Source organism: Monodon monoceros, unplaced genomic scaffold, assembly GCF_005190385.1.
Source record: "Monodon monoceros isolate NGI ecotype Baffin Bay Population unplaced genomic scaffold, NGI_Narwhal_1 Super_Scaffold_18, whole genome shotgun sequence".
Classification (NCBI taxonomy): Eukaryota; Metazoa; Chordata; class Mammalia; order Artiodactyla; family Monodontidae; genus Monodon; species Monodon monoceros.
The window spans coordinates 31,384,837-31,455,987 of NW_021703774.1; the positions used below are offsets into that span (position 1 = coordinate 31,384,837).

Sequence of the window (71,151 nt, forward strand, 5' to 3'; positions counted from 1 at the left end):
CAGTCAGTCCATCAAATTCAATCAGCAGAGACCCCATCAATACTGAATAAGTCATCTGATGCTCACTGTCCCACGTGACACTTTGGCAATACATGGATGGGTCTGAGGGCTTAGAAAACCAACTGCTGGTAGATCTGTCCTGCAGTCTTGGGGTATGTCTGAGCAGTCCCAAGCCCTCTTCACCATCACACTTCCTGAAGCACTGTAGTAGGCACTTACACAAATATTATCTTGTTTCATAGGCAAAAACTTATCTGGATGCCAATTTATGGGGCCTTGGATGGCCCTGGGCTACCTCACAGTTGAAAAATCTGCTTGATCTAGTATGAAAGTTGACAGCCAACGTTTGGGGCAAATTTTTTACCATTCTTTTTACCAAAAATCCTTGATCTCTTAATTGTGGGAAAAGGCTCCACCTTCAATGCAAAGTTCTTCAGGAAACCTTTGCCTTTGGCAGAGTCTATATTCTCAACAGTTATACTAGTCTTAGAGGATATCAGGGATGACTCCTGGGTTTGGGACCTAAGCAAATAGATGATGAGTAGATGGTATGTCATTTGCTGGGGTGGGGAAGACTGAGGAGAAACAAGTTTCGGAGTGGGGAATTAAGAGCTCTGCTTTGAATATATTGTTTGATATATTTTAGAGAGCCGAGTAGAGATGTGAAGTAGGTAATTAGATGAAAGTTTGGAGTTTAGGGAGTCACAAGCCCGTAGACAGTATTTAAAGCCATGGAAGGGGAAGTGGTCCCCTAGGGAGAGAATCAGGATAGAGGAAAGAAGGAGATGCAAGTCCCAGTTTTGGAGCTCCATCATTTGAAAGTTGGAGAAAAGAGCCAGGAAAAGAGACTGATTGCCTGATGCTATAGGAGGAAGACTATGAGAGTGTGTTGTCATAGAAGCCAGGTGAAGAGAGTGTTCCCGAGAAGTAGTGGTCATCCATGGCCAACGATGCTGAGAGGTTGAGTGAGAAGGGGCATGGAGATGTTCTTTGGATTTGCCAACATAGAGCTCATAGTGACTTCAGTTTCTCTGTCAGTAAAATGGGTTGTTCTGAGGATTATAGATTATAGAGAGTCTATATCTAAGTTGTCGTTAGCCTGAGTTCAAATGATTTTACTTTTTAACTGAGATATAGTTGATGTACAATATTATATAAGTTTCAGGTGTACAACATAGTGATTCACAATTTTTAAAGGTTATATTCCATTTATAGTTATTATAAAGTTTGGCTATATTCCCTGTGTTGTACTATTTAGCCTTGTAGCTTATTTATTTTATACATAGTAGTTTGTACCTCTTAGTCCCCTTCCCCTATCTTGCTCCTCCCCCTTTCCCTCTCCCCACTGGTTTGTTCTCTACATCTGTGAGTCTGTTTCTTTTTTGTTATAATCACTAGTTTCTTTTATTTTTTTTATTCCACATATAAGTGATATCACACACCGTGGAAAAAGGATGTCGCCTGCCATTTCAGTAAACAAAGGATGTTGCAGTCATAAAACCGTCAGCTAGCTACTGCAGCAGCCCCTGATGGTGCAACCTGAGGGGAATTCAGGATGGAGAAAAACAGGATACTGGCCCTAGATAGTTAAAATGCATATCAAAAGAATAATTTCAATGAGCCCAGACTCTTGCATCTTGCCATACATAGAAAGGTACTAAAATCATTACTTGAGACGGCAGTAATCTTTTGATGTTTGAATACATGGGGGGTTTTTCTCCAGCAAAAATTCCTATATATACTGGCTCCTCTCTTTTCTCCTTGGAACAGTCCCTCAGAGCTATCTGAGAGGCTGTATCCCAGGTTTAAGTCCTCAGTAAGTCTGCCAAATAAAACATAATTCTCAACTTTTAGTTTGTGCACTTTTTTTTTCAGTTAACACAGTGTTTGTCTTTCTCAGTCTAAATGATTTTACTTTTGCAGTGATGTTCTATCAGTAATTCTCAAACTTTAATATTTATTTGAATCACTCGGAGGGCTTGTTAAAATACAGTTTTTCTGATTCAGTAGGTCTGAGAATTGTATTCCTAACAACACTCCAGGTGTTGCTGAGTCTCTACCTGTTTGACAAATAAGAAGCTACAGCCTTTTCCAGGGGTTACTTTCTGCTCCTGCTTTTGAGGATCCCCATGATGCCTATATGTCCATAGATAGGCCTGATTACTGCTTGTTACTTCAGCCCATTGGTGAAAAGGAGACTAAAATACACTTTGAGCTGGGCCCAATTTCTGGTCCCTGACCGCCCCTCAGAGACACCACTCTGACCAAGTCATTCATGCCCTCTGGCCTCTGCCCCAGCGTGGGCAGCCAGGCACCTGCTGCCACTGCTAATAATGGAACCACAGATCCACCACTCAGTAGAGCTAGAAATCCATCAACGGCACTGGTGTCAGTTTCTTGGCTTACACCCCAGAAATCCTGAAGGAATAAAACCCTAGTCTACTGACTCCTAAAGACCTTAGTTTAGACCTCTCTAGGTTTCCACAGACAGCACAACTTTAGTGAAATGGGAGGAAACATACTCCATTTCGACTAAACCCAAGGCAAAACTGCCTGGTTCTGCAAGTGGTAAGCTCATTCAATTCACATGCATACACTCCTCCGGAGTCACCACCACTCAGTACACTGTCAAAGGGACTCCCCTTTAGACCTTTGAATTGAATTTGCGTCACTGGCCCAAGTCCATTTTACCCTGTAGGGATTTTCCTGTTAGGAATCTGATTGTCCTTTCCTGAAAACTTGCTTTGCCTGGGCCTTCCCCATTCATCAGTCATGCTGTTTTTGTTTGTTCAAGTTTATTTATTTATTTTTTGGCTGCCTTGGGTCTTCGTTGCTGCGCCTGGGCTTTCTCTAGTTGTGGCGAGCGAGAGCTACTCCTCGTTGCAGTGCACGGGCTTCTTATTGCAGTGGCTTCACTTGTTGTGGAGCACAGGCTCTATGCATGCGGGTTTCAGTAGCTGCAGCACACGGGCTCAGTAGTTGTGGCTCGTGGGCTCTAGAGCACAGGCTCAGTAGTTGTGGTGCATGGGCATAGTTTCTCCGCGGCATGTGGGATCTTCCCGAACCAGGGATAGAACCTGTGTCACCTGCATCGGCAGGCAGGTTCTTAACCACTGTGCCACAAGGGAAGTCCCATCAGTCATGTTTTTGTAACCTTAAATCTCAGTGGGGTCAGAGTTCCTGTTCCCTCTGTTTTGTGGGACGGATTAGTTTCTAAATAAATTCATGGCTGCAGAAAGATACAAGGGTTTCCACCAGAATCCACCAACCACAACAATCAAACCCCAAAAGCAAATAGATGCACTGGGGGAGGGGCATTGTTAAACTCTCAGCAAAAGCTCAAGGTCCACTCAGGCCTGTAAAACACTTAGCATGTACATGGTACAGATGTTCAATAAATGGTAGCTATTATTATTATTGCCTGTTTCTGCCTATAAACTCTCCTCCCCAAACCAGTTTCCCCTTAGGCTTTCCCTACCCATCCCAGGGCCACAGCCCTAATATTAGTCCTCATTTCTTTATACCCAACTTGCTCCCAACATCTGACTATCTAATCTCTCCCCCTCCAGCCTCTCTCTCTCCCAGTCCATTTTGTCACGTCATTCCCTTGCACAAGAACAGTGGTTCCTTATTTGTAATTATCCAAATTCCTCTCCCTGGCTGTTAAACCCTATTCCCCTATGTATGCAATCTTAGCATTTACTCCCCAAAATTCATTCAAACACATATTGAATGCCTTGAGGCACTGGGGCTATGAAGATGAGCAAGATGTTTTGTTCTCAATGAGTTTACAGTGTGTGGAAAGAAACAAATGAGCAATAAGCCGATTCCTAAACCATGTGACAAAGCACAGGCTGCTGGAACTCAGGGGTAACCAGTCAGTAGGTTGACTGAGGGTGGAAAAAAGGAATTTGGGGGCAGAATAAACTACATGTGTAAAAGTATGGGGGCTTGAGAAGTAGGACACATTCAGGTTACTGCAGGTTACTCAACAAGACAAAGCAAAGAACTGGACTAGCAAGTTTTCGGGATGAATAGGTAGGCAGGAGTAAGATTTTTAATAATAATAGATATTAATAGAAGCTTAGAATTTATCCTAAAGGCAATGAACAGGATTGGAAGGATTTTCAATAGGGGAGTAATGTTTAATTTAACATACAGGTTTGGAATTGTTCTGATTCATAAATAAGTCCTAATTAAGGGGCATGTTATGTGTTTTGAAGAGCTTATCAGTACAATACAGAGAGATCACGTGTTTGTGAACATGGAAGAGAGGGTAAGAGGAGTGACCTTCCGTAACACCATGTATACCAATGTAGAAAACCATATTTAGCCAGCCTATCAGGGAATACAAAACTAAAACCATTACTAGTATAACCTTCCTTCATTTTGCATAAAACTGTGTATCTGCAAAGAATGAGTGATAAAGAAGCTTGGAGAAGCAAGATAGCTTCCAGTCAGTGTAGGACAATCCAAGTGAATTGTGCCTCTTTTCATGAAATGGATTATATTACCTATTAAAATTATATGCATTTAAAAAATTTTGCATAGATTAATACATAAACATGGTATAAAATTCAAACACTATAAGCCAGTGAAAGTAAGCTTCCTCCCATGCTACATAGGAGATATCCCCTGTCCCCTTGTCCCTCCCTAGAAGCAACTACTGTTTAAGTCTGTTAAAAAATCTTTCAGAGATGTTCTGTGATATAAAAGTGGTATATCATAGAATATGCTCTTTTGCATGTTCATGCACATTAATACACAGAGGTACATAGTACAAGGCACATCATTCTTCATGACAGCATAGAAATTCATTGTATGTCTGTACTGTTTTTGTACTTAGCCATTATAGTATTTATTGGCATTTAGGTTATATCATATCCATGTACATATGCCACTTTTGCTCATGTGTATGTACAAGAATAGGATAAACTTTTAGATGTAGAATTTCTCGGTTAAAGTATAGAGAAGTCATTTTTAGAAACTAGTTTTTATATAATAAAAGTAACACATATATAGTAAAATAATATTTGAATCAGTACAAAAAAATATAATAAAAGTCTCCATTCCACCTCAGACATCCAGCTCCTCTCTCTTCAATTAACCACCATTTATAGATTCTTCCAGAAACTTTTCTGTGCATAAGTAAGTGTGTGTGGTGTGTGTGTGTGTGTGTGTGTGTGTGTGTGTGTGTGTGTTGTTTACATTATACTTGCATTTTAGAAAGAGAAATTCTGTGGTAGGGAGAAATTCTGTTTGGAAGGGAGACTAAGGAGAGGGCAAGATGGACAGGCAGCAAAAGCAATGAGGAGGCTGGCTGTGGGAGCAATCTGGAAAATGAGCAACAAGTGATAAAGGCCTAAACTAAGCAGAAGAAATGGGAATGGAAAAGAAAAAGGAATATTCAAGAGATATTTAGGAGGTAAAGTCAATAGGATTTCCTAAGTATTTGGATATGGAAGGTGAGAAAAGAGAGAAGTCCTCATTGATTCCCAGATTTTTTTTTTTTTAATATTTATCTGGCTGCACTGGGTCTTAGTTGTGGCACGTGGGATCTTCGTTGCCACATGTGGGATCTTTTTTTTTTAGTTGTGGCATGTGAACACTTACTTGAGGCATGTGGGATCTAGTCCCCTGACCAGGGGTCGAACCCGGCCCCCCTGCATTGGGAGTGCAGAGCCTTAGCCACCAGACCACCAGGGAAGTCCCCATTCCCAGATTTCTGACCTCAGTAACTGGGTGGATGGTGAGTGGCACCATCCACTAAGACAAAGACTTCAGGAGGAAGTATAGATGTTGGGGACAAGATGATGATTTCAGTTTTTGTTTGGAATTTAAAGTGCCTCTGAAACATCTGATCAAAGATTCCTAAAGCCAGTTGGAGAGAGATCTGGGTCAGAGATACAGATCTGAGAGTCACCACATATAATTAATTCATAGTCGAAACCAAGGAAATGGATGAAATAACCCACGGAGAGAATGCAGAGTGAGAAAAGATGAGGGCTGAGGACTGAATCACAACTAAGTGAGAGATGATAGAGAAGGGGAAACCTACAAAGGAACTAGAGAACAGGCAGCCAGAGAATTTGGAAGGAAACCGAGACAGAATTTTGTCCTTTAAACCATGGGAGAAGGAGTTTAAAGAAAGAAAATGGTGAGTGAGGCCAAATGATTGCATAATGATTTGGAGTTGGACAGACCTGGGTGTAAATCCTAGTTTTGCCACTTACCGACAATGACACCTTGGACACGTCACCAGAACTTTATAAGCATTTGCAAAAAGAGATTAATAATATTACTTATCTAATAGAGTTATCGTCCGGATTAAATTAGATAATGTATATAAAGCTACTAGCACAATATCTGGCACATAATAAACTATCAATAAATGCTGATTAATAAGAAAAATAAGCACAGAAAAGGATCCATTCAATTTAAAACTAATGACCCTACTACAGTAATTTCAGAGAAGCCACACAGATATAAATCCAAATGAAATATATAGAAGCGTGTATGAGAGGTGAAGAAAGAGCCAAGGAATTCGGCAATGAAGATAAAATGAGCAAGTAGGGGCTTCCCTGGTGGCGCAGTAGTTAAGAATCCACCTGCCAATGCAGGGGACATGGGTTCGAGCCCTGGTCCAGGAAGATCCCACATGCCACGGATGCAACTAAGCCCGTGTGCCACAACTACTGAGCCTGCTCTCTAGAGCCTGCGAGCCACAACTTCTGAGCCCGTGTGCCACAACTACGGAAGCCTGTGTGCCTAGAGCTCGTGCTTTGCAACAAGAGAAGCCACAACAATGAGAAGCCCGCGTGCGCAATGAAGAGTAGTTCCCAGTCACCACAACTAGAGAAAGCCTGCGCAGAACAACGAAGACCCAATGCAGCCCAAAATAAATATAAATAAAATAAATAAATCTATTAAAAAAAATGAGAAAGTAGGTGTGCCAGAGGGAAACAAGGAATTGAGCATAATGTTCGCCTATACCCACACCCCAGCCTTTCTAAAATATGGAATGGGGATTCATATATGTTACTAGCCTTTGGGGAACAACTTAGAGAGGGACAAGTTAAAATACAAGAGATAACTTGGATTGGGAGAATTCATATTGTTAAAATGGCCATACTACCCAAAGCAATCTACAGATTGTATGTGATCCCTATCAAATTACCCATGACATTTTTCACAGAACTAAAACAAATAATCCTAAAATTATATGAAACCATGAAAGACCCAGAATTGCCATAGCAATCCTGAAGAAGAAGAAAGAAGCTGGAGGCATACCCCTCCCAGACTTCAGACAAAGAAGTCATCAAAACAGCGTGGTACTGGCACAAAAATAGACACTGGATCAATGGAACAGAAAGAGAGCCCAGAAAGAAACCCACATACCCACATTCAATTAATCTTTAACAAAGGAGGCAAGAATATACAGTGGAGCAAAGACAGTCTCTTCAGCAAGTGGCGTTGGGAAAGTTGGACAGCCGCATGCAAATCAATGAAGTAAGAGCACCCCTCATACCACACACAAAAATAAACCCAAATGGCTTAAAGATTTAAATATAAGACATGGTACCATGAAACTCCTAGAAGAGAACATAGGCAAAACATTCTCTGACATAAATCATACCAAAGTTTTCATAGGCGAATCTCCCAAGGCAACATAAATAAAAGCAAAAATAAACAAATGGTACCTAATCAAACTTACAAGCTTTTGCACAGCAAGGGAAACCATAAACAAAACGAAAAGACAACCTATGGACTGGGAGAAAATACTTGCAAATGATGCAACCGACAAGGGCTTTATTTCCCAAATATACAAACAGCTCATAACAACTCAATAACAACAAACAACTCAATCGAAAAATGGACAGAAGACCTAAACAGACATTTCTCCAAAGAAGACAAACAGATGAACAACAGGCACATTGGAAGATGCTCAACATCTCTAATTATTGGAGAAATGCAAACCAAAACTGCAGTGAGTACCACCTCACACTGGTCAGAATGGCCATCATTAAAAAGTCCACAAAAACAAATGCTGGAGAGGGTGTGGAGAAAAGGGAATTCTTCTACACTGTTGGTAGGAATTACGTTGCAGCCACTATGGAAAACAGTATGGAGCTTCCTTAAAAAACTAAATATAGAGTTGCCATATCATCCAGCAATCCCACTCCTGGGCATATATCTGGAGAAAACTATAATTTGAAAAGATACATGCACCCCAATGTTCATAGCAGCACTATTTACAATAGCCAAAACATGGAAGCAACCTAAATGTTCATTGACGGATGGATAAAAAAGATGTAGTGTACATATACACAATGGAAATACTACCCAACCATAAAAAAGAATGAAATAATGCCATTTGCAACAATATGGATGGAACTAGAGATTATCATACTGAGTGAAGTAACTCAGAAAGAGAAAAACAAATACCGTATGATATCACTTATATGTGGAATCTAAAATATGACATAAATGAACTTACTTATGAAACAGAAACAGACTCACAGACATAGAAAACAAACTTACGGCTACCAAAGGGGAAAGACAGGGGGAGGGATAAATTAGGAGTTTGGGATCAGCAGATACACACTACTATGTATAAAAATAAACAGCAAGGTCCTAGTGTATGGCACAGGGAACTATATTCAATATGCTATAATAAACCATAATGGAAAAGAATATGAAAAAGAATATGTATATATATGTATAACTGAATCACTGTGCTGTACACCAGAAACTAACACAACATTGTAAATTAACTATACTTCAATAAAAGAAAATTTTTTTTAAATACAAGAACCCTCTTAAGTGCTCATAGTGTCCCCCTCATACCCTAAAAGCAAAGACTCAAATGGGTCAAGATCACTCTTAGTGGAGTTGTCAGTAGAGAAGCTGCTGCATGGCTCTGGGTGTACCCTACTCTGCAAGTGGGAGACTCAAAACTCTTCATGCAGAGCTCTTTGCAGCTGAACCAGGGTTGAGGTGACACACGTGCCAGCTTAGAAAGAACTCCAGATAGTTTTAAGCGAGAAGAACAAGTCTCAGAATGGTACGTACAGTGTAGTGCCATTCTTTAGAAAACAGTGACAATGGGGACTTCCCTGGTGGTCCTGTGGGTAAGACTCCACACTCCCAATGCAGGGGGCCCGGGTTTGATCCCCGGTGGGGGAACTAGATCCCACACGCGTGCTGCAACTAAGAGTCTGCATGCTGCAACTAAGACCCGCACAGCCAAAATAAATAAATAAATATTTGAAAAGAAAACAATGACAATAAAAGCTATGTCTTACCTTAAAAAAAAATAATACAAGAGATGAGAGGGGATCATGGGTAGGATCAATAAGGGACCACTCCTCAAGTCTCCCATTGACTCTTTACTGTCATCACTCCTGCTGAACATCACCACTAGTTTAGCCTTTATGAAACACAAGTTTGCAAATGTCACATCCTCTACCTTTCTGTCCCTGTTCCAAAGTCTTCAAGGAATTCCTAATGTCCAAGGAATATTATTCAAATGCCTTTCCAACATTCAAGGGCCTCCATAATCTTTCTCAACCTACTTTTACAATGTTCTCTCTTCCTATAGTGTGTAGACTCTTCCCCAGCTGAATTTCTCTCCTAGCTCCTTCAGGGATCTCCCTAACATAGTCTTCACTTACCTCTCACTCTGTCCTACTTTCAGGTCAGCTTAGGTCTCACTCCCTCCAGGAAGTATTTCCTGGAACACTGCACTTTTCAATGACCACCTCTTCCTTTCTAGAACTAAAGTAGAGTTGCAGGCCAGGCCATGAAGTGATTTTTTTGTTTGTTTCATTTGAATCAGCTTAATCATAAATTTCACATAAAAATCTGAGTTTCTGGCTTCCATTGAAAAATCAGGCATTCCCACCTGGCAAGTCTAGGCTGGAGTTGAATGTAACAGTGGGACCTTTAGCTAGGGCATGCATTCTCAAGTTTTATTCTTTTTTTTAAAATAATTTTAAAAATATTTATTTATTTATTTACTTACTTGGCTGCATCAGGTCTTATTTGCGGCATGCAGGACCTTCATTGCTGCATGCGGGATCTTTTCATTACAGTGCACGGGCTCTTCATTGTGGCGCACGTGCTTCTCTAGTTGTGGCACACAGGCTCCAAAGTTCACGAGCTCAGTAGTTGTAGCACGTGGGCTTAGTTGCCCCATGGCATGTCGGATCTTAGGTCCCTGACCAGGGATCGAACCCACGTCCCTTGCATTGGAAGGTGGATTCTTAACCACTGGACCACCAGGGAAGTCCCTCGAGTTTTATTCTTACACCTGGCTCATCATTCTCATATACACACGTGCCTGGCTCATGTAAGCATTTGAGTTTGTAATCCCAGGTCTAAACTGTAGCTGGACACTTGATGTACAGTACATGGCAGTTATTTATCTTTACGTTTATCATGTCTTCTGGAAAAGTTCCACATGGGCAATTCCACATATTATGCCTATTTAGGGTTCCTCACAATGCCTAGCACAGCAACCTAAACATAGAAGAATACTTAGTATAAGATAAACGGGAATGAGAACCTCATCTGCTTTTTCTTAACTAACCCATCACCCAACAGAACTACAGTTACCCCACTCCAAAATTAAGTACCAAGGAAAAAATTCTATATAAGGAAATAAGAAAAGCACTGGGAGTGAAGAGGGGAAGGCAGTCCTAGGAAGGTTGATTTCAGTGATACCAGCTCTGGTCTTGCAGCTAGAGCAAGAAGTTTTTAATTTGTCCATTGCAGTTAACAGGTATTTGTGACTCCTGTGCAAGGCTCCTTGCTAGGAGACTCTGTTGTTTCCTATTTCCTTACTCATGTTAGACATTTGAGACCCAAAGGCAGGAAGAAAAAGAGGAAGGTTGATGGATAGTGGTGATGGACACTGGGTCAGAGAAGGGACTAGCTACTCATGTGGTAGTTCCCCTCCCATTCTGTTCTCTAATGTGGGAAGTACAAAAAGAGGGCTACTGCCAACTTGTGGAGCCCACAGAGTTGGCTAGAGCTTCAGAGGAGGGACAGGCCAGGATTTGAATCTAGATCATATGGCTCCCCAGTCAACATACTATACCAAGAGAGGAGGATTTAGCATGAAGCTAAAGAAGTTTAACCTTCAGGCCCCCTACTTGCACAAGCCCCCTTCAAGGCTCTGGGCAAGGCCTTAGCAATATGCTCATGTGGTTATCATAAAATTCCATAAGTAAGATATTTTCATAGCAATGACTAAGATCCTTGTTTCTTTTCACTCAGACTCTCTCTCCAATACCTTCCCCTTGTTGGACATTTTTGGGATCCTGCTAAGAGGAAGTTGAGTTGGGATACAAATATTTTGGGTTTTATGTGGTGTACAGTCACTTTCACTTAGAGTTAAGTTATTGCCAGACATTTAGGTGTAGAAATGGCTTTCAACAATACCCCTATTACCTGCTATGTAGACTCATCTGGCATTATGACCCAAAGTTGTAGGGCCAGAGGTCATATCTTGATATAAGTGGCATGTATATTGTGGAGGAGAGACAAGGTTTGAAATTTATGTAACCAGAAACTAATGTTTGGAAAAATCCTGAGCAGCCCCGTGGAGAGGTCCACATGGTAAGAAACTGAGGTCTATATGAGAGAGCTTGGAAATAGATCCTCTAGCCCCAGTCAAGCCTTCAGATGACTTGTAGAGATGGCCAACAACTTGGTTACCATCTCATGAGAGAGCCTGAGCGAGAACCACCCAGCTAAACTGCTCCTGAATTCCTGACCCACAGAAACTGTGAGGTGATAAATGTTCATTGTTTTAAGCCAGTAAATTTAGGGATAATTTATTATGTAGCAATAGATAACTAATATATCTAGCAAAAATGATTGTTCTCTCCTGGTCAAGAATATATTAAATAATTCAATATTCTATGAAGTCTTAGTGCTTACATATGTAAGAAACTTGATGGAAGTTTCCCTAAATTTGACAACAAATCTATAATTTTCACCAATTTTACCAATAAGCTGTGAAATAAGAGACTTTTCTAAACTATCATTGATAAAACTATTTTTATTAAAAATTCCAGAGGGAAGACTGATGTATTTTTTATTCTCTTTATAGAAATATTACAAGATTGTCATATGAAGAGGCAATCAAAAACTATGCAGCTAAATATATAGAAAAGTCTATTATAGAGGATTATAGTTTATTGGTTAAAAAAAAGTATGACTTTTTTGAGTTTGTAATATATATAGTGCAAGATTTTTTTTATGTGTAATTTATTGTGATTTCCTTTCCTAGTCTAAATAAATATTCACTTTTGAATCAATTCTCAATAATTTTGCATTATTTTTCTAGAGGGCTCTACAAAACCTTTGCTCTCACATTGCACATCGTAAAATGTTTTGTCAGTTACTTACGGAAGAGGTCTAAAGATTGTTTGAAATTCATTTAGAATCAAGGTGGGGTGTGAGTAGGGAAAATCTGGCATTGTGCCCTTGGCCTAGATAATTTATCCCCTTTTAACAAACAAGGGGCAAGCCCACATCCACCCCTGAGAATTCTGTTTGTATATATGGGGTGGGGTGGGGGGATCCCCATGTGGGTTCTCACCTGGACTTCAGAGGATTTCCTAACTAGTTCTCCCTCTTTTTAATAGCCAGAGGCTTTTAACTTCTGCACTCTTCAGTGTCCCTATTACTCCATTATTTTTCTTTTCCCCCTTGGGAGAGACTAATGGAGACGGAAACAGGATTATTTCCATCAAAAAGGAACTGGTGAAATTTACTGCAAAACAGCCTTACCATGGTATGAGAGCTGTTAAAAAGAATATGGTAGGCCTCTAAGCACTGATGACCATTAAAAGATATTCAAGATAAATGGTAAAGTGGAAGAAAAAAAGCAAGTTGCAAAGCAATATGCATAGTTTTAGCCTGTTCTTATCCTGAAATTACTGTATTTCATTCATTCTGAGATGAACATCCTATCAAATTTTAATATCTCTGATCAATGGCCTGTCAGAGTTTAAGTGGCAGTTTTTTCTCTTAGAGGCCTGTAAAATAAGATGCACGCTATAATCAATGATACCTTAGATTTGATGAAATATAACTATTGTTAAAGAACAAATCTTGAGCCGAGTAAATTTAAAGATGAAATTGGCTTTATTCAACGTTTCATGAACCAGGCAGCATCCCATTTAACAAATAGAAGGAGAGAGTTGTATAAAATGGAAGGTTTTTACAGGCAGAAAGCAGGTGGGACAAGGAAGTTAAAAGTGGATTATTTGGGGGAAATTTACCCTTTCTTAGAGAAAGGTAGGGGGGAATCTTATCAGGCAGATTGCCTCACTAGTGCTGACCAGGAAATTAAAATTTCACTCCTGGGAGAGGCCGAAACTACAGTTTGGTTACGTATTAGGTCTTGGATGCGGCTTGAAAGTCCTAGTCTGGAAAACATTTCAGCTGTTTGGAAAGCCTTCTGTTAAAATGAAAAACACTAGGTGTTGTGGCACAGGCAGAAACTGGTTACCAAGAACCTGCTTGTAGGGCTGGTTGACATGGCAACCAGATTATTGTTCTGTAATACAGGGATTGGTGCTACGACTCTAATGCTGTGCTTCTCACTTTAAAAGGAGATAGCAGCTCAAGTGTGAAGAGACTCACCCGTCTGGATTGGCTGGGACTCTCTCACTAGGCTGGTAGGTGGGGAAACAAGCCCAAGAGGAAATAAAAGAGGCCTGGAATCCCATCAGCTTTACCATCAAGTGTATCCTTTCTTAGCAGAAATGGATCCTTTATCCAAGTTCAGTAAAATGTTGCCACGAAGCAAGTTCTGTTGAGCCTATAACCCAGGGGGGATCTTGGGCTCCTGCTGTATCAGTGCAATATATTTAAGTATATTTGCATACAAAAAAGTTAGAAAGAATACATGTTAAATTAATGAGAGATTATTTCTCAGGAATGAGGTTAACGCAGATTTAAACTTTCTACCTTTACATTTCTCTATTATTACCTTTAAAAAACTCATGCATTACTTTATAATCAGGGTAAAAAAGGAAAGACATTCAAATGGGAAAATACAGGCTAATATCAATAATGAAGTAGGTAGGCAAGTGATCTTTTTCCTTTTCACGTCTCAATCCTTGTCAACTTCTTAATGAGCATGAATTGTTTTTACAAAACTAAAATTTGTTTTAAGAAATAAACTTCCCTCAAACCCATTTCACTTCTTCAAATACAAATAAATGCACAAATCCTTCAACTTTGCAAGAAAAAAGTAGTTTATTTCTAAATCAAATTAACACAGGATTTGGACGATTTATTCATTAAGCAAACACTCTGGTGAGAATAAACTGAGCGCCTACTGTCTGGTAGAGACAATTCTCGCGATTTCCTCGCTTATTACGTGAATTTGATTAAAAAATTTAAATCAAAGACGGTTTCAAAACACCCGTAACTTTCTAAAACGCGTGCCTCAGAAAGGAAGGGACGCCACCGGTTTATTGCCTTTCCTCTCACGTGACGCTCTCTTACCCGGGGAAGCCATCTTAAGCCGCGCCTCGTAGAGGAAACTACATCTCCCAGAATCTTTGCGCTTTGCGTCGTGCTGGCACTTTTAGTGGCCGGGTCTTAGAGCTGAGCCTGTAGCCGGGCGCCATCTTTGACTCTGGCAGTGTTGGGTTTCTGCTGGTGTTGCTGCTGAGAGGACGGCGGGCGGCAGCGGCTAAGAAAGAAGAAAGACGTGGCAGCAAACGGGAGTCGGGGATAGTGTCGACGGTTCGGTAAAGTTTCTGTTCTCTGGTAACTAGACCCGTTTTTTGCTTCCCGGGTGGCTTGGGGCCGGGGAGGTGGGGGAGAGGGCGAGGGGAGTGGCCACGGCCTCCCCTCGCCCCTGGGTCGCGGCCTAGCCCGGGAAGTCAGAGCGGGTCCTTCGGCCCCGCGGTAACGACCCCCTCCCCCACCTCCCGGCCGCTGCCGTCGCCGGGGCGGGCTGGGAGCCCCAGGCTCCCGCTCCCATCCACCCCACCCCCACCCCACTTCACCCCACCCCACCCCCACGGCGCCTGCTCCTTTTCCCAACGAACCTTCTTCCCCTCCCCCACATCCGGTGTTGGTGAAACTGTAGGAGCCCGGAGCAGCCCCAGGAAGCCGACTTGTTTCCCTACTCCCAGAGGAGAACTGACACTAGATTGCTTTCTTTGGGGGCAACAGTTTCCGTAGTTGAGCGGACCCCCGCTGCCTAAGTCAAATTGAGTGCCAGGAGCTGATTTTACCTACTCTCATTCCTCTCCAGGGTCCCACTACTTGGGAGATTTTCTCAAACTCCACACACAGAAAGCCACCGACCTTATTCCGGTATCCTACACCCCTTCCCTACCTTAATTACACTTCCCACTCCCAGCCCTCAGCATCGGAGTCAAGAGCAACAGGGACACTTCCGTTCTCCTTGTAGGACTGATGAAACCGTAATGAAGAACACCCCCTAAACTCCCATAATCGGTGCGGATTCCTATGGGGAAGGCCCATATTGTTGACATCTTCCAGGCCTTGGTTCTGGACCTTGAGAAGGAGGCTGAACTAGTGATAGCGATGCTTTTTAGGGTAAATGTATGTAGGTATTGGGGGAAGGGGAGGGATCAACCGAGAAGGCATGGAAGTAGTTTAAAGCTAATATTTCAGTTTTTGCTGCTCATATAGAGTCCAACCTAGGAGTTACTCATTTACAGGCTGTAAAGCTTCTCCAGACTAAAAATGTTTGAAAACCAAGCATGGATTAACTCTCCATACGAACAGTAAATTGAAAATTCAGCTTCTGAGTAAAACTTAACTCCCAAAGCATTTTTTTTAGGTACCCACATTTTTTAAAAATTGTGTTACTTTTAATTAGAGTTGAAAGGCCTCAACTAGAATTTGCTGTTAATGACCAGTATGTGGAGTCTGATTTAGCTTTCCAGAATTGACATTTTGGGTTGTATTGCCAAATCACAGTCCTAAACGATGAGTGTTGAATGATGCACTATGTTTTTGTTTAAATGAAATTTACTGAGAATAATTAACTTCAGAATTAAGGGAAATTGATGTTGCTATCATGAGGCAGCATACAAAATACATATTCTAAAAACTGAAGACATTTCAAGCAGGTATAGTTCTTGAAGCAGAAAGAACATGAACCTGGGATTTGGAAGACCTGGTTTCTAGCTGCTTCTGATCAACTCTATTACTCTGGGAAAGTAGGCCTCAGTTCTTTTTTCTGTAACATGAGTAAATTGGACTGTTTGAATTCAGAACTCAGAAAGTTGGAAGGGATCTTAAAGCCCTCTGTGAAAGCGTTTGGGAATGTTCTCCATTGCTGTCATTTTTCCTCCAAAAATAACCTGGTTTGGAAGTTATTGGTCCAACGGGAATTTGACTCCCCATAGAAATTGGAGAAAAGATAATGCAAGTAGAGAGGAACAGCTGTATATCTGTTTGAGGAGTAAACCCACCAATAGATTCTGGTACGAATTTCAGAGACATAAAAAGAATGAGTGTATGTACCTTAAGTGCACCAGTTTCCTCACTCTCTCCTGGCAGAAGATGTAGCACTTTTAGTGGTGCCGGGATTCTGGGATGTGTTCCTATTACGTCTAATACAGATGAAGATGTGGTAGAGGGAAAGATGGTGGCAGAAGGACTGGATAAAGAGGCAAAATTGCCCGCGAAAAAGAAAAGAAAGAAGGGTTTGCGAATTAAGGGGAAAAGGCGACGAAAGAAACTGATCCTTTCGAAAAAGTTTAGTAAGGATTTGGTATCTGGGAGGCCAGTTGCAGATGCCCCTGCTTTGTTGGCTTCCAATGCCCCTGAGCAGGATGAAGAAAGTCTTTTTGAGAGCAATATAGAAAAACAGATCTATTTACCTAGTACTAGAGCCAAGACCTCCATCGTGTGGCACTTCTTTCATGTTGACCCCCAGTACACCTGGCGGGCTATTTGTAACCTCTGTGAAAAAAGTGTTAGCAGGGGTAAACCAGGCAGCCATCTCGGGACATCTACTCTTCAGCGACATCTGCAGGCAAGGCATTCACCTCACTGGACCAGGGCCAACAAATTTGGAGTTACTAGTGGGGAGGAGGATTTTACTTTGGATGTACCTTTATCTCCCTCTTCCGCGGGAAGCAGTGGAAGCTTTGAATACATCCCTACTGATCCATTGGATAATAATGGAATGGGAAAGAAACGTGATAAATCAGTATCTGATGCCCTGAAGGCAGAAAGAGGGAGATTTCTCATCAAAAGTAACATTGTCAAGCATGCCTTAATTCCTGGAACAAGAGCCAAGACATCTGCAGTTTGGAATTTTTTCTATACCGATCCTCAGCACATCTCAAGAGCTGTCTGTAATATATGTAAAAGAAGTGTGAGCCGGGGTAGGCCGGGTTCTCACTTAGGAACTTCAACACTTCAACGACACCTGCAGGCCACACATCCCATCCATTGGGCAGTTGCCAACAAAGACAGTGGTGCAGTTGGAAATGGATTAGATGAAGCTGAGACTGAGAGAAATGATCTCTTGAGTGATACTTTGCCTGGAGAGAAGTCTACAGGCAGCCAGGATGTCACAGCTGAGGACCTTAGTGACTCTGATTCAGATGAACCTCCTGTATTAGAGGTTGAAAATAGAAGATCTGAGAGTCCTATTCCTGTTGCAGAGCAAGACACTCTAATGCATGCACAGGAACAAGAAACAACATATTGTGAAAATTCAACCTCAAGTCAAATAAGTCAAGCAATTATTCAAATGATTGTGGAAGATATGCATCCTTACAACTATTTCTCAACTCCAGCCTTTCAGAGGTTCATGCAGATTGTGGCCCCTGACTATAGGTTACCATCTGAAACTTACTTTTTCACTAAGGCTGTGCCTCAATTATATGATTGGGTCAGAGAGAAAATTTTCTTAACTTTGGAGAATGTTCAAAGCCAAAAGATCCACCTGACTGTGGACATATGGACCCATGACCCATCCACTGACTATTTCATTGTGACTGTACACTGGGTCTCTTTGCAAACTACACCTTCTTCCAGTAATGGCAGGATCCCCAATTTTAGAAAGTGGGCAGTTCTCTGTGTAACAGGTTTGGCCAAAGACTGTTTGATAACCAACATTTTACAAGAATTAAGTGACCAGATTGGTCTGTGGCTTTCTCCTAATTTCCTCATCCCTAGCTTCATCGTTTCTGACAATTCTTCTAATGTAGTACATGCAATCAAAGATGGTGGTTTTACCCATGTGCCGTGCTTCTTGCATTGTTTAAATACAGTCATTCAAGACTTTTTCTGTGAGCACAAAAGCATTGAGAACATGTTAGTGGCTGCTAGGAAAACCTGTCATCATTTTAGTCATTCAGTCAAGGCCCGTCAGATACTACAGGAATTCCAAAATGATCACCAACTTCCATGGAAAAATTTGAAGCAGGATGAAGCTGGCCATTGGATTTCTACCTTTTATATGTTAAAATGGCTCTTGGAGCATTGTTACTCAGTTCACCATAGTCTTGGTAGAGCCAGTGGAGTTGTGCTCACCTCCCTTCAGTGGACTCTAATGACGTATGTTTGTGATATTCTTAAACCATTTGAGGAGGCCACCCAGAAAGTGAGTGTGAAGACCACAGGATTGAATCAGGTGCTACCCCTAATCCATCATCTACTCCTTTCCCTGCAGAAACTCAGAGAAGATTTTCAAGTTAGACGTATTACTCAGGCCCTCAATCTGGTAGACAGTTTATCTCTGAAACTTGAAACTGATACCCTATTAAGTGCCATGCTCAAATCCAAGCCCTGTATCTTGGCTGCTTTGTTAGACCCCTGCTTTAAAAACAGTTTGGAAGACTTTTTCCCTCAAGGTGCTGATTTGGAAACTTATAAGCAGATCCTTGCAGAAGAAGTTTGTAACTATATGGAATCTTCATCAGAGGTCTGCCATATTGCAACTTCAGAAGCTTCTGGTTCCTCAGGCATAGTAGGAGCTGATTCATTTACCTCATCTATAAGAGAAGGCACCTCCAGTTCAGGGTCTGTTGATAGTTCAGCTGCAGATAATGTTGCCATTGGAGGCAAAAGCTTCATGTTTCCTTCTGCTATGGCAGTAGTGGATGAATACTTCAAAGAGAAGTATTCAGAGACCTCAGGAGGTGATGACCCTTTGATTTACTGGCAGAAGAAGGTGAGCGTATGGCCAGCTTTGACCCAAGTTGCCATTCAGTATCTGAGCTGCCCCATGTGTAGTTGGCAGTCTGAATGTATCTTTACTGCAAATAGCCACTTTCATCCAAAGCAGATCATGAGCCTGGACTTTGACAATATAGAACAGCTGATGTTTCTGAAAATGAACTTGAAAAATGTTAACTATGATTATTCTTCATTGGTTCTGAGCTGGGATCCTGAGAATGAAGTTATTCAAAGCAATGAAAAAGAAATATTATCTTAATTTCTTTTTCCTTTCTCCATTTAAAATGGGCAACTTATTGCTATGTTACTGTGTCCTAATTGCTATAATTGTTGTATACAGTTATACTAATTATTCTTTATGCACAATCTGGGGAAACCTGAAAACACAGAAAGGGCTGAAAATTCCTCAGGGGTAATATAATGTTGACAAAGTGAATATTAAAGATTTCATAGTAGTAACTCAGTGTAGCTGTCACTTGAAATTTTGTTTATACCAATTGAGAGAAAAAAAGGCTTTTTTAATTAAAAAAATATAGTGCAGCATTGAAAGGCCTTAGGCTATTTCTGGCTGGTAGATTGAACTAGTAATTGGTTTTAAGTAAAAATTTCTCTCAACCTGGGAAGTTTGATTGCTCTGAAACCAATGAAATAGAGAAAAAGCATACTAAACTGGTATCTCTCCCCATCACCACCATTTTTCTATTTCTTTAAAAACCCTGATTCATACTTACAGCTTGGCAAAAACAAAGTTCACAAAATTGTTTTATATTTGGGAATTCCTAATTGCCTCCTCATACTGGTCAGCGTTATAATTTCAACTTACTAAGTGTGATAGAGTTGCCCTTTATATTTAAGATTGGGTCTATATAGAGAGGAAACATGAGAAAACAATTAGGAAGAAATTACTTTTAGTCTTTGAATTGCCCTTTTTAACTTTTATTGTAAAAACAAAGATTAGCTACTTTTATATAATTTATGGGTAAATGACAAAAAGTTTACAGAATTGAAAAAGATTGAATGGAAATTGGAATGAAAGCCCCATGAGTATACTGTGACAAACCAGTATCCCTTTCCCACAGAATGTTTCTTTGAATTTAAGTGATCTTAAATGTCTTTTAAAAATTATACTGAATGATCCATAATACTATATTCTTAACTATGAGATTATTTTGGCCGTAATTCTTATTTAAAAATAAGCAGTCAATATTTTCATGTGTTAGGAATCATTGCCTAACACATGAGAGAATTGATCTCAATTGATCTTGTCCCTTTCCACTCTGGAAGTATGTTTTTGTGATTGAGTGGGAGGCCATAAATGATGACTTTTAGTAAAAGTCTATTAAAAGTTTCAGACTGAATAACTAATGTAAGATCCCAATTTTTCCTTTTTTTCATTTTAGATTTGGGGATATTCCCTGCCCAAAAATTTCCTGGAAAATTGACTAGTATTAAGTGTGAGTAAAAGGTGTCCACTTTTTTTTAAGTTTTGATTTTAGTTTTGTCTTGGGTAGTATTTGGCAAGATTTAGCCTAGAAATTATGTAGTATTTATTACGTGAGAATCAAAATTGCTTTGTTACTGGGCTGGTTCAAAATTTAGAACTCATTTCTATGTATCAAAATTGTTTTTTGTTTTTGTTTTTCGTTTTTTTGAAATTCTTAAATGGTAAATGTACCATTGTGAAATGAAATTTCAACTCCAAAAGTTTACCCTTTTACTAACTGGAGTAAATGGATAATTATAAAATCTATAGTTGAAGCCATCACTAGTAAAGAATTTGGATCTAGGCTGCATAAGCAAGCCTTTGCAGGGCCACCATTGAATGTCATGCCGGTGACACTGGTGTTGCTATAACAGAAGGAAAACATCTTCCCTTATTAGATAGAAGCTTTCTGTAATTTTGACAGTGCCAGTTCAGGATGACTATAATGCTGCTCTGCCTTCTACAGCTTGCTGCACCACTCTGTAGTTACTCTATAACTATACATTTCTATCTTTTTTGGTTAAACACTCCCTGAAGGTGATAAAAGATGATGTGATGATATATATACATCCACATTGTACACATCGATATATGTGTAAGGATTTCCCTTCACCTTTATTTTGTGGGCTGGGCAAAATTTGGTGTAACATATTAATATACTTCATGATACTTTGGTAGAAGAGGAAGTTCACTATTTTTATAATGAACTCAAATTTAAAAGCTTTTGTAGTGTATTTTAAAAGGGAAAACTTACCCAAATGTTTTATTTCTACACATTTGTGTATGTGTGTGTGTGTGTGTGTGTGTGTGTATAAGCCAGTTAGTATATATGTATATGTATATTATACATAAAACACTTTATATTTTTACATACAAGTATGTTTTTATTATACAGATAATAAAGATGGGGGAAGGTTTCTGTTTTTTTCTTAATAGGTGAAGAAATCTTGAAGACCAGAAATTGGATCTTATTGAATTTTGGTGTTCTTTTTCTTTTTCTTTTTCTTTTTTCTTTTTAAATTAATTGTTCGGCTATGGAAGATGGATTTTTTTTTTTAATAATTCTTTGAATCTCAAGTTCATCTTTATATGAACTCTTTTTTGTTGTTTTTTTGTTGAGGAGATAACTAACCCTAGCTGTCTCCAGTTTGACAAAGGTTGTTTGAATGGACTTAAATCTCTCAGTAGTTGGGAGATGTTTTAAAAACACACCCTGTGTTTGAATTGTGGCTGAGAGGTTTCCTTGGCAATGTGAGGAGGAAAATTCTTTCTGCCTCATTATTATTAATTCATGGATTGAGTGTTGGTTCGACCTACAGGCGTAATAGATTGGAACTCAGTGAAGACACAGACATTGCTGCTGAGAGCCAACCAGCTAATAATGTAAGTGTGGAAATGTGTTCTTTTCTTCCCTGATTAAAGGAGTGAACATTTTTGTAATTTAAGGCATAATTTTCCTGGATCAGTAAGAAAATCAAAAAAATATTGTCAACGCATTTTTTTCTTGTAATTGTTCATGAGTTTTTAGTTTTTTTGATGGAAATATCCCTACCCCCTCTTTTTTGGATAATATATGCACTTTATAAAAAAGGTAAAAACAATATAAACAAGGTGGACTCTTCCTGTAATTCCACCTCCTCAGAGAAAAGCACTGTTAATAGTTTATCGTGGCATAGTTCAGTGTCCGTACGCATAGCTCTGCCTCACCTTTTTCTAATGACTACATAGTGTTCCTTTATATGGATGGATGTGCCATAATATAATGTATCCCTGATTGATAGACATTTGGGTTTTTGCCATTAAAAACAAAAAAGCCCTGCATCCAAAAACAGCTCTGTACACACATATATGTGAACTATTTCTTTGAACCACTTCTTAGATGCGAATTTGTAGAATTGTTAAAATTCCCTAAAGAGATTATACCAATTTACTAAATTAATGAAGTCTTTCTGATTTTTAAAAGTTCTTAACACATCCCTTTTAGTGAAGATATTAATCTTTGGCCATGTTGCTGATAAACCTTTTGCTATATGAATGTTTTTCATTTTATGTAGTAAAATCCATCAGTTTTATTACGGTTTGTAACTTTGGTGTCATGTTAAGGACAGGTGTTTTTCGTCCTGAGCTTATAAAAAAAATAGCATGCATTTGTTTTTCCAGTACTTGGGTGGTTATATATTTTATATTAAAAATGTAATCTGGGCTTCCCTGGTGGCGCAGTGCTTGAGAGTCCGCCTGCCAATGCAGGGGACACGGGTTCGTGCTCCAGTCCGGGAAGATCCCACATGCTGCGGAGTGGCTAGGCCCGTGAGCCATGGCCGCCGAGCCTGCGCATCTGGAGCCTGTGCTCCGCGACGGGAGAGGGCACAACAGTGAGAGGCCTGCGAACCCCCCCCAAAAAAAAGAAGTAATCTAAGGATTGTAATTATATGACATTGCCTCTCTTCCTCCCATTAAGCATTGTCAAATATTGCTTGTTTTTTTTGTTCAGCATAGTTACGAATTTAGAATCTTATATAGTGCTTTTAGTGAGCTAAAGCCTCTTTGCCATGCTTGCTTTTATTCCCTTGGAACCTTTTTGTATGAAGTAGTAATTGTTTTTTTCAAATGGGTAGCTAATTTTTTTGGTTAATTTCAAATGCCACCTTTTCCAGAAATTGCTTGGATTCTGTTAATCTTGTACTCATTTATTTGCCAATATTACATTTAAATGTTATCTTTCACATCTATGATAATATCAGGAAGCACAAGGCCTCTCATTCTTTTTAAGATTTTCTTTATTTTTCTCAGTTACTCTAGGTTATTTTGCAGTCTGTCAAGTTCCAATAAAAATAAAGTATCACTGAGATTTTGAATTGAATTGCATTCAATGTTATTATCTGAATGATTGTTGCTGGCACATAGGAAATTTATTGATCTTTTAAATATCTTATTTTAAATTTCTTTAGTTGATTGTTAGATTTTATAGTTTGCAAGCATATAATGTGCAGATACTAAATTTTTTGCCTCATCCTTTCTAATCTTTATACTTTTTTTTCCTTATTGCATATACTGGACTCTGGAACAGTGTTGAATGATGGTGCAGACAGCGAGACTTTTTTTTTGCCTTTTTTTTTTTTTTTTTGCCTTGAGTGATTTACCTCCAGTGTTTTACCATGTCTCATGTGTTGATAGTTTCTGATGAATTAGTACATTCATGCTAAGGAGGTTCCTTGTAATTTACAAAGAGTTTTTACTGGGAGTAGATGTTGTGTTTTAGCTTTCTTTTTTGTTAAGCCATTTTAACTTTAAAAAATAATAATTTTCAGTCTTTTTTTCCCACCGTTTTTCTGTTTTTGAAATCTTAAGATACCATAGAGTTTCTGTTTTTAGCCCCCCTTTATTCTATTAATGTAATGAATTTCCCAGTATTAAACCATTCTTTGTCCTGGAATAAACCTTCTTTGATCATGTTCTTTTCTTTAAAAAATTTATTTTATTTATTTTTGGCTACATTGGGTCTTTGTTGCTGTGCGCGGGCTTCTCATTGCGGTGGCTTCTCTTGCTGCGGAGCATAGGCTCTAGGCAAGTAGACTTCAGTAGTTGTGGCTCCTGGGCTTTAGAGTGCAGGCTCAGTAGTTGTAGCTCACGGGCTTAGTTGCTCCGTGGCATGTGGGATCTTCCCGGACCAGGGCACGAACCCGTGTCCCCTGCATCGACAGGCGGATTCTCAATCACTGCGCCACCAGGGAAGCCCCTCTTCTTCCAGTTTTTAAATATTTATTTGGCCACGCTGGGTCTTAGTTGCAGCATGTGGGATCTAGTTCCCTGACCAGGGATCAGACTTGGGCCCCCTGCATGGGGAGCGTGGAGTCTTAACCACTGGACCACCAGGGACGTCCCCCTCCCCCCCAATTTTTAAAGTTACCTTTTGGTGTACCCTACAAGGCGGAATGCATTCCCTGTGTTTGCGGTCAGAGGAATCCTGGTAGTGGATTGGTGAGGTGCTATTAAAGGTCCAGTCCTTCGTGGATCAGTGATGGTCAGGTCAGTTAGGGCAAACTTAAATTTTTTATGTCTGTGTTGCATTATATTAGAAAACTTAATGTTATTCTCAGCATAAAACAAAATAATCAGTAGCCACCTGTAATTCTACTACCATGGCCGTAACTGCTGCTGACATTTTGGTCTGTGTTCTGTTGGCAGGGTCATGCTTTCTCTGAAACCTGTAGGGAAATGATCCTTCCTTGCTTCTTCTAGCTTCTGGTGTTTGCTGGCAATCCGTGTCATTCCTTGGCTTATAGATGCATCCGTTTTTGAACATTTAGGTTTCTCGGTGGTTTTTCATTGTTAGAAGAAATTAGTGATGAACTTTCTTATGCACTGTTATTTTGCATATTTGTTGAATATTAATCTCAGGATAAATTCTAGAAATGGAATCGGAAGTCATAGGGTATGTACATTTTGAAGGTATGTTTAGTAACATAACTCTTCTAACCTTGGTTGCTGACTTAAAGGCTGGTTTTTGTCATGGCCTGCTGTTCTTGGATTAGGAATTGTTAGTAGGAAATATGAAGGAATTTGATTCAGCTGATTTCAAATTGTAGATCAGTGTTTCTGTTGTTGTTGTTGTTTCTGGCCGCACCTCTCAGCATGCAGAACTTCCCCTATCAGCTGCACGCCCCGTGCAGTGGAAGCACAGAGTCTTAACCGCTGGACCACCAGGGAAGTCCCTAGATCAGTGTTTCTGAAACCTGATCTTCTGATGTAGGAGTTTGTAGAAACCCCTTCCAAATTCTGGCTTGTGCTCTTGTCATGTATTTTTACTTCTCTAGAAGCTTTCTTTTTTGAACCCTTTAGTGCAGGGGGCCAGGGTATGGCAGGGACTGAGGCGGGAGGGAATATTGGTCATTTTGCATAAGCACTATTTTATGGGTCAAGCTCTGAGAACTTCTTTTGCTCCTTGTTTGCAATTGGTGTGCAGCTCTTTGTCCATCTTAATTATATTAGCTATTAGCTCTACAGATTTTTCAGGGGTAATTGTTTCACCAATTTTTCTAGTGAGACAGTTTTTCCCACATACTTACAATTATATACTTTTGAAATGACAAAAATGCTTGTGAAAATATTGGAACTTCTGTTAGATGAAAAAAAAATCTGGTTTGTCAGAAATGTAGATTTAGCAAATTATCTTGTGTAAAATAATCCAAGTCCCATTAATAATCTAAACTGCAGATCATTTATTGAGTGTGCAGTGCTTACCTAGTTTATGCTGAAGCACCATAGAGAGTGCAAAAGAAAGAAGCATGGCTATTCTTAACAAAACTTTTACATTGTAGATGAGAATGTACAACTTTCACATCAGAATAAAATGTGAATCAGTTTTCATAAGGCTCTGTTATAGGCAATATAGACATACTAATACAATTAAAATTTGGTTTTAACAATGTGATCTCATTGGTCAAGGTGATTTGGAGGAGAAAGTTGGAAGAATTTACCTGAAATACTTCCGTTCATTGTCTTCTCATTTTAGGATTACGTTTAAAAGACAATTCCTGTGATTGAGTTGTCTTTTGGAAGATTAAACCCATTTCAAGAGGACTTGGAGCTGGTCCTCGCCTTGAGGAAGCAGTGGCTTGTTTTCAAGAAGCCACTTCTCATCTGAGGATCTACTCAGCATGCCTAATCAAGGAGAAGACTGCTATTTTTTTTTCTATTCTACATGTACTAAAGTAAGAATTGGCATCTCTAAATCATTTCTTTCTATGATTTCCCTAATAAAATTGGATAAGATTTTCCCAATATACCAAATCGTCTTTATGTTTTGCTCAGCTATTTATTATCTGCTGTCAGTTTTTTAGTAAAGGGTAGCATTCCTAAGGGAATTCATTCTTCATCATTTTTTTCTCTTCATTTTATGTTCTCCATATTCTCCAAAAATAAAAAGGTTCATAGCATTTAATCATCATTCAGTGTTCTAGCTGTAATTAATCTGTTCAGGGTGCTTTTGGAATTGGGAACACTTTAACTGTAGCTGGCCAACTTTGCTTTTATTTACTTTGTGTTAAATGAATGGGTGGGTTGAATTTGACTTCTTGCTTCAGATTTCCTGCTGAATACTAAAGCCACTTTTCTAAATAAGCTTTTACAGCTTTATTGCTTTTTCTTTGTCAGAGCTTCCTGTTTTTCAGCTTGATTCTTCTATAGCTCCATTTAGATCTGTCTGCTGTTTTCTGTTGTTCTTTTATGACTAATTCTATGCATGTGTATTTTTTTTCAAAAATTTTTCTTAAATCATATTGGTGCTGTGTTTAAAATTGTCAGTTTTGAGCAAAGCTTTGATTTTATATAGCAAGTTGCACAACAGTAGCATTTTGTTTCAGATATTAACGTTGTATGAAATACATAGTGAAGTATGGAATTATACTTAAATTCTAATCTATTAACTTTCTGATTTTCCATTAAAAACTAGTTACACAAGTCAGGATGTATGAAATGGTTTTGAAGATTAACAGTAAAATATATTTTTAAAGAGTACCTAATACTCCCATTTGTCTTTTTCAGCCCCATCTCTCAGCTTGTGTCATTCATGTTGTCAGATCAGATGTAGGATGCTGTCAAGAAACAGGTTTTAGGAAATTAAAAATTTGTTGACCTCAGATTGTTTGTGTCATCTCATGTCAGTTGTTTTCTACTTTACCTGTCTCTCCTTACTCCTTTGCGTTTGTCTAGATACCAAGAAATGTACAGTGAACATTTTGCCTGGGATCTAGTTTGGTACCACAGTTCTTTTCTGTATTATTCTCTTTGTTTACAGGGTGACAGCTGTCCATTCCGTCACTGTGAAGCTGCATTAGGAAATGAAACTGTTTGCACATTATGGCAGGAAGGGCGCTGTTTTCGACAGGTGTGCAGGTTTCGGCACATGGAGATTGATGTAAGTTTTCAGTTTGTATTATAGTAAGTAGTCTTGCGTCCTGATGGGCCAATAAAAAATATGGGGGTAAAAAACAACATTTCATATAACATGTGAGTTAAATTTTTTTAATGACCTAGTGAAATTTCTCTCATTAAAATGTTCACTTAATATCTAGATGTTACATGGTATGAATTGGTATCATATTTCTTAAAGGTAGTTTGGTAATCTGTCCAAAGTGTAAAAATTATATATGTATATTTGGGGGGTATTTATATTTCTATGTTTATTTTAAAGCAATCTGAACTTAGAGAAAACTTGCAAGTACAGTATTATAAAACTTTCTTCTAAGCCATTTAGGGGTAAATTACTGACATTTCCTGTCACTTCCAAATACTTTCATGACTGTTTCCTACAAACAAGAAAGATACTGTCTTCCATAACTGTGATACAACCATCAAAATTAGAAAATTAACATATATGTATTATTTTCATTGAATCCTCAGATCCCATTCAAGTTTTGCCATTGTACTAGTGATGTCCTTTATTGCAGTAGGAGTGAGTCCAGAATCAAGTGTTGCATATAGTTGCCATAACTCTTCAGTCTCCTTCTGTCTAGAACAGTTAGTCTTTTCTTGCCTTTCATTGGCCCTGACATTTTTGATAGTTTGAGGACAGTTATTCTGTAGAGTGTTCCTCAATTTGGGTTTATCTGATATTTTCTTATTACTAAATTCAGGTCATGTATATTTGGCAGGAATATCACAGAGGTGATATTCTTCTCATTGCTTACCATTGGGTGGCATACAATATTAATTATCCCATTACTGGTGTTAACTTTGATCACTTCATTAAGGTGGTATCCACCAGATTGCTTCACTATAAAGTTTTCCTTTTTGTATTTAGTAAGTACTTTTTGGAGAGGAACTTGGAGACCTTGTAATTATCCCATTCCTCATCAAGTTCTCAAGGTTTTTCTTCTAGCTTTTTATGTGTGAACTCATTGTTTCCTATTTTATTCAATGTGTTTTATGTCACTACTATCATTTGTTATCCTCAGGTTGACTCAGTTTGGGCCAGTAAGAGACCTTAAAGCTGGTTTTTGTGTCTTTTTGATGTTTCCATCATTCTTTGAACACGTCTTCACTTTGTGGCCTAACAGGATTATCCAGGTTCATCTGGTACTTTTCCTCCTCCAGTTGTGGAATCAGCCATTTCTGCAAGGAGCCTTGGTTCCTTCTAGTGTAACTGCTTCTGGAGTGTCACTGCTTCCAGGCATGCAGTGGACAGAACAGAGGAATATATAAATGTATATACATACATTTATATCATTGTTTATTACTTTATGTATTGAAAATCATGAGTTCACATAGATGCTTCCAATTTACCAACACTACAGTGTTTTGTCTAGGCTTCTCCTTATTCATACTTGTAACTCTTTTCTCCAAAACTTGATTTCCATTGTTCTTAATCTTACTTGATCAGTCCCCTAGTTACGTAAACTAGACAGTGTATTACAGCCTGTCTCTTCCTCTCAGGCTCTGATGTCACATGAGGCTGCTCCTGCACAGGATGTCTTTCTCACCTTGTTTCGATTCTGACATCCTGTACCAGGGCAGGCCTCCCACCTTGCTCCACTGTGAGGACTCCTTCCTCACCCTGCTCCGGACCTCATGGATGCCTTTTTCACATCCTTGGGCTTTGATACTCTGTGTTGGGCAGCCCTCCCATGTGAGATGCTTGCTTTCCTCACCCTGCTCATTCTCTGACTGTACCAGGACCCACTCAGAAGAGCCTGCCTTCCTCACCTCACTTGATCTTTGATGCCCATTCTAGGCTGACACTCCATGAGTATACCCTCCTCACCCTACATTAGGATCCCTTCTGCATAAAAGCCTTGCTCACCCTTCTCAGGCGCCAACCTCGTGCCAGGCCATCCTCCTACACAAATGCCTTACTAACCCTGACACCCTATGGGCCGGTTCCACCTTGTCACATGGATACCTTCCTCATCTCAGTCAACCTCCAACACCTTGCTCTGGGGCACTTGCCCTTCCCTCTCCCAACATGAATGCCTACCTCTCTCAGCTTCACCTAATGACTTTGGACTGAATTGTTTGAGATGGGGTGGGGAAAGAAGAAAGAGACTAAATATGCAATTTGTATGCCTGTGGTTATATAACTACTCCATTCTGGTTTCAGATTTATGGTCTCTCAGCTACATTCTATGCTGTCTTCCAAATAGGGAATTCACTAAATGCATTCAGAAAAAGAAATACTCTGGAACTTTCAAAAGATCATGTTGTAACATTGCGAGCAGAGTGTAAACTGGCACAACTCCTAGGAAAGGTGTATCAGTCTCTAAGAACATCTGCGTTTGGAGATTTTCTAGAAAACTCGTGGGACTTGGCATATGGTTTATTCATGGCTAAGATTTATTACAGTGATATAGTAAGGTTACACTGATCATAAAAGAAAAAAACAGACTGGAGGAATCCATGTGTGGGTTTCTTTTATTATCTTTCCCTCCCATAAGGGGTCACAAAGAACATACACTTCCCCCAGTGGTGAAAATGCAGCAACATGTGTGGGGTGTTTTTGCCCAAGGAAGCCCATTAGCACTCTCTACCTAACACATACCAAAACTCTAGTCTCCTAGAAGGATGTCAGGTGTTCAGCATAAGCCATATTGTTTGCATGAACAGTCCAGGCACAGTGATCAGTTAACTGACCAGGAGCATTATAAGAGCCAATTTCCCACATGCCGGGAAAGGACCAGCCTTACAAGCAGGCTATCTGAGGACTGCAGGCTTAGGGCTAGGCTACTCTGTTAACTCTTTTTTGCACAGAGGCTTGTTTGGCTGCATCTTTCAAAACTACTAACTACCTGTACCTTTGTCTCATCTGTACTCATGTGCAAAATGAGATCTATGCAGAATTACTCATTGTAACATAATTTGTAATATGTAAAGTGTATGAAGCAACCGAACCTTCATTTAAAATAAATTTTATTACATTCATACAGTGGAGTGCTGGGCAGCTGTTACCAAAAAATTTTTAAGGGATACTACTTATTTATTTATATGAAAAGATCAGGATATAGTGTCACTGAAAAAGCAAAGGACAGAATAAAGTGTGTAATATACTACCATTTGTGTTAAAAAAAAAAAGATAAGGAAAAGAATTTGTTTTTCACTCGTATATGCATTTTAAATATCTCTGGAAGTATAAAGGAGAAACCTAACAACAATGGCTATAGGAGTGTGGAGACGGGAATGGTAAGGAGTCGGTTTACTGTATACCCCCCTTTCTAGATGCATCGACTTTCATTATTCATGGGTTCCATATTTGCAAATTTGTATATATGCTAAAATTTATAACCCCAAAATCAGTACAGATGTCCTCTTCGTGATCTATTTAGTGCCATGTTTGTTTGCATTTTTGTGCTTTTTGTTTGTGATTTTGCTGTTTTAAATGGCCCCCAAGTGTAGTGCTGAAGTGCTGTATGTAATGTCCCTAAGTGCAAGAAAGCTCTTATGTGCCTTGTGTAGAAAACACGAGTGTTCGATAAGCTTCATTCAGGTGTGAGTTACAGCGCTGTTGACCTTGAGTTCAGTGTTAATGAATCAATGATGTTTATTTATTAAAATTTTATTTATTTTTGGCTGCATTGGGTCTTTGTTGCTGTGCACAGGCTTTCTCTAGTTGCAGCGAGTGGGAGCTACTCTTCATTGCGGTGTGCGGGCTTCTCATTGTGGTGGCTTCTCGTTGTGGAGCACTGGCTCTAGGCACACAGGCTTCAGTAGTTGCAGCACATGGGCTCAGTAGTTGTGGCACGCAGGCCCTGGAGTGTGCGCGCTTCAGTAGTTGTGGTGTGCGGGCTCTAGAGCATGCGGGCTTCAGTAGTTGTGGCACATGGGCTTAGTTGCTCCGCAGCATGTGGGATCTTCCCAGACCGGTGATTGAACCTGTGTCCCCAACATTGGCAGGCGGATTCTTAACCAATGCGCCACCAGGGAAGTCCCCAGTGATATTTATTAAATAAGGTATCTTTAAACACAGACACACATCAAACAAGATTATGTATTGATCACTTGATGAAAATGTGACCAAGAGCTTTCAGGAGCCCAACTCTGTTTCCTTGAGCAGAATGGTTCAGTATTTGCTAATTAAATAATGTGAGCATTAACTATATATCTTTGGACCATGTGCTGTGTTACTATTAAAAAGTTAAAGGAGGGGCTTCCCTGGTGGCGCAGTGGTTGAGAGTCCACCTGCCGATGCAGGGGACGCGGGTGTGTGCCCCGGTCCGGGAGGATCCCACATGCCGCGGAGCGGCTGGGCCCGTGAGCCATGGCCGCTGAGCCTGCGCGTCTGGAGCCTGCTCCGCGACGGGAGAGGCCACGGCAGTGAGAAGCCCGCATACCGCAAAAAAAAGAAAAAAAAAAAAGTTAAAGGAGTAATCATATAGGAGAATGTTACTATGGAGGATGTGTTGCTAAGTGAAAATGTACAGAATTATATGGAACAACTTTCTTTTAAGTGTGAATCAGTACATTCTACAGGTTTTTGTTTTTTAAGAAAAAGAATTCTGTACCAAAATAAGTGACTCTCACTGGGTGATGGCCTAACAGGCATTAATTTTATTTTCCAAGTCATCTTCTTTGCTTATGTATTACTTTTTATTTTGAAACAAATAAAATTCAGTAAAAGTATTAAACAGATCAAATAAACGTCATGCGACTCTTGTATAAAGAGGATGCTATCACAGTAGTCATCCAGTAATTTGAAGATTGCTTTCAGGAAAGAAGTAAAAACTTAAGCAAACACAAATCCAGGAGCAAGGAAGATTGGCATTAGATTCTGCCTCAAGGAGTAATAGAATAATTGTTGTTATTCTAAAAAACAATGGTATCTATTATACCTACCTTTTAAGTGTAACGGGAGACTAATAAATACTATCCAGTTTTTTCAGAGGCAAAGTTATTTGCTATACTTTTTAAAAATATGTGGCAGTAAATGCAGGACATAAATTTTTTACATAGTTTTTACCCAGTCACCTTTCAGAGATGTTGAGCTAATTTATATTTTCATTATCAGTATGTGGGACTCCATGATTCTTCCACATCCCTACCAACACAGTGTATTATCAAATTATCAGTCTCCCAATACAGTAGATATTGGGATCTTGGCCCTTTTTGATACATTTAAGGATCTTTTTGTAATGGTCATTGTTCCTCTGTTTCTTTCTTCCATATTTAAAGATTTCTGAAGTAGTGCTTCTGTTCTTTCCTGGAAATTTAATCCTTAGGCTGCTTATTATGAGAGATCCAACATAATGCAGGTTATTAATCAGAATTTAGTTGCTTTTCAGAAGTGCATATCACGTCTTTTTTTTTTCTTTATTGAACTATTTGTTAAAGTATATATAGAAATGTGCACATATCATAATCTTACAAGTTGAAGAATTTTCACAAAGTGAATATACTTACTAGACCAGCACCCTGATCAAGAAATAGAACATTTCCAACACTCTGTCTTCCCCCTTTATCTCTTCATTGTCACTCACCACACCCCCAAAACTAATCACCGTCTTGACTACTCTGCAATAGAGGAGTTTGCCTGTTTTGGTCTTTACATAAATGGAATTATACAGGATGTGCTCTTTTGTGTCTGGCTTCTTTCGTTCTGCACCCATGGTGTTAAGTTTATTCCCTCTCATTACTGGATAGCATTGTATTTTATGAATATACTACAATGTATTTATCCTTTCTAGTGTTGATGTACATTTGGTTTGTTTCCATTTTGGAGCTGTTACAAATAGTGTTCTTTGAATATTCTTTATATACATCTAATGTGTATATTAGAACTTATGTATGTGTTTCTCTTGGACATATATCCTGTTATCCAGCAAATCATTCTAGATGTACCAGTATTCTTGTTTTTCTTGTTCCCCTTTATAAGAGCGAGGTAGCTTGGGAAGGAAAGATAACCATCCTAGTGTGTTACATGAACCTTTAGAAGTCACGAATGGGAAGAGGAAGAATTTTTCCAAGTCTTGAACTCTCAGCTTCAAATAATAACTGCAGTTTATTGCGTCTTTTCTGTGTGCTAAGTGCTTCATGTACATTATTTCATTTAATTCTCATGAGAAACTAATTAATAGCTACTGTTACTCCCATTTTATAGCTGAGGAAAGTGAGACTAAGAGGTATTAAATTATTTGACATCACATGGTCAATAAGTAACATAATAGAGATTCTTGACTCTTATCTTTGATTCCATAATCTTACCTACTATATTACCCTGCTTTTCTAAATTAAATGTAGACATTTAGGAGTTCAAGGATTAGGGCAAGGAGGAAAGAATAGCAGACTACTTCCCTGTTCCTTTCATCTCTCTGTCATGCTAGAATAAGTTACTTTCAGCAGCCCTTCTTCCTCATACTCAAAATCATTTCACATGCCTCAGATTTTTTAACCTTGTATGAACTTTGTCCAGAAAACATGACCAAATTAATACAGGTCACACTATTTTTTATTTGAAAATAATGTGTTTTTCCTCTTACAGAAAAAACGCAGTGAGATTCCTTGTTATTGGGAAAATCAGCCAGTGGGATGTCAGAAACTAAACTGTGCTTTTCATCACAACAGAGGACGTTTTGTTGATGGCCTTTTCCTACCTCCAAGCAAAAGTGAGATTCGTTTCAATTTTGAAAGAATAGTTACTGTATAATGAACACCTACATGCACAATGTACAGAGTACTTTATAAACATTGCCTTCTTTTAGTCTTGTGAGAGAGCAGTATTATTTCCACTCACAGATGAGGGAATTGAACTTTATTAAGGTTAAATGACTTGTACACAGTCATAAGCCAATAAAATAGCAGTCACGATTAAAACTTTGTTGCCAAAAATCCATGCTGCTTCACAAATGTTTCTTGGCAAGATAGTTTAGATTACTACAGCTTATTACCTCATTTCCCATTTTCTTATCATATCTATAGAGATTTTCAAAAGAAACTTGATTCTCCAGGCCAGGGGTGTTGGCAAGTCTGGTCTTCCACCTGTTTTGTAAAATAAAGATTTATTGAAATGAAGCCCTGCCCATTTGTTTATGTATTTTATGTGGCCAGATTTTGTGCTACTGCTTCAGAGTTGAGTAGTTGAGACAAGATCTACAAGGCCTAAGATATTTACTATATACCTCTTTACAGAAGAACGTTTGCTAACCCTGCCCCTGCTCTAGGGTGCAATCCAAAATGAAACTTACACTCTGCCAAAAGCTAGTATTTAAAGTAATTTCCTAGTGGAGTGATTAGCCATTTAAAGCCACATCTGCTATGTGATTAAAATGTGATGGATATATATTTTTATCTCTATTTAAGGGGAAAAAAGGCTCACTCCTTTCTGGTATAATTCAGAAGTATTGCCCGCTATCTCTTTAAAAAGCTGCTGCTTGATCAAAAAGCCTAGAATTTTAGTATTAAAATTTAATGTCTAGAATTTGTAAATAGTTACTGTGCATCTAGCTTCCTGTTTATTCTCTGTTTTGAGCACCCACTTTGAGTGTGTTTATGTGCAGTGAATAGTTACTAGGTGAAAGCCACATTTTCCCTCCCTGGGAGTTTAAAACCTAATTGGGAAAATGGGGAAATTAATTAGATTAAAATTTTAATTAAAAGACATAAATTAAAAGGACATGATGCTCAAAGAAAATCACCAAACTTATGATAGGTGGTTGGAGATTTTTTTTTTAAAAAAAAAACATCTTTATTGGAGTATAATTGCTTTACAATGGTGTGTTAGTTTCTGCTTTATAACAAAGTGAATCAGCTATACATATATCCCCATATCTCCTCCCTCTTGCATCTCCCTCCCACCCTCCCTATCCCACCCCTCTAGGTGGTCACAAAGCACCAAGCTGATCTCCCTGTGCTATGCAGCTGCTTCCCACTAGCTATCTATTTTACATTTGGTAGTGTATATATGTCAGTGTTACTCTCTCACTTCGTCCCAGCTTATCCTTCCCTCTCCCCGTGTCCTCAAGTCCATTCTTTACGTCTATGTGTTTATTCCTGTCCTGCCCCTAGGTTCATCAGAACCATTTTTTTTTAGATTCCATATATATGTGTTAGCATATGGTATTTGTTTTTCTCTTTCTGACTTACTTCACTCTGTATGACAGACTCTAGGTCCATCCACCTCACTACAAATAACTCAGTTTCGTTTCGTTTTATGGCTGAGTAATACTCCATTGTATATATGTACCACATCTTCTTTATCCATTCATCTGTCGTTGGACACTTAGATTGCTTCCATGTCCTGGCTATTGTAAATAGAGCTGCAATGACTCTTTTTGAATTATGGTTTTCTCAGGGTATTTGCCCAGTAGTGGGATTGCTGAGATATATGGCAGTTATATGTTTAGTTTTTTAAGGAACCTCCATACTGTTCTGTCAGAGATTTTTGATGAATTGGGACTGTATCTTCTATTTTTAATTTATGACTAACTTTGTATGTCTAGCTGTGTTGCCCACTGTGCCTGAGTCCCCAGAAGAGGAAGTGAAGGCTAGCCAGCTCACAGTTCAGCAGAGCAAATTATCTGTCCAGTCTAATCCCTCTCCTCAGCTGCGAAGTATTATGAAAGTAGAAGGTTCAGAAAACGTCCCTAGCCCTACACACCCACCCGTGGTGATCAACGCTGCGGATGATGACGAAGACGATGACGGTAAGCTCTGGCCCTCCTCAAGGCGAGTAAATGTAGCTGAGTGAAGTAGAATCAGACTTGACGCTCTAGACCTGTTTTTAATTGGAAATTTGCCTCAAATTTTGATAATATAGATCAGTTTTCTGAGGAAGGTGATGAAACCAAAACACCTACCCTGCAGCCAACTCCTGAAGTTCATAATGGATTACGAGTGGCTTCTGCCCGGAAACCTGGGGTCAATTTAAAACAAGGTAAGAAGAGGCTATATTGATGCTGGTTCCTGCTCATAAATCTTGCAGCACTGTTGAGTGAGCCCAGACTATTTTAAATACCTTTGAAATTTAGTTCATGATTACCACCACCCCCATCTTCCTTGCGCCCATTATACACACACACACACACACACACACACACACACACACACACTTGATTTCTCTTATTCATTGAACAAACATTTGAATGCCAGCTGTGTACAGATAAACTGCAGAGGTGAAATGGTGCTGGTTCCTCATGTGGTTGCTATTTGCATTCCTAGGTGAATGTTTGAATTTTGGGATAAAAACTCTGGAAGAAATTAAATCAAAGAAAATGAAGGAAAAATCAAAGAAGCAAGGTGGTGAGTTATCAGGAGTTTTGACATGGAGGATTTTTTTTTAAAATAAATTTATTTATTGACTTGGTTCCCCCGGGTCTCAGTTGCGGCAGGCAGGTTCCTTAGTTGCGGCATGCACGTGGGATCTAGTTCCCTGACCAGGGATGGAACCCAGGCCCCCTGCATTGGGAGCGTGGTGTCTTAACCACTGGACCACCAGGGAAATCCTGACACGGAGGATTGAATGTTGCTACAGAAGAACAGAAAGGACGCTTCTGCAGCAATGAAGACCCAATGCAGCCAAAAAAAAAAAAAGATACTTCTGATAATAAGGACACTTGACACCAACCAAAATGAGCAAATAGATTTTGATTTTTGTGGCTTCTTTGAAGTAAAACACAGACTTATTTAAATCACAGTTGCTTTTTTAACCCATTGCAGCTGTTTCAGTCCCTAACTGTTCAGAGCTAGGCACATACAATGAAGAACCTGAAAGAACTTGTTTGTTTATTTTGAGAAATATAACTCTAAAGAATAGCATATAAGGTTTTTGTTTTGTTTTTTTGTTTGTTTGTTTGTTTGTTTGAACGCATTGCATGGCTTGCAGGATCTTAATTCCCCAACCAGGTATCGAACCCATGCCCCCTGGAGCCAGGGAATTCCCTAAACTATTATTTAAAAGAGGAAAAAGTTCATTTTGTAGTAGGTGAATTCTTCCTCAAGAGCTACTAGGATTTTCTTCTGGTGCTTGCCTTAGCCTGGTTGATCTATATTTCCAACCCTAAAAATTATATAGTGTGAAATGCATTTAGAGAGAATCAGATGGTTGGTTCTAAGTGCCTTCTTGCTAAGGATTGTTCCGTAGCAACTTTGGAGTTGTGTTTTGCAGATAATTGAATATAGATGGAAAAGATTGAATTGACACACTTAATGGCAGATGTGCTTCTGAGGTTAACTTTAGAATAATGTTAGCCTTCCTAGTAAATAAAAGTACATTGAGTGCCTGAGTCACTCAAAACAGTTTTATATTTTACTTTCACATTGTGCCAAAGGCAGATAAAAAATAAGATTATCTCCCCTTTCCCTACTCCATTTCACTGTAGGCAAACAGGAACAGAAAAACTGATTGACTTGTAGTCCAGTGGTCTGTGTTGGATTTACCTGGTCTCAAAAACAGAATTTCTTGACTTCTGATAGCTTTATTTTCCATAAATTATTTACTGTTTTTGACTCTCTATATTTAGAAGGTTCTTCAGGAGTTTCCAGTCTTTTACTCCAACCACAGACCATTCCAGGTCCTGAAAAAGAGAATGTCCGGACTGTGGTGAGGACAGTAACTCTGTCCAACAAACAAGGTGAGGTATAGGTAGGTCTTAAGAGGTGTCAGCCTACTGCTTTTAAATGACTTGGAGAGCAAAATGCTTGGGTTGGGTATATTGGTGGATTTGCAGGGAGTCTTCAGTATGTTGATTGGATAGAATGATGAAAAATTAGTGCATTTGCCCCTACTGTTTAAAAAGATGAAATTCTTAATCATGCAGCTCTCACATTATGTATTGTATTTGATTTTTACATATACTGTTCATTTTATCCATCAAATTTATTGAGTGTCCATTGTAACTAAAGAACTGTAATAAACCTTTTAAGTTATAGAAAAATGTAAAAGTCTTTTTCCCTTAATAGTTTTAAATCTGATAAGGAATATGACACAAGTAATTGTAGTATGCAGATACATTAAAATGTGCCATTCAGACAACAAAGAATCAAAGGAAAGAGATCTCACTTCTTGCTGGGGTGATCAAGGAACGTTATATAGGAGAGTTAGCAGTGGAGTAAAGTATGATTTCATTTAACATATGGAAGTGCACAAGCAAAAGTATAGCTTGGGTTTTATAATCAATTGGTTAGACACAGCTTGTCTTTGTGTACTTAGCTACTATTAATTAGGACTGTGCTATTGCTTCCCTTTGGGCTGTGCATTTGGTTATTTAAATTATTATTTAATAGGTTGATTTTTTTTCTTTTAATGTGGGTAGTTTTCCTTAAGACTGATATCTGATTTCCAAGAGACTTTAATATCAGAGCATACTTTGTACCCATTAGTAGTTACTGAATATGGAAAAATTGGCTAATGGTAGAGAAATTCTGTTTTTGCCATTTTAGGAGAAGAACCTTTGGTAAGATTGAGTCTAACCGAGAGACTGGGGAAACACAAATTTTCAGGAGGTGAGATAAGTTTTGAGCATATCCTTTGTTTTCTGCTTGTTTGTGCATTACATATCTCCTCCAAAATTCTCTTTATACAAGTGCCGTGTCAATATTGATATTAACTCCCTTGTATTTCTGGCTGAAAGCATGTATAAAATCTCGTCATGTTTTTGACATGTGAGAAGTTATACAAATTTATAGTGTTTTAATTAGATTATGGCCAACTTTTTAGAAGGTACTCGGTTTAAAAAAGAGTAAAGGATATCTCTGTTTCTATGGATAAATGAAATTTGAGTTTTTAGAGGGAAAACATAGTGTCCAGTTAATATAAATTCAGTCCTTGAATTTATTAGTGCTATTTTATACTTAGGGAAGTATTTTACCATGTAACTGAATTATTGTGTACTGACCCTAGTGTATCTGTCTCAAAATAATTATTTTGAAAATCTTATCTGACTTCAGAGGTTCCTTCATACTCCTTTAAAATGTGCTTATGAATATGAAATCTTATCTGTTTTGTGTTTTGTTTTATACCATTCTCGCTGCCTGAGAAATTTAGGTAAAAAATTACGGAAATAATCTATTTTAATATCAGCATATGTGTAATAAACTTTGTGATTTGGGGTTGTATATTTAAATTACAAATAAGAGGAGAGAGAAAAGTACATTCTGTGTAGGGTCTTTAAAGTCTTTATGGGACCCTGCTAAAGTTCTACCTTCAGTCAAGTGATCCAAAGAATAGTTTTTAAAAACTTTTGACATTTAAACAGCTTGTATTGACCAGTGTAATGCAATTTCCAGGAGCCAGGAAACTTGGTTCAAGTCCTGGCTCTGTCACTAATTGGTGACTTGGGTAAGATACAGCATCTTTCATAACCTTAGATTTCTTATCTGGAATTGAAGAAAGGGGCTCTTTGGCCTTTAGAGTCTTCATGTCCCTGGAAAATTTTTAATTTTATGGTTCTTTTGCTGTCCTCCTAGTCATCCCAGTTGTATTTAATCACAGATCGACCTAGAATTTAACAGTTGGCCAGTTAAAGATTTTTTTTGTGCATGAAGATTTTTTTTTCACATATTCCTAATCCTGAATTTCAGCTTTAATCAGGGTTTATAATCCTCCATTTATAGTTTTAGTTATTTGGTAAATGTTAATTTGTGCATTCTAATTTTTTTATCTCCTTCCTTACCTCTTTTTTCTGGGACATTTTTATTCCTTCTCTAACATTGAGTTATAAGGAAGCTAGTGAATGAACACATCATATAAATGCAGAAAACTTACAGAATTATTCTACATTGTCTGTTTTTGCCTGTATTTCTTGACCTTGCTAAAGGTTGGCTTGAAATCTTAAACTGAGTTCCCTCTCTCTGTTTGTAGGTTGCGACAGTGATCCTCCATTAAAGCATAGCCTTGCACAAAGGCTAGGGAAGAAAGTTGAAGCTCCAGAGACTGACACTGACAGAACACCAAAGAAAGGTACTTTTGTTCTAATATACTTTGTGTGTGTAATCTTGACACTTGTCTCTTGTAGTGTTAACAGGTATGGTTTGTCATTCTTTTTGTTCAGGTTAATAAGATTATTCTTGTGTCTGTTTTATTATTCATTCAACAAACATTTGAATGTTTACTCTGCTGGATTCTAGGTAGACACCATTGGATAAAAATAAACACCATCACAGACCTCAGGAGCTTGTAGTATAATGGCAGATAGGAATCCTTACATATATTGTGATAAATTCTGTGACAGAGAAAGTACACAGTGTTATGGGAGCACATAGGAAGGGCACCTAATCTCACCATCTGTCAGGGAAAGGTTCCCAGAGGAAATGATATTGAAGCTTAGACCTGAAACATGATTTAGCCAGGTAAAGTTGAAGGGCCAGAGGCAGAGAGTATAATACACAGAAGGCACAGAGCTCAAGGGACTCACTGTGACTGAATCAGAATTGGAATGAAGAGCATGGTAACTGGAGAGGAAGAAGGGATTGGTCATATAGAGCAGGAGTCCCCAACCCCCCGGGTCACGGACAGGTAGCTGTCTGTGGCCTGTTAGGAACTGGGCCGCACAGCAGGAGGTGAGCAGCAGGTGAGCAAGCGAAGCTTCATCTGTATTTACAGCCACTCACCATAGCTCGCATTACCCCCTGAGCTCTGCCTCCTGTCAGCATTATGGTGAGTTGTATAATTAATTATATGTTACAATGTAATAATAATAGACATAAATGCACAATAAACGTAATACGCTTGAATCATCCCAAAACCACCCCCTCCCCACCTTGGGTCCGTGGAAAAATTGTCTTCCACGAAACCGGTCCCTGGTGCCAAAAAGTTTGGGGACTACTGATAATAGAACCTTTTAAGCCATATTAGAGAGTTTGGGCTTATCCTAAGATAGTGGCAAACAATGGGAAGGTTATGAACAAGGATCAGAGATGCTCATATTGGCATTTTGGAACCATCATCTAAAATATGGAGAAAGGGGATAAGAGTGCTGTCCAGGAATGAGTTAGCAGGCTGTTAAAATAATCCAGGCAAGAGGAGTTAGTGTCATAGATTTAGTGTTCTGGAAGTTGGTATGAAGAGATGCAGACTAATTTGAGAGATATTTGGAAGTTAGAATGATTTTATAGTTGAAGTTTTATTTATAGAAGGAAGTAAAGGGTTGGATTTTTTTCCCCTTGTCTCACTTGCAGTGAAGCAGTGGTGTTAATTACTTTAAAAAAAAAAAATGTTTTTTCCTTCTTGTGTTTAGTTTTAACTTCTGCCGAAGATAAGACACTTTTTTCCACTTCTCCCCTAGCCCAAGAGGCTTTGACAAGTAGGCTTTCTTGTTTGGGGGCTTTCTTATATTCTGAAAGCTGTAAACAGAAGTTACTTTTTTTCTTTGCAGTCAAATTTCCTTCCCTTTTGCCTATCAATCGTATTGAAGACTCTCATAACTAAAGAGCATATTTCAGAAGGATCTAGGGGGGGAAAAACCTTTTGATGCCAATAAGATTTTAGAATGTTAAGATTTTAGAATGTTGCACAGTAACAAAATTATTTCCTTAAATTCAGTAATTTTTGCTTTTCAGATGTAAAAGAGAGGGCTTTTTCTTTGTGCTTTCCAAAGTGCTCTAGAGAATCCATTATTTGTATAGATCTATCTGTACTGTGAAGAAGAAGTTGTAAGACCTGAATAGATTTTTGAAAAGCACTTTCATTAGAAAACAAGTATAAGCCTAATTCGTGACCTTTGAAAAAGATTTTTGACCTATAAAAAGTCTCTGTTCAACTTTTTTTTTTTGACAGTGTTCGTTGATTGATTGATTGATTGATTGCTGTGGGCTCTAGGTGCATGGTCTGCAGTAGTTGTAGCTCATGGGCTCTAGAGCACAGGCTCTGTAGTTGTGGCACACGGGCTTAGTTGCTCTGCAGCATGTGGGATCTTCCCGGAGCAGGGCTTGAACCCGTGTCTCCTGCATTGGCAGGCAGATTCTTAACCACTGCACCACCAGGGAAGTCCCCAACTTTTTTTTTTTTTTTTTTTAAACAGTTCAAGTTTCCAAGTCTCTGAAGGAGCGATTAGGCATGTCAGCTGGTCTAAACAATGAGGAGGCAGCAGGTAGGTAAACTCTAATGCCAGCTCCTGATATTTTTTTCCTTGCTGTTAGAATCTTTGGTTTTTCTCCAGTTTACCTTTTGAGTTATGTTGGGGCTTACGTTTTCTGTTTTTTGTGGGTTTGCTTTTTAAGTAATAGTTTTCTCACTGGAATGAGTTCTCTTTTTGTAGTTAAAGGTGGCAAAATGATTGTTTATGATAGCATTAATAACCAGAAATTAGAAATAATCTAAATATCTAACAAAAGGGAATTAAGATAGTTATGTACTAAAATAATTGCTGTCATGAAAAGTCATGTTCTGAACAATAATGATACGGGAAACTTATCTCCTTGTATTGAACGAAGAAAGATTATGAAAGTATACACAAGTGCTTTTGTCTTAGGGCAACATATGAATCTTTTTATTGGGGGGGTGGGGAATGAAGTTTATTTTCTTATTATAGAAACATATTTCTTAGGGAAAATGTCCACATGTGAGATGATTTCCAGTTTTATAAAAATATATGCCTAGAAAAAAAGATACACCGAAATATTAACATTGGTTTTATCTGGGTGTTGAACTTTTAAGTAATTTTAATTTTCTTCATCATATTCCTCCTGTACTCTAATTTTTAGACTTTTAAAATTGTGAGATATAACTACCTAAGTGTATATACCTGTGTACAATTTTAAAGAATAATAAAATGAACATTTTGTGTATTGAGCCATCCAGCTTTTTTATTAAAATATTTTATTGCTGGATTCAGTAATGCATTTAAATTTTTATATCTATATGTATGAATAGTGTTAGCCTGTGCTTTTCCTTTTTCATCCTATCCTTATCTTTAGATAAGGATAAATATCATAAAAAGGGAATCTGATGTCAAACATTCTTTTGTAAACAACCTGAATTTACTCTTCAGAAACTTTGAGGATTTCCTCTTATTTCTTCCTACTAGGCTGGGACTTCACTATGATAGATCTAAACATGGATCTTTTTGTTCATTATGCTCAGTGTTTAGTGGGTCCTTTGAATCTAAGGACTTAACTAACTTTTTTAGTTGTAGAAAATATTCCTCTGATTTCTTTGAGTATGTCCTCCCCACCCTTCTTTTTGTTTTCTCTTTATGGAATTGTTATTAGATGTTGGAACTTTTGGACATATGCTCCATGTACCTTAACCTTGCCTTCACACTTTCCATTCCTTTGTTTTTTTGCCTCACTTTCTATGACTTTTGCTTGGTTATATTTTCTAGATTAGGAATTGACACACTTTTTCTATGAAGGATCAGATGGTAAATGTCTTAGACTTTGAGGTTCACAATCTCTTGTTGCAACTACTCAACTCTGCCACTGTAGTGTGAAAGCAGCCATTTGCAGTATGTAAATGAATGAGTGTGGCTGTGTTCCAGTAAAGCTTTATTTATAAAATTTAGACCATGGCCATATTTGGCCCATGGACTATATAGTTTGCTGACCCTGTTCTAGATGGCTGATATTCTACTAGCCTTGCCTTTTTTTTTTTTTTTAAATTAGGTTGGATTTATTTTGTCACTTGGCTTTTTATTTTCCAAGAACTTTTTTTAGTTCTCTGATTTCTCCTTTTGTACAGCCTGATTTCAGGCAGTTCTGGGGCTTCTTTCTTCTTTAAAAAGTAATTTATTTTTTATTTTTAAAAATTTATTTTGTTGAAGTATATAGTTGGTTTACAATGTTACATTAATTTCTGCTGTATAGCAGCGTGATTCATTTATACATATATACACATTCTTTTTCGTATTTTTTCCATTATGGTTTATCACAGGATAGTGAATATAGTTCCCTGTGCTATATAGTAGGACTTTGTTGTTTATACATTCTATATGTAATAGTTTGCATCTCCGAATCCCAAACTCCTAATCCATCCCTCCTCCAACCCCCGCCCTTGTCAACCACAAGTCTATTCTCTATGTCTGTGAGTCTATTTCTGTTTCATAGATAAGTTCATTTGTGTCATATTTTAGATTCCACATGTAAGTGATAGTATATGGTATTTGTCTTTCTCTTTCTGCTTACTTCACTTAGTATGATAATCTCTCGTTCCATCCATGTTGCTGGAAATGGCATTATTTCATTCTTTTTTATGGCTGAGCAGTATTCCGTTGTATATATGTACCACATCTTCTTTACCCATTCATCTGTCAGTGGACATTTAGGTTGCTTCCATGTCTTGGCTATTGTAAGTAGTGCTGCAGTGAATATCGGGGTGCATGTATTTTTTCAAATTATATTTTTCTCTGGATATACGCCCAGGAGTGGGATTGCACGATCATATAGAAATTCTATTTTTAGTTTTTTGAGGAACCTCCATACTGTTTTCCATAGTGCTACACCAGTTTACATTCCCACCAGCAGTGTAGGAGAGTTCCTTTTTCTCCACACCCTCTCCAGCATTTGTTTGTAGGCTTTTTGATGATGGCCATTCTGACCAGTGTGCCTCATTGTAGTTTTCATTTGCATTTCTCTAATAACTAGTGATGTTGAGCATCTTTTCATGTGCCTGTTGGCCATCTGTATGTCTTTGGGGAAATGTCTATTTAGGTTTTCTGCCCATTTTTCAATAGGGTTTTTTTTTTTAATTGATTGTTGAGTTGTATGAGCTGTCTGTATATTTTGGAAATTAAGCCCTTGTTGGTCACATCATTGGCAGATATTTTTCTCCCTGTCTGTAGGTTGTCTTTTCGTTTTGTTTATGGTTTCCTTTGCTGTACGAAAGCTTGTAAGTTTGATTAGGTCCCATTTGGTTGTTTTGGTTTTGTTTGCTTCAATTTCTATTGCCTTGGGAGACTGACTTAAGAAAACATTGGTACGATTTATGTCAGAGAATGTTTTGCCTATGTTCTCTTCTAAGTTTTATGGTGTCATGTCTTATATTTAAGTCTTTAAGCCATTTTGAGTTTATTTTTGTACATGGTGGTGAGAGGGTGTGTTCTAACTTCATTGATTTTACATGCTGCTATCCAGCTTTCCCACCACCACTTGCTGAAGAGACTGTGTTTTCTCCATTGTATATTCTTGCTTCCTTTGTCTAAGATTAATTGACCGTAGGCATGTGGGTTTATTTCTGGGCTCTTTATTCTGTTTCATTGATTGGGGTTTCTAATTTGAATCTTTTTTTTTTTTAATGGGTTTGTATGTTATTTTGTCTTCCTCATTGCTTCTCTTCATTTTGGTTCATTTTTAATGTTGCTTTTTCATAGTTGTAAGTACTGGGCCTAGGTTTCTTACAACCTAGAATCACTGGGCCTGTGATTCTAAAGGTCTTTTTCCCAAGTGGTCCTCTCTCCTGGCTGGGAGATCTGTTTGCCTAAGTAGAGAGGGTGCACTAAATGGCAGCCTGTGTTGGTTGTAGGCTGCAAGGCTGAGGGCTCATATGATTGCCATGGTAAGAAAGCCTTTCTTTACTTTCGGAGTGCAACTAATTTCATTTTCTAGCTTTGCTTTTTACTTTTCTCCCTCACCTCTCGTTTTTCTGCTTGGCATTTGTGAAAGCCTGAAATTTTCATGCTCTACTTCTTTTCAGCCCCAGCATCCTCATAGTGTGCTCCCTTCCCTGACAGATTCTCCTCTTTTTAGGGAGCAGTTCTCAGGAGAAGGTCTTGATTGATCCAGCTGTTCTGTTGTAAACCATCCTTAATTTCTACCACTGTTAATTTTCATACTAGTTTGGCAGTTTTCTTTGCCTGTTTTTTGAAGAACAGATCTCACTCCTATGGTTTTATCTATTCTTTTTCTGTTTCTGTAATTTCAGACATCTTTCTGTCTCAAATTCTTCAAGGTTTATGTTCTGCCAGTAGCATCCTTGTTTTCCATTGCTATTGTGGATTTATTCTTTTAATGTCTTCTCTATTGTTTTGATGAAATTTTGTAGTGTAGGGAAACAGGGTCTCTGTGTCACCATTCACATTCTTTTCTTTTTTTTAATACATGTATTATTTATTTATTTTTGGCTGCATTGGGTCTCCGTTGCTGCACGCGGGCTTCCTCTAGTTTGCGACAAGTGGGGGCTACTTTTCGTTGTGTTGTGCGGGCTTCTCGTTGTGGTGGCTTCTCTTGCTGTGGAGCGTGGGCTCTAGGCACGCGGGCTTCAGTAGTTGTGGCACGAGGGCTAAGTAGTTGTGGCTCACGGGCTCTAGAGCACAAGGTCAGTAGTTGTGGTGCACCAGCTTAGTTGCTCCGTGGCATGTGGGATCTTCCTGGACCAGGGATTGAACTCGTGTCTCCTGCATTGGCAGGTGGATTCTTAACCACTGACCATTCACATACTTTCTTAAAGTGGTTCTGAGATCAGACTACTATCTTGAAATGGAAGAATTTTTATTTAAAAAACCTAAGAAAATCAGTGAGTACTTCCTCTGTAACAGGTACTGTACTAAAATAATTAAACATAGTCACTGTTCTCATGAAGTATCTAGTATGATTGGAATTACAAGGAGTTACCCTGTACTGTGTGATCAGTGCTGTGATCAGAGAAACAAACTAGACTGCTGGAGGGTGTCAGGTTCTAAGCTGAACTCACTTTAAACTAACTAAGCAGCAGGAGAAATGAGACCAGTAGGGAATATTCCATATAGAAGGGACAGCATATTCAAAGATTCAGAAGGTGAGACAGAAGTGATATGTTTAAGGTTGTAAAAGGATATTTTTTGTTTTGATCTTTCTTTAAAAGGTGTTGGTTAAAAAAAAAAAAAAAAAGGTGTTGGTGATTAAATATGTGTGTGTATAATCTCCAAATTGTTCTTATTTTTCTCACATCGCTTCATTATTTCTTTCTTTAGACCCTTCAGTAATGAGGACAGGCATATGTGCCAAGTGTGAAATTTTCTCTTTAGTTTAAACAAATATAGAATGATTAATGTATCATTAAAAATAGCTCTTCAGTGGCATGCCAGTCTCTGGGCCTTTCTCATTTTTCTTCTGTCTTGTCATGTGTTCTACTTCCTTTTCATCCTTTCAATGTCACTTAAATATTACTCTGAAAAGCTTCCCTTAACCAATCTGTAGAAAAAGGTTGGTGTTCTTGCTGTATGCTCCTACATAGCATTATACAATTGACCCTTGAACAACATGGGTTTGAGCTGTGTGGGTCCACTTATACGTGGATTTGTTTTCAATAAGTATGTACTACAGTACTACACGTTCCATGGTGGGTTGGTTGAATCTGCAGATGCAGAACCATGGATACGGAGCCCAGTTGTAAAGTCACATATGCGGGGTTTCAGCTGCGTAGGGGTTGGTGCCCCAGTACTCCATCCCAACCCCTACATTGTTTAAGGGTCAACTTTACCTCCTTTATCAAAGCTGTTATCATTACCATACTTTGTTGTTGTTTAATTATTGGTCCGTTAGACTGCGAACTATCAATACATGTGGGCAGAGTTTGCATTTTGCTTGCCATTATATTTCTAGCATAGTGTCTAGCATGTGTTTATATCTGTGCATGAATGGAAGAATTTATTTTTATTGGTAAGATTTATAATGACAGGCTTCTCTAAGTAGTAAATGGCTTTCAGGATCCTCAAGAATAAGCTTCTGAATAGCAATCCAAATCACTAATTTTTGCCTCCTAAGAGTTTTCCTTGAGGGCCACTATCTAAAATTGAGATTGAAACTAATGTGCTTTTGACCATTTTAATTGCTTGCCTAAGTGATACCACTCTATTGGACTCTGTCCTGATCCAAGAATAGAGAGATCATAAGTCATTAGGAGATGAAATCCAAGTACAGTGATTTGTTTTTCCCCCATGAAAGCAGAGAGAGTTACTAAAGTTGGTGAGATCCACGTGAAGACATTAGAAGAAATTCTTCTCGAAAGAGCCAGTCAAAAACGTGGAGAATTGCAAACTAAACTCAAGACAGAAGGACCTTCAAAAGTTGATGATTCTACAACAGGAACAAGAACCTCCTCCACTGTCCGAATCAAAACATTCTCTGAGGTCTTGGCTGAAAAGAAACACCGGCAGCAGGAAGCAGAGAGACAAAAAAGCAAAAAGGACGTAACCTGCATCAAGCTAAAGACTGATAATGAAATTAAAAAAACAGTGGTTTTGCCACCTGTAGTAGCCAGCAGAGGACAGTCAGAGGAACCTGCAGGTAGAGCGAAGTCTATGCAGGAAGTGCATATCAAGACGCTGGAGGAAATTAAACTGGAGAAGGCTCTGAGGGTGCAGCAGAGTTCTGAGAGCAGAACCAGCTCCCAGCCTCAGCCTGAGGCCACCCTGGGGGCAAGACGGCTTCTCCAGATCACTAAAAGAACAGGTAACAAAAGAACTTGGTCTGTAGTACCACTTCCCCAGATAATATTTCAAAGGGCAGTATTCTACAGGATATTCATAGGAATTCTGTGAGAACTTTTCTTTACTCAGATAACTTTGAAAACCACTGGATTAAAAGAAGTTAAGCTGGGCACTGAAAGAAGTTAAGCTGGCAGTCCAGTGGTTAGGAATCTGTGCTTCCACTGCAGGGGGTATGGGTTCGATCCCTGGTTGGGGAACTAAGATCCCACAAGCTGTGAGGCGTGCCAGCACCCACCCCCACCCCATCCCCCAAAAAAAGTTGCTAAAGCTCTTTCTTTACAACAACTGTATATAGACCTTGATATTTTAATGTGCATTTTGAATCTGTTTGAGGACTAAATAGATTTTGTCCACAATTTTTATTTGTCCTATCTTATCATTACTTTTATTAAGAAAAGTTTTGTTTAACTTCATCTGTTACAAGGTTGCAGCATGAATAAAATTACTAGTGATGTGTTTAATGTGAATCTAGGTATAAAAGAAGAGAGGAAACTTAAAGAAGAAAGTGTTGTTGCTTCTCAGAGCAGTGTTACTAGAACAGAGGCTAAAGAGGTGAGTTTATTTAGAATCATTTTATAATTTTGTCCATGGCAAGCAAAGGCTAGATGAATGGTATATGTGCTTTTTAGTTTTAGTTTATAAGTTTTCTATTTAACACTTCACTGATATATCCAGGTAAACAGTCTTTCACTATGCTTATAATTTTCTATGAGAGTTTTCTGTACTTCTGTGTATATCGGTGTTTTCTGCCCTTTTAAAGTTGTTTTTAATTGGCCATTCATATTTTTTAAACTAAGTTTTCCCTTGCCTTTGAGAGTAATGCTACTCATTTATAAAACTCAGGAATTTTTATTTTTTAAAAAGAATGAGGAACCCTATAATTCCACATTCCAGATGTCACCACCCTTAGTTTTTTTGATGCATTTCTTTCAGGCCTTTTCTTTGTATATGTATGTACGTGAACTTGTTTAATGTTTAACTCATATTTAGAACATAGGTGAGAACACTACAGTGTATCATTTTGCAGCCTGCTTTGACTTTACCATATTAATAATTCTTCAAGACAATTGCTTTTACCGGCCACGTAGTGTTCTATTACACAAATATAGTCTGTTTCTGGACTGGATTTTGTTTTACCCAGTTAAGATAATGAACGTCTTTGTACATACATTTTTGTGCAAGTGTCTGATTAGGAACCATTTGTGTTAGACTTACGGTCATGATAGTCTAGCTTATAGAATTTGGGTTTTTATTGTTCCACACATCTTTAATCTTTTATCTTGATCTTTCTATTTAATATCATATAAAAGGCAAAAGCTCTTGTGTTCTAGATCATGTGAAACTTTGCTTGACTTAGATGTTAGCTTGGTAACTTATAAACAATAATTATCATCATACAGGTTGTTGGAGGTACTAGATTTTAATTCTGTCGTTTAAATTTATCCATAGACTTCAGATGAGACCACAGCAGTTGACATCACTAAAATTCAAGTCAAGAGATGTGAGACAGTGAGGGAAAAGCATGTGCAGAAACTGTCGGAGAAGGGAACCTCACAGAAGGAAAAATCAGTTTTGACACTCCTTCGGGGAGATTTAGACACTTGCAACACCCCGTTAGCAGAGAAACCAGTGCTCGCTACCGTGCCAGACATCACACGGCTCCTGACTAAACGGCCTCATTCAAAGATATCCCAGAAGACAGAGGTGGAAACCTCAGGGATTGGGCACTCAAAACTGAATGTGAAAGGTGCAACACAGACCTTGGAAAAAAGGGGTAAAGGTGAATGTTTTTTCTAGTGCATTTTGCTTTAGAATTTCAAAATTACCAAGTTTCAGTGACTGCCTGGCAATAATTGGGTTGAATTTCATTTGCCTTTGTATACTGGTCACACAGGTGGGTAGTAATATTTCTGAAAATTCTATTTAAAAAGACAGAAAGACTAGATGAGTTCCTTTTTCACAATTTAAAATTGCTGTTTATAAGGCTTTGTCTAAAACTTTCCATGGTGCCTTTTCCCTCTGGTTTTGAAGGAGAAAAACACCAGGGAAGCAAAGAGCAGTAGCAAATTCAAGAGGCACTGAAAGGAATTGTTTGAGAGAGAGGGGGGGGGGAGAGTGTGTGTGTGTGTGTATACATATATGTACATGCACACACACGTATGTAGATACATGTGTATATATATACACGTGTGTGTGTATATTACGACCAAGTGTAGTGCAGATTGCTGGTGGATCATTTTCAGTCTAGTTTTCTTTTTTGGTTAGTTGGTTGGTTCGTTTTTTTACTTATTTGTGCTGTTTCTAAATTGCTGAGAAGAAATTTTGATATTCTGAGTTATTCTCCATGTAAAAAGGGGATTATTCTAGCTTTTAATCAGATGTTTTCTGTCTTGTAGCTAAACCTAAAATGAATGTGAAGCCATCTGTGGCTAAAGTTGTCTCATCACACAAAGTGGCCCAAAAACGCAGGGCAGTGGAGGCCCACTCTGCTGTCATTGCATCTGTGAAACCACTCACCTCCAGCAGTGTCCTGCAGAAAAGCCCAGCCAAAAAAGCAGCTGTGGTAAGAAGGAAATCCACCTCAGTGGTGCTTTAGTCTGTGTGGTAGGAAAGTGGGCAAGATGAATTCTCTGTTAGCTCTCTCTGTATTATGTGTAATAGTTTGTCAATTCCTAAGCATTTTAGTTGTTTAGGTTGTTACTGTATATTATGTTTACAGCTTAAACATTTGCAGTGGCAGGGTGAATTTTTTTTTTAACCTAATTAAGATATTTTGCTTATTTGTACCCTCAGTCTTTGGATTTATTCTTGGATTCCCAGGCTTAAAGAATGGTTCTAAGAAGGCAGCAGAGAAAATGAATCTGCTCAAATTTAAAAGCTTGACTCTCCCACTGAATTACCTTACTCTCACTTTTGTAGGCTATTGTCCCACTTCTCTCTGAAGACAAATCAGTCACTGTGCCTGAGACAGAAAAACCTAGAGACAGGTAATACCTTGCGATTCTTTTTAACCAAAGTTTAGGCCGCTATTATTGTTTATGCTCTGTAGAGAATAACACTGCTAAATAATTTGAAAAATTTACAGTTTAGCCACATCTAAATAAATCTGCTAAACTTCATATTAATTGCAGGAAAACATGATATTCAAGGTTGCTGTTCTCTTTTGGTGCTGTTGTTTATATTTTGCCTGTATTATTGAAAACAGTTTTTAAACACCTGTCTGGATTCTCCTTTAAAGGATGAAAATGCTTTATCCCAAATCAGTAAAACAATTCTTTGTTTATGTGTGTCTTCAGAAACAACTCTTTGCTAAAATTCTTTGTGTACCTGAGACTGGGTGGTCCAGCCAACCATTGATGAAGGGCAATCATCTAATAATCCTTTGGGTTTTTTTTTCTTACAGTTTTGTGCTGCCTCCAACCCAGTCCTCTTCAGATCCTTCCCCACCAGAAGTATCTGGCCCTTCCTCATCCCAGGTGGCCACAAAAACTCGCCGACTCAGCTCTGCCTCAACAGGGAAGCCGCTACTGTCTATGGAGGATGATTTTGAGAAATTAATTTGGGAGATTTCAGGAGGCAAATTAGAAGCTGAGATTGACCTGGATCCTGGGAAGGATGAAGATGACCTTCTGCTTGAGCTATCAGAAATGATTGATAGCTGAAGGTTGTAGTAGAACATTTAAAACAAAAACACAAAAAAAAGACTCACCAAAAACTGGACTTAGTTTCATCTATTATAACATTTATCCAAAATGATCATTTCTTTAGTCTAGAATTTTCCCCAAATAAGAAATATACCTCTGAATTATCCATGTGTGTTCTGGATTCCTTGGGGTCAGATTTTTAAAGTCCCTTGGTAGTCGTTTTGTCCATTTGATGCCATTGTTTAGCATCTTTGAGAAAAAAGTTCTGTCTTACCCCTCTCTCCACAAAAAGACTGAGCGGGAGACCTAAGTGAAAGGGTACAAGAAAACTTAGTGACTCCTTGAGGTGTTTGTCAGTTTTGGCTTTTTCCCCCATTGTTGTATTATTTCTTTTATGTATTATCCTAATGTACCTACTGTTACCTGAGTTTGAAAAGGATGAAGACAGCTGCTACCATTAAGGACCAAATTTCATGCCACCACTAAACAAAAAAATCCACTCAGTCTGTGTTAAATTGTACGTCTTTTTAAAGGTATTTGGAAAATTCAACTAAGCTTCTAGAGACAGCTGAGCAGCTCAGGAAACCTGTAATCTGGACATAACTTTTTGGATGTGATTTTCATGCTTCTACTGCTCTGTAAGCCTCTGAAGAGCAATAGCTGATTTATTATTACTGTAATTTTTTAAGGCTTTAAAGTGCCTCAGGGGTCCTCTGAAACTAATTTTCTATTTCTGGGATTCCTTGGATTCTTAATAAGAGATGGTGACATAATGATTACAGGAATTTATTTTTTAGTAAGAAAGTTGTCCCTTCTCTTCTTCAGTACTTGCCACCTTACTAGCATTGAATTATCACAGGGATAAAAATTGGTTAACTTAATTTCTAATTCTCCTAGCAAACTCCTCTTGCCCAGTATTTATTTGGTGCCCTTTAAACACCTGAGGGGGGCGGAAATGAACTCATTCAAGCTGCCATTATTTATCTATGGACTGTAGCAGTATGCTGAATTGTACAGTAGCAGGGATTATCAAGATGCTCTGGGGGTGTATTGTATACCTTCCAGTTTTCTTCATTTCCGAATTGAATTTTCTTTTCTTGATGTTGGTCTCCTTCATATCACCTCAAGGTTTAGACTGTGAAGGAACAAGTATGATGGGGATAATAGTCTTGAAAGGAGACATAGTGTGCAAAATCAGAAGGAAGAGGAAAGGACCTGCCCATTTTGATATTTTGCTATAGGTGGCCGGTTTTGTTTCTCATAGGGAAATCTGACCCACCTGTCATGTTGGCTCCTAAGGAACTGCTGTTGTAAGCGGCTCATCAAGAGTTGAACTTCATGTAGCGTTTTTGGGAATATGGAAAAGGAAGAAAGCCACAGGATTGCCCATTCAGTTTTGGGAAGATCTGGATGATTCTACACAAGCAAAACTGACTTGAAATTTATGTATAGACACTTCTCTACCAATCCATCTTCAGCTGACTGAATGTTATCTAATAGCCCTTCTCCAAAGCAAGGGTGGAATGTTCTGGTTTCACCGCAGATTTTCTACTCATTTCATTTTTGGAATCGGCTTGTAGATTCCAGGTCCCTTTTGTATATAACCTTTATTCTTTTGCTTTTTAAAAATAATTTTGTTTCATATTTAAAGCCGTGTATTAGTCAATGATTCATTTTCAGCATTATTTGAACCATTTGCCATTACATAAAGAGAAATACTTTATTTGTGTTTTAAATAAAGCTGGTGTAGGAAAGTCTTGATGTTATGAGTTAAGTAGTCGTACATCACTTCAGCCTGGGATCTGCCTCAATAGAGGCCCAGTTTCACAGATACTATTGGTCTTTAGAAACCTTTTACAAAGACATACTGCCAGACTTCTCCACAAGTATGCTCAGTTTTAGCTGCATTTGCTTTAGATAAGAATAAATACTATTATATGTGAGGATTTTTTCTGACACTGATACTTAGCCATTAGCATTGTAACTCGAGTAATGTCATTAATTTTTTTAAAGGAGAGAGGGTTTAGAAGTGATCTTAGATGGTTCCAACAATTTAGAATTTTCAAGCATGAAGGCATATAAAATTTTTACTTCAGGAAAGTCCAGTTTTTTGTTATGGGAATACATATAAATTTTTAATTTACCAGAGAATATAGATTTTCCCAAATAGTCTAAAAGTAGTCCCCAAAAAGTTGAGTCAACTTTTCACAGAAAGCAGAACAGATTGTTCAGTTTTGAGTGATGATGGTTTTCAAAGGGCCCACATGTTGTAGAACTTGGTCATAGCATAGCCAGAACTTTCAAGATAATTTGCAGCTCATGTATTTGTCTCAATAAATGATCCTTAAAGTTCTGGCCTTAACCTCAAGTTCCAGTGGATCCTCTCACATACGACCAGAACATAGTTTGTTTTCATCTCAACCAATCTTTGGTCGATGTTTAATAATTACAGTTTCAGAAATAAAGCTTGTTCTCTATATTGATCAAAGTTCTATGATCCTTTTCTAAAATTGTGGCTTCATTTTGCCAGAATATTTCTGCAGTTCTTTAAAATATTTGCTTTGAATTTGTCAGGAACCAACAGGAACTGTGTAGTCTCCAGTTGCTATGTAACACCACTCTAAAGTAGCTAACATATATTGAGTACTTATTATGTGCCTCTTAATTCACATATCCATTTTGACACTAAATCCTACACTGCCTTGGAAGATTACTGCTTTTTATCTCCACTGGAGTGTCAGAATCAGTGTGTTCAGATACAACAGTAAGAAAGTATATTTTTATGTGCAGTTGGGTTTGATTCGTTGAACCTTTCAAGAACTCTTTTTTTCTTAAATCTGGTCTTTGAAAGCTGCTCAGTAAGTCTGTGGAAGTTTCCACAACCTACATATCTAACTGCATTGATAATTTATTCTCCAAACTCTATATGAATTGCAAAATGTTAGAGGCATCAACACAAAATACTTGGCCATTTTCTTTTTTTTTTTTTTTTAAGCATTGACTAATCCTCACATCCACGGTGGCATTGGTACTTTTGTTTTTAATTATTTTTGCTGTGTTGGGTCTTCGTTTCTGTGCGAGGGCTTTCTCTAGTTGTGGCAAGCGGGGGCCTCTCACTATCACGGCCTCTCTTGTTGCGGAGCACAGGCTCCAGACGTGCAGGCTCAGCAATTGTGGCTGACGGGCCTAGTTGCTCCGCGGCATATGGGATCCTCCCAGACCAGGGCTCGAACCCGCATCCCCTGCATTAGCAGGCAGACTCCCAACCACCGCGCCACCAGGAAAGCCCCGACCATTTTCTTAACATTGTACAATAAAATTGACAGTATAAACAATGGCCATAAATAAGAACAGCAATTAAAATTTTATATTTTAAAAAATAGGAGTCATAAAATTTACTGAGTGGGCCTATTAGTAAAGTTTGGTTGGATTTAATTGGGAAAGTGTTGCAGAGTCTGAGTCAATCGTGACGAGCAACAGTGGATTAAAACTTGGTAATGCCTGTTCCTGGGCTTTTTGGTCTTTAGATTCTGTGACTGATTTGTGTTCAGATAGGAGTAAAGCAATAGCCTGCTGAGTTAAGGGTGTGAACACCCGATATTCAGACTGAAGAATGCAGAGGAGGAGAAATGATTAAGTAAAAGACTACTGTGGGACTTCCCACTGTATGGGGCGTGGGTTCAATCCCTGGCTGGGGAACTAAGATCCTGCATGGCGCGGCCAAAAAAAAAAAGACTGCTGTTTGTTGAATAGACAAATGACTGAAATAGGACATTGGATGGATCAAGAACACTCAGAGGAGGAGGAGAAATTTCAAGGGGAAGGAGAAGCTAAATAAGAAGGAACCCTTCCCTGGTAGGTGTATTTGATTAGTGAGGTCACTTATTTAGGTTGAGAGGTCAAGGAAGGTAGTCAAGCTTAGAAAAGCTGTAAGGAAATGTGAAGTACGTCGGCATAACTGCCGCAAAGTGTTTTGGACTGCCTTCCCTTGAAGAGGCTCAAATCAGAACATTATGAATTCTAACCATCATTAAACACTGCTGGCCACTAGGGATAGATTAAGTATAAGGTAAACTTCTGCCTTTGAAATACTTTTAAGGATAAAGTAACAAGAGTGAAATGGGTACAAGTAATAAATGGATGATGCTGTCTATAAAGGGGATGAGTGAGAAATCAACGAGTTCAAGACTGGTCAGGGAAGTTTTCCTTGAGGTGTTAGATCTGGAGTTTTGTGTAGCTTAGCACAGGAGATGATTTGAGCTGCAAAAAAAGCCAAAATTGAGCAGGTAAGGTTTGTTTTTAGTGACCTCTGACAATCCCGTTGGTATTCTCAGAGTCTGTCTTATCTCATTCTTGCTCAGTTTGCTGTCAGCTGTTCTTGGCTAAGGAATAAACTGGTCTTTTACAAAGAAAGATCTATTTTAAATGTGAATCTGAGTCACTGTGTTTCATGAAATCCTCCTGTGCCTTCCCCTTCCCTCCAAAATTAAAGTCCCTTAGAATAGCATGTAAGGCCCTGTTGTACCAGCCTCTTCCATCACTCACCCTTCATGCTCTACACTAGCAAAATTACTGACAGTCGACTTCCCTTATACACCAATCTGTCTCTAGCTGTTTGCCTTTGTTAATGCTGTCCTCTATTTAAAGGTCTCTTTTCTCCTCTTTTCATTGGCTAATTCCTACACACTCCATGACTTCCAGGTTACCTCTTCCAATAATACCCTGTTCTCCCTCTCCCCAAACTGGGCTCTGGTGCCTGTCTACTAGACATATACTCTTTGTTTACCCTCATTGTTTTGAAATTGTTTACCTCTCCATCAGCAGAGTATAAACTCCTTGAGATAGAGATTCTTACTAACCTATATATTCTCAGCACCTAGTAGAAGTCTGGCACATAGAAGGTATATTAGTTTGTTAGGGCCAAAACAACATACCACAGCCTGGGTGGCTTAAACAACATAAATATATTTTCTCACAGTTGTGGGTGCTAGAATTCCAAGATCATGGTGTTGGCTAGTTTGGGTTCTTCTGAGTCCTTTTTATTTGGTTTGCAGATGTTCCCCTTCTCACTGTGTCCTCACATGAGGCATGGCCTTCCCTCTGCATATACTTGTCTGTATTTTAATCTCTCGGTAGAAGGACACTAGTCACCTTGGATTAGGGCCCACCCATATGACCTCATTTAACCTTAATTTCCTCTTTAAGGGCCTATTTCCAAATAGTCACATTCTAGAGGTACTGGGGGTTTAGAGCTTCAACACATGAATTTTGGGGGGGCACACTTCAGAAAATAACAGAAAGCATTCAATAAATACTTGCTGCCCATTTCAAGGGCTGTTGATCTTTGTCAGGCTGCCCCGTCTCTTCCCAACCCCATTCTTTGTCATGCTTCATTCAGCAAGTTTTGAGGCTCCTGGTTGATATGCAAGAAACTTTAAGCTGAGAGGAAGGATGTTCTTCAATATTCAGAAGGCCTGGAGGTGACTCTTCTCAGGATATGTCCCTTTGGACCAGTGATTCTCAGGGTATGTCTCTGTGTACCAGCCATTTGCAGATACCTTGGGAATGTCATGAAAATCTCAAATTTTACAAGAACATTATGATTAGTTGGAACAAAAAAAGGGAAACAAATGTCATAGTACTTTCCACTATCTAATAAATTCATTGAATTGGTGATATTCATTCACAAGTTTCAAACTTCAAAATGTGTATAAGGGTATACAGTAAAAATCCTCCCTCCTACTCCTGCCCCAGCTACCCACTTCTCCTCCAAAACCAATGTTCTCAGTTTCTCAGGTATTCTACAGATATTTCAGGCACATATAAGCAAATATACTTCTATATATTATATATAAAATGTGATATCCTGCACCTTGCTTTTATTATATTTATTATGAACAGTTTTAAATTATGAATTACAAATTCATGACAAATCCTGTTTCACCTATACCCATACCAGCTATCCATCCCCTATTCTGGCCCCCAGGACTGGGGCTAGGGTGAGGCAAGCAAGGTACCTGGGCATAATTTAAGGAAGTGCTCACTCTCAGGGCTGTACTTGTACATGCAAGTGTGACTCCTTAAATTTTATTCCTTAGGCTTGCCCCATCTAAGATCCAGCTCTGCTGGCTCCACCAAATTATTCTGAAGTTAATCTGAAATGTATCATAGCTTACTTTTTCTCTTACTGTATATTGGATATCTTTTCATAACAGGACACAAAGAACTGCAATTTTTATTATAGTTGCATAGTGTTACACTATATGAACATGCAATAATTGAGCTAGTTCCTATTGATAGACGTTTAGGTTGTTTCCCATCTTGGTATTTTAAACAATGCTGCAATGATTATATTATTTCACACATGTAAGTTTGTACGATCAAGTGTCTAGAATTGGAGCTTAATAAGGTATATTACCACCAGTTTTTGATCTTTGCCAACCTAGTGAGAAAATGATTTCTCAGTATAGTTTGCATTTCTTTTATAATGAGTGAAGTTTGACCTCTTTTCATACCTTTGAAGACCATTTGTATTTCCTTTGCTATAAAACTGACTGTTCATATCCATTGCCAATTTTTATTTTGGGTCTTTGTGTCAGATTAGAAATGGCTGCAAATTCTTTAATACACCTCCGATAAAGAGGTGGGCTCTATTTTTCCAGCCCTTGAACCTGGCCTGGGGTGTGAACATTATACTAGTTCCAGGCCTGGCCTTAAAGGGTGCTGTTAGCTTCAGCTTTGGCTTCTTAGAGCCTTGGGCCCCCGTATAATAAAGCATATTCCTCTGCCAGAGAGACCATGTGGTGAGGCCCTGAGGCTATATAGACATGGAGACTGACTCAGGTGGGGCTAGCCTTCTAAATACACATGCCAAGGCCTTAGACCATCTGAAGCAGAAAAATCACCCAGCTGATCCCTGCCCTAACTCTTGACCCACAAAGGTCACAAATTTTAAAAAGTATGCTGTTTTAAGCCATTAAGTTTTGGAATATTTCTTACACAGCACTTTTTTTTTCGAGTTCTTTATATATTAGTAAAATTACCCACTTTTCTGATGTGGTGCAAACATACTTTTCCCAGATCTTCTCATTTTGCTTATTATGGTGGCTTTTTAGTGATGCAAAACTTTATAATTTTTATAGAATTGAATGTATTACTTTTCTTTTAAAAACCAGTTACAGCATACAATTGAATAAAAGACAATTTTTCAGACCAAGAGAGATGAAATATCTATGATTAAACTGGATGAACTAGAAAGAAGAAACTAAGAACTACAGAAAACTAAAAACTTCTCAAAGACTCAAAGGAAAATTTGAACAAATAGAAAGCCATCATGTACTTAGATTTTTAAAAATTAATTCTGTGGGGCTTCCCTGGTGGCGCAGTGGTTGAGAGTCCGCCTGCCGATGCAGGGGACACGGGTTCGTGCCCCGGTCCGGGAAGATCCCACATGCCGCTGAGCGGCTGGGCCCATGAGCCATGGCCTCTGAGCCTGCGCGTCCAGAGCCTGTGCTCCGCAACGGGAGAGGCCACAACAGTGAGAGGACCGTGTACCGCAAAAAAAAAAAAAAAAAAAGAATTCTAAGTTGTTCTAGATTTAATGTAATCACAGTAAAAATACCAAAAGGATTTTTTAAAATTAGATAAGCTTATTCTAAAGTTTTAAAGAAAAACCAGAATAACTAGGAAAATTCTATGTACTTCTAGTCCTAGTAAATACGAAAACATTATAAAGCTACAAAACTTATAACAGTGATACTAGTCTATAAATAGACACTAAGATCAACTGAACAAAATATAAATGCTATACATAAAAACACATACCTACACACACACATATACTTGGTATATCATAAAAGTGGAATTTAAAATTGAATGAGGAACAAAGGATTATTTTTTTGTAATAGTGATGGACAACTGGGTAGCCACCTAGAAATTTTTAAAGTTGTATCAGTTCTAGGATATACTGGGATAAATTCTAGATGGATCAAAGATTTAAATGGAAAAGGGCAAAATCATTAAGAAAAAAATAGTAGATCTCTTCTCATGAGTTGTATAATCATTCAAATGATTGGTTTTAGAGATCAATCCTTAAAAGTTTAGAAATCATGACTTCAGAAACAGGAAAATGCAAAAACAAGTAGCTAAGCATCTCTACATATGAGATGGGATAGGTATACTGGTGTGTTCTAGTCACACTGTCTTCAAATTCAGCAAATCTCAACTTCACTCCATGCACATCATGACCCTCTATTTGGTTTTTGGGGGGGCTGATTAAAAAGAAATAATTATTCCGTGTGTTTTCTAGCTCTCTCTTTTTTTATTTTTATTTATTTGGTTGTACTGGGTCTTAGTTGTGGCAGGCAGGCTCCTGAGTTGTGGCTCTCCAGTTCCTTATTTGCAGCGTGTGAACTCTTAGTTGCAGCATGCATGTGGGATCTAGTTCCCTGACCAGGGTTTGAACCCGGGCCCCCTGCACTGGGAGCATGGAGTCTTATCCACTGTGCCACAAGGGAAGTCCCATCTAGCCCTTTTTAAAAAATCACTTTCATATCCTTTGATCTCACATTTTTATGAGGTTGCCATTAATATTATCCTCATTAAACAGAAGGCCTTGAAACTGAGCAGGACCCTGCAAGGCCTTCCAGGGGACAGACCCCCTTGTATCTCCTGCCTCTTGTTTATAGAAAACCTTTAACCTCCTAGGACTTCCCTGAGTTTCTAAGAGTAAATTTAATCAGAGAAGTGAGAAAATGCAGAAACAAAGGAAAACAGTCAAGCAAGACAAAATAATGACAGTTTAGCCATAAAACAAAGTCAAGGGCTATAGATAATATCCTGAGCCATATCCTTGAGTTGTTTTTCAGATACCAAAACAACTAAGAAGCTTACTGCATCTTGACCATGAACAACTAGCCTCCAGACCACCTGGAGCCTGAGGATTGATAATGCTGACCCCTGTGACCTCACGTGGTTACCTCAACACCCAGAGAATTGTGCATGAGCTGATCATGTACCTGCAAGCCTCTCCCTTACTTTGTCTTTAAAAATCCTTTCCTAAAAGCCACTGGGGAGTTCGGGTCTTTTGAGCGTGAGCTGCCTGTTCCCCTCGCTTGGCCTCACAATAAACACTGTACTTTCCTTCATCACAAACCAGCGTCAACCGCTTGGCTTTACTGCTCCTCCGCTGAGTGGACCTAAGTTTGGTTTGGTAACAACCTCAGTTAAACAAGTTAGGATTTTGCTACTTGCCTTAAGTGGTGTCCCCTTTGACGGGCCCCTTCAACTCTGAGCTTCAGTTTCCTTGTCTATAAAATGGGTATTCCAATTAAATGAAATTTCTGCCAGCCCACAACATAACCTAACAAATTCCAACTCCTCCCCTTCCAGCTGTGTTACCCAGGAAAAGGAAAGGTCAAACATTGAGACCTTAATGTGTACACATGTATACTACTACTTCATTGAATCTTTAACTCCATGAGGAAGGATCTTTCTTTTTTGGTTGTGCCAGGTCTTAGCTGTGGCCAGCGGGCTCCTTAGTTGCAGCATGCGAACTCTTAGCTGCGGCATGCATGTGGGATCTAGTTCCCTGACCAGGGATCAAAGCCGTGCCACCTGCACTGGGAGCCGGGAGTCTTAAATCCCTGCGCCACCAGGGAAGCCCCCGAAGGAACATTTTTATCTCCACTTTGGTAACAACTAAGCCAAGACATGGCAAGGCTGAATAACTTTTTTTTTAAATAAATTTATGTATTTATTTTATTTTTGGCTGCGTTGGGTCTTCATTGCCGTATGTGGGCTTTCTCTGGTTGCGGCGAGCAGGGGCTGCTCTCCATTGCGGTGCGCGGGCTTCTCACTGCGGTGGCTTCTCCTGTTGCAGAGCCGGGGCTCTAGGCTCGCGGGCTTCAGTAGTTACAGCACGCAGACTCAGTAGTTGTGGCTTGCAGGCTCTAGAGCGCAGGCTCAGTAGTTGTGGCGCACGGGCTTAGTTGCTCCACGGGATGTGGGATCTTCCCGGGCCAGGGCTCGAACCCGTGTCCCCTGCATTGGCAGGGGGATTCTCAACCACTGCGCCACCAGTGAAGTCCAAGGCTGGATGACTTATTCTTGGTCACACACTATAACAGTGCCAGATTTGAGGCCAGAAATCAGACTTCAGGGTTTTCATGCTACATAGATCTTCTGTTGCCCCCTTACAATTAGCTCCTCACAAAGTTCATGAGAGTTGAATCGGTTACTGGAGCAAACCAGAGCATCTGGCTTTTGAATTCGGATTGTCTGTGGCCGAAAGTGTCAGCTGTGGGAGCCCTGAGTTTGGGCTTCTTGCGGCCCTACCCTGTCCACCACAATGCTGCTATCAAGCCTAAATTCAAGGGAAATAGGCCTTAGAAAAAGCACTAAACCGACCTACTTCACAGTCAGAGGTACGCAATGGGACGATCTGGCTCTTAAAGCCGACTCAGAAAACGAAGTCGCGATGGCCAAGCGCTGTGCACCGCCTCCCGGCAGCCGAGGCACAACCGAAGCCGCTAGGCTCCTCCTCCAGCCTCCCTTCAGGTGGCGCTGTAGGACCAACCCACGTTCCAAAATGCAGTCGCCGCAGTTGCTACAAAGCACCGAGATAAGCGGAGCCCGCGGCTAGAGAGGTATTTCCCAGGAACCTCCCAGGTCGCCCCGCGAGCACCATGCACTTCCGCTTCCGCCTCTTTATTCCGGAAGTTGCTTTTTGAGGTAGTGTGCGGGATAGTGTGGGCTTTGTGAGCTTCCACCATGGCGTACCGGGGCCAGGGCCAGAAGGTGCAGAAGGTGATGGTGCAGCCAATCGTATCCTACTCGGGATGTGAGAAGGAGGAGGTTTGGGCCAGGAAATGGGGGGCGAAGGAGCAGACGGAGCAGGCCAGAGGGAGCGGAGTCCGGCCCCTCATCCCGTGAGCCCCTGGGGCGGCCGAGACTGGGAGAAAGCGCGGGTAGTTGAAGAAGCAATTACAGGTGGGAGGTGGGCTTGGCAGACCCCTGCGGTGGGAAATGCAAGAATGGCGGGGGTGAGCCGTTGGAAGACAACCTTAGTTAAGTACTCAGTGAAAGCGGGAGTTATCGGTCTCGTGCCTGAGGAAGATGTCGGCGCCGAAGAAACTCCAGGAGAATGAGAGTGGGAGGGGATTCGTTTACAGTGTTTAGGGAGCCCCAAATGGGTGCCTAGTTGGGCACTTTGCATAGGCACAGACGTCGCGTTCAGAAAAGTGAGATGGGGGTAGGATTGACCAGTTCCAGGAAGCAGAGTCTATGCTATGCGTGTATTTTTTCCTTAACTACTGCTGCAGAATCTCATCTTCAGATACTTGCAAAATGTAAGTTGTTTGTTGTTAACTGTTTTATAATTACTTTTTAAGTTAAAGGTGAATTTATTTGGCTGTTTGTTTCATCCTGTCTGATCATTGTTCTAGAGTTAAATGTAGATGAAACTGGAGATTGTGAGGGTATTTGAGGGGAAGGAGTGCTGGGAAAGCTCTAATGTGATAAAATGGTGTGTAACCATGCCAACTCCAAGCATGCAAAGAATTGTGTCGTAATTACTCTACAAGACCAAAATTACTAATTTCAAAAAGTAATTATTGGTTGACATGACAGTGGTAATTGGGTACTTTTGTTGCAGTGGGTATGGCCAGAACATTGGAACCTTTCCCCCTTCCCTTTAGGATGAGACACTGGAAGAAAAATTCAGTCGGCTTTAAACTAGGTCATAAAGTGTTGTGTTTAGCACTTTGAGGGGTGGGGGACACATATATATAGAAAAGACACAAAAAAAGGAAGACAGGAAGGATAGGTTCAGAGGATTTAGTGGCAGCCTTCTTTCCTTTGAGAGGATTTTTAGCAACTCAAAATTTGACTTGACAAGGCGGAGTATTTAAGTTATCTCTGAAAGAAAATGTGGCTCCTGTTGTTCTGACAAACTTTAGTGTGTGACAACACAATCGAAAAACAGATTAATTTCAAGCTCTTGTAATTTTTAATCACAGGAATTGAGGGTCCCCCTCCTATTAGGTGTGAGACATGGAGAACTGAGTACCTAGAGAAAACTGTCTTGGAGCTGGATTTTGCTATAGCAGATAAGAAAGAAGCCCTTTTAAATGCTATCCTGTCACAAATTTTCACTTTAAATGTATAGAGACTAGAAGCAGTGGAAATATGATTGAGTTCTAAGTTCACAGGAAAATTATTAACTTAGTTCCAATTTAGCATTTATTAAGTGAGAATGTTTCTTGATAAGTAACTAGTCTTGGCTTTTATTTGTTAAGGTTTTCTTAGGAGCCATGGTGGTCTGTTGTTTGACCAAAGTGGTTGGATTTTATTTACTTATTTCTTAACATTTCTATTTTTGTTGATTATTTCAGAGATCTCGGATTCAGGTGTGGCTTTATGAGCAAGTGAATATGCGGATAGAGGGCTGTATTATTGTGAGTACCCAAGATATTTTATCTCAGAGCAGTTTGTTTATAGAAAAAGACTTACCAAAAGATAGCCAGCAGAGCAATATACAAAAAGTCAAAGACCCAACCCACGGAAAGTTCTTCAGGACCCACTATCCTTGTCTCATTGTTCTGCTTGATAGGGATTATGTAATTCATAAAAGAGAGGGAAAATTACTAGAAAATTATTTAAACAACAGTATTAGTCCTTAAAGGGGGGGTCAAAAGAAATAAAATGGGGCCGGGGAGATGGGACTAATGGAGTATTAGTTCTGGGTTAGGTGATACCTGAATAGAACTGGGTGGGGTTAGTTAAATAAGATGTCCACGATGGCAGAATAGCCTAAATAATGTTTTTAAAAAGGAAGATATGGATGGAAGTGTTATGCTACGACTCTGGTATTTCTTTTAGACAGTGTAGATTCCATCAGTAATCTCCCCTTCCCTGTTTACTAGTTAGAAAACAAGCACAGTGGTTGGTGGTGGTAGTGTCTTGTGGGGAACATGGGAAGAGTTAATTCATATATGTACACACACTATATTGAGCATGTTATAAAAGATAAGGGAAATGGTTCTTGGGCATAGTTAATGAAATCTTAAGTCCCAAGGGTTCCAGAAGTAATCTGAAGTACATTCCGTCTTCCTTTATTTAAAAAGAGGCTTAGGGAGTTTCCTGGTGGCCTAGTGGTTAGGGTTCTGAGCTTTCACTGCCATGGCCCGGGTTCAGTCCCTGGTCGGGGAATTGAGATCCTGCAAGCCGTGCAGCATGGCCAAAAAAAAAAACACAAGGCTTAGGACGGGGAGGTGGTGTTTCAGCTAAAAGATCAGTGGAGAGGTGAGTTTCTGAAGTTAGCATCTCTATATATAGCCATTTTCATTTAGAATGGTTTGGATATGATCTTACGTGAAGATGACAGTCAATTGGCTTATTTTTCTAGGGTTTTGATGAGTATATGAACCTCGTATTAGATGATGCAGAAGAGATTCATTCTAAAACAAAGTCAAGAAAACAACTGGGTAAGACTATAGATGGCCTTAAAGAATTGTAGAAATTTTTATTCACTTACAGAATTGAATTGCAACTCATTTCATGTTTAAATTTAGTTTGCATTTGAGAAGTTATTATTTGGGAGAGAAGTATACTCTTGAAATCATCCTTTGCCACTTATTCTTTACCCCACTCCATTTTTGCTTTTGTCTCTCCACTCAGAGAGCTCTCACAAAGGTTACCAAAGACTAATGGTCCTCATTTTATGGCGCTCTAAGCAGCATTTGGCTCTGTGATACTATAGTCAGGTTTTTGCTTTTCATTACTAGTTGTTCCTTTTTCAGACTTTTATATATTCATTCTTTAGGACCCAGCCATTAACTGTTTGAGTTGCTCAAGTCTTGGTTCTACGTCCTCCTGTCACTCAGTATTATTTTCCTAGGCACTCAAGACTGCACCTTAAATTACATTTATATGTTGACTTCCAAATTTACATTTGTAGCTCTAGACCTCTCTGAGCCTATTCAACATTTCTACTTGGATGTCTCAAAGGCTCCTCAAAGTTAGCATATCAGAAATCAAACTCAGTTCCAACCCCTCACACACTGTTTAGAGCAATTTTAGTGTTCCCTGCCATACTGAATGGCACCAGTTCTATTCAGTTTGCTAATGAATTTCTCTGCAACTACCTCAGCTCCCTCCCGTTTGCTCTGCAGGCTCCTGTCATCTTTAATTTAAAACACCAATCTGAACTTGTTATCTCTTTGCTAGAAAGCCTTCAATGGCTTCTTATTGCTCATAGGATAAGGAAATCTTTAATGTATCCTTCAGGGTCCTTCATGATCTGGCCTTACCTCCCTCTGCTCATTTTGTATCACTTTGCACTTCATATTCTGAGCTTCACCCACACTTCTTTCAATTCTTGGAATCTGTACATTTGTCCCATCATAAATCTTTGTATATGCTGTTACCTGTTTCTTGGGACTCAGACCAAATGTCACTTCCTGCCAGGGTTTGGTTTGGTTTTGCTTGGGGTGGGGATTGATGGAGGGTGTGCTGTGCTGAGTTTGTAGTAAAATATTCATTACTGGGATTATTAATGTCTCTGCCACTGGACCACATGCTCCATTAGTGCATGAGTCCTGTCTTTTTTGCTCCCTAATATGCTCAGTGCCTAACTCAGTGCATGCCACGTAGTAGAAATTTTAAAATATTTGAACAGTGAAGGCAATTTCTTAACCCACGTTCTTTAGGATTCATGGCTTCATCAAGACCTACTGAATCATTTCTGTTAAAACTCCATTAACCTGAGGTTTATTTAGACATTTTGTCTTTAATTGTTTAATACCCCACTTCAGAGCTCACTAGTATTTTTATCAGTGGTGGGTTTCAGGTGCCTCTTTCTTCCAGTCCTTGAGGATTCTCTTGAGCCTATACTAGCTCTGTGGAAAGTAGATTCTAAGGAGTGGTATAATGTTTTGCTTTGCTTTTTCCTGCTTAGGCTATTTTTCGAATTTAAACATGCCTTGCCAGGAAGGCCAAGCTAACCTTATTGATGTTATTTATAAATTATTTGCAAAATGTTGATTTCCCATGGTAATATCCACCCTGTAGAACAGATTAATATTACCTGTTGTAGAAGCCTGGGAAAGTGAAACAATTTAATTGCTGTTGGTGTTGATTAGCATTTCTCAAACTGTTTTACTGAACACCAGTGTTCCTGAAGATATTTATAGATATTTCTCAGGAAAAAAGTATTCTCTGCTCAAATAAGTTTAGAAAATGTTAGGTAAAACTTAAACAAGTTTGTGTACCACAGGATGAAATCTATTATATTAAGAATTGTAGAAGAGATATGGGAACATATGTATATGTATAACTGATTCACTTTGTTATAAAGCAGAAACTAACACACCATTGTAAAGCAATTATACTCCAATAAAGATGTTAAAAAAAAAAACTGTAAGAAAGGGATTATAGTAAATATGCTGCATTTCCTAAAAAAACCAATTTCTCAACTTCTACAAACTCGGAGCATTAGGAAATGTTGGGGTAGTTGACTTAGTCTACAGAAACTACTTTTTGTAAAATAACATTTCTCTACTTTCATTAGGTTATTGTTGGAAAAGTGCACATGGTCTGATATGCACAGCCTTTCAATATATGAATATTGGAAAATGTCACATACCTTCTCAAGAGAGAAAGCATTTTCAAAATCACTCAATGATATGAAATTCTGAGGCTAAAAGGTGGTTACAAAGTAGTCTGAGTGGCTATTAATAGCTTTTTTTTTTTTTTTAATTTTGTGTTGCAGGTCGGATCATGCTAAAAGGAGATAACATTACTCTGCTCCAAAGTGTCTCCAACTAGAAATGATCAATGAAGTGAGAAATTGTTGAGAAGGCAATACAGTTTTTTTAGGTGTGCTTTGTTAGAAGTGTAGTTCCAAAGCATTTATTCATATTGTTTTGCTCACCTTTATGTTATTACCAGATGACAATAAATGCTGTGGGATTGTTTTTATTAAAATATTTACATTGTTTTCTTTTATCCAGTTGTAGAGAGTTTTTACACAATGGCACCATTAGCTGTTAGTATTTATTTTAAGGTTTTCTGAAGATGGCACTTGTCCTGGGCATTTGCTTTTCACAGAACTGGGATCTGTAGATTCTTAAGGCAAAGAGTAGGAATTCTGCCTGACATGTAATCTTCTGACACTGGGTGGTGGAGAAGGGGAGTGTTCATAAAAGTAAAGATTATGGTGCCAATATCATCAGTTCTAATTCTGAATGCTGGGACACAAGGGTTTCTAACCACAGTAGGTTGGGGACATTATAGTAGCTCAGTTTTTGCTTAGCACTCTCTTAGAGTTATTGTGTAAGGCCTTTGTGAATTCTTTTATCACTAAGATCAGAATGTGAGAAGTATTTGGATATAGGCAAAGAATGAAAGTTTGTTAAAAAGGAGCTCTGTTAAGAGTTAACTGGAGGGAGACTGTGAGATTGGTAACCAGAAAAAGACCCACAGGCAACACTGGTAAGTTGTTGTTAGGCAGAACAATAGTATGTTAGTTGGGGAAACACCTCTCCTATTCTTATCTCCAAGAATTTTGGTTCCTCCTCCAGTAATTGCTTATTTCCTAATTAAATTATGTGGTCAGTTCTCTCTTGCCCCAATATTTCAAGGTTGTTCTAGTTAGAATTCTGTTAAATGGTTATAGAGCATCTGCTATTAGTTGAATATATACAGTGAAACAGACTGACAAACATAGCTTCAATACCACATGCTAAGTGTTATTTAAGTTGAATCTTGAAAGATGAATAAGGCCTACCTTAAATTCTGGTAATGGGCAGTATTATTAAGGGTAGGTAAGGAAGAATCAGAAAGTCCAGTTCCTGCTTTTCCAAGTGCCTCTGAGGGAGATACAGAACTTTCCTTTTTTTTTTTTTGCTGTACGTGGGCCTCTCACTGTTGTGGCCTCTCCCGTTGCGGAGCACAGGCTCCGGATGCGCAGGCTCAGCGGCCATGGCTTACGGGCACAGCTGCTCCGTGGCATGTGGGATCTTCCCGAACCGGAGCACAAACCCGTGTCCCCTGCATTGGCAGGCGGACTCAACCACTGAGCCACCAGGGAAGCCCAGAACTTTTCTTTAAACTGAGTAAAAGAATCACTTCATGAGACAGAGGAGATTTGTCGGTAAGTCTAGAAATCAGTCTAGCTTAGAACTTGGCATTCTAGCTGTTCCACTCCATTTGAACTTGTGCCTTTTTGGTCATATTTTGAAATAAAGGGCTGCTTTAGCTCTTTTAACATATTTGAGTTTGAAATTCAATTGAACCTGCTACAGCATGCAAAGAAAACATTGGGCAGCAGAGGGGGTTGCAGTCCTGAGACTGCTTCAGCCTTTCTGGTGCAAAGCTTTTTGAGAGCAGAGCAAAGACCTCCCTGCAGCTTTCTTGGCACCAAAATAGCTGGGAAGCAGGATAAAAACTGGAGCAGTATAATCCCTAAGAAAACCTGCTGGCTGCTTTTTCCAGTTCCCTGTATGGCCTTTCTGACCTGGCTGCCCTGTGTAAGCAAAGCTGTGCCTGCTGTGGCTTATCCTGAATGGATCAAGACATGGAAAGGTCTATTTTTGACAGAGCAAGTGGTGATAGTGAGAAATAAGGTACAGTGAACTCTTAAAATTGAGCTCTGTATTTAGAAATCTCTGCTTGCTTTCCTGCTGTACTGGAGCCTGTGGTGTTTACTTTTTAAGTTGTACTTTTCCACAATCTGGAGATCTTCTTCCAACCAGAATTTGTATTACAGAGGGAGTTGCTGTCTGCTTCATTAAGGTTATTAAAACATGCTGCTGGGAAGCTGCTCTTGTTGACAGCCCTTGGTATGTGAGCGGTTATTTTTCTGGAATGGCTGTTGGTTTCCGAAGGGGGTCTTGCTAACCACCCACGAACTCTCTTGTAACATTATTGAAGTGAGGGGTGGGAGGAGAATCAGGCTCTGAAAAAGTAAGTGCTGATTTGGGCCTGGTGTTCTATTAGTAGTAAGTAGGGAGAAAGAAGGATAAGAATAGTTTGAAAATGCTAGAATTTTGTATATGCAGGCACCAAATATTATTGTATCACATTTGTCAATTTCAAGACTAGAGAGTGGATCTCTGTCTAATTTGGATTAAGGCATTATTAGCCAGGAAGTGTCACGGGCATTTTCTGGGGAAAACCTAATAGCACCATCTCATGTTAACTGGATGACACAGGATCTTTTCCCTAATTAATTATTTGTATTAGAACTGATCATAACCACATACTCGTGGCATGCTTTTTTGAGGGGATGCTTGGTAAAACTTAAGGTGGCATGAGAACTTAAGTCTGTTACTACTTAGAATTTAATTTTAATTTAAAAGTTATATCCAGTGGAATTTTTAAATATTAAAAGCATTAACTTAATACATGTTTATGATCAAATGTAAACTGTACAGAAATATACAGAGCAGAAAACAAAAGTCCCTCCTTTTCCCATCAGTGTTCTCCATAAATAACCACTGTT

At 39.0% G+C, this 71,151-nt stretch overlaps 3 protein-coding genes across 5 annotated transcripts; all 3 read left to right on the forward strand.

Annotated features, from left to right (window-relative positions):
* The first annotated feature begins 14,705 nt into the window (after nucleotides 1-14,705).
* On the forward strand, nucleotides 14,706-26,264 carry ZBED6 (zinc finger BED-type containing 6). Of its 2 annotated transcripts, XR_003794321.1 has the most exons (3): nucleotides 15,039-20,657; nucleotides 22,006-22,069; nucleotides 26,199-26,264. XR_003794321.1 is itself a non-coding variant. In XM_029227535.1 (2 exons), the coding sequence occupies exon 2, from the start codon at nucleotides 16,520-16,522 to the stop codon at nucleotides 19,460-19,462; it is 2,943 nt and encodes a 980-aa protein (XP_029083368.1). In that variant the 5' UTR covers nucleotides 14,706-14,796; nucleotides 15,290-16,519; the 3' UTR covers nucleotides 19,463-20,606. The 2 variants fall into 2 exon arrangements, 1 of the variants encoding a protein (XP_029083368.1); XM_029227535.1 differs by lacking the exons at nucleotides 22,006-22,069; nucleotides 26,199-26,264 and adding an exon at nucleotides 14,706-14,796 and having other exon boundaries at nucleotides 15,290-20,606.
* On the forward strand, nucleotides 26,197-54,795 carry ZC3H11A (zinc finger CCCH-type containing 11A). 2 transcript variants are annotated; one of them, XM_029227537.1, is made up of 16 exons: nucleotides 26,197-26,397; nucleotides 27,483-27,602; nucleotides 34,152-34,275; nucleotides 36,109-36,312; nucleotides 36,426-36,542; nucleotides 36,827-36,907; nucleotides 38,128-38,238; nucleotides 39,047-39,109; nucleotides 40,467-40,565; nucleotides 42,625-42,693; nucleotides 48,464-48,967; nucleotides 49,478-49,557; nucleotides 50,455-50,785; nucleotides 51,402-51,568; nucleotides 51,925-51,992; nucleotides 52,409-54,406. In XM_029227537.1, exons 1-16 carry the CDS (start codon nucleotides 26,344-26,346, stop codon nucleotides 52,665-52,667), a joined length of 2,451 nt encoding a protein of 816 aa, XP_029083370.1. In that variant the 5' UTR covers nucleotides 26,197-26,343; the 3' UTR covers nucleotides 52,668-54,406. The 2 variants fall into 2 exon arrangements, with proteins under 2 accessions (XP_029083370.1, XP_029083371.1); XM_029227538.1 differs by having other exon boundaries at nucleotides 26,199-26,397; nucleotides 50,455-50,779; nucleotides 52,409-54,795.
* An 8,559-nt stretch (nucleotides 54,796-63,354) lies between these two features.
* SNRPE (small nuclear ribonucleoprotein polypeptide E) lies at nucleotides 63,355-68,620 on the forward strand. Its single transcript, XM_029229749.1, has 5 exons — nucleotides 63,355-63,473; nucleotides 63,971-63,997; nucleotides 65,042-65,104; nucleotides 66,055-66,133; nucleotides 68,419-68,620. Exons 1-5 carry the CDS (start codon nucleotides 63,420-63,422, stop codon nucleotides 68,472-68,474), a joined length of 279 nt encoding a protein of 92 aa, XP_029085582.1. The 5' UTR covers nucleotides 63,355-63,419; the 3' UTR covers nucleotides 68,475-68,620.
* The last annotated feature ends 2,531 nt before the right edge of the window (nucleotides 68,621-71,151 follow it).

What these genes read in the sequence shown, in the direction of transcription:
- ZBED6 (XM_029227535.1), top strand. Translation starts at nt 16,520, where the DNA reads ATGAGTGTATGTACCTTAAGTGCACCAGTTTCCTCACTCTCTCCTGGC.
- SNRPE (XM_029229749.1), top strand. Translation starts at nt 63,420, where the DNA reads ATGGCGTACCGGGGCCAGGGCCAGAAGGTGCAGAAGGTGATGGTGCAG. An exon ending in TCTTCAGATACTTGCAAAAT is followed by an intron (nt 63,998 to 65,041) that starts GTAAGTTGTTTG and finishes TGATTATTTCAG; the next exon opens with AGATCTCGGATTCAGGTGTG. An exon ending in AAAGTCAAGAAAACAACTGG is followed by an intron (nt 66,134 to 68,418) that starts GTAAGACTATAG and finishes TTTGTGTTGCAG; the next exon opens with GTCGGATCATGCTAAAAGGA.
- ZC3H11A (XM_029227537.1), top strand. Translation starts at nt 26,344, where the DNA reads ATGCCTAATCAAGGAGAAGACTGCTATTTTTTTTTCTATTCTACATGT. An exon ending in TTCGGCACATGGAGATTGAT is followed by an intron (nt 27,603 to 34,151) that starts GTAAGTTTTCAG and finishes TTCCTCTTACAG; the next exon opens with AAAAAACGCAGTGAGATTCC. An exon ending in CTAGAACAGAGGCTAAAGAG is followed by an intron (nt 49,558 to 50,454) that starts GTGAGTTTATTT and finishes ATTTATCCATAG; the next exon opens with ACTTCAGATGAGACCACAGC.